The sequence below is a fragment of the Triticum aestivum genome, chromosome 7B (assembly GCF_018294505.1).
Source record: "Triticum aestivum cultivar Chinese Spring chromosome 7B, IWGSC CS RefSeq v2.1, whole genome shotgun sequence".
NCBI lineage: Eukaryota > Viridiplantae > Streptophyta > Magnoliopsida > Poales > Poaceae > Triticum > Triticum aestivum.
Genome location: NC_057813.1, coordinates 101,052,254 through 101,124,342, shown reverse-complemented (window position 1 = coordinate 101,124,342; position 72,089 = coordinate 101,052,254).

Here is a 72,089-nt window from a genome sequence, read left to right as displayed (position 1 = left end):
AAACAACCGAAATGAGGCCTGGCGTATCGCAGAACGGAGGAAACGACCTTTAGTTCAACCGCCTACGGTCGAAATGGGATCCTATTCACCGGAGGGGTGTGGTGTACCGCAAAACTGAGGAAACAGACTTTTGTTCGAGCTCCTACGGTCAGAACAGGGTGTTGTTTATCGAGAGGGGTGTGGCGTACCGCAAAACAGAGGAAATGAACTCTCTTCGAGCTCCTACGGTCGAAACGGGGGTCCTGTTCATCGAGAGGGGTGTGGCGTACCGCAAAATGGGACTCCATGGGCTACTGTTCATCCATCGTCTACTGCCTCGCTCCAGCCTCCATGGGCTACTCTTCATTCACCGTCGACCTCCTCCAGCCTCCACCTGCGATAACTCATCCACGACGTCTCCCTCCTACCTCCACCAGCTATTGTTCATCCACGGGCTCCTATTCATCCAGCTTCCATCGACTACTGTTCAACCACCCCTCCATGGATTACTGTTCATCCAGCCCTCTACCGGCTACTGTTCAACCAACCCTCCATGGGGTCAAGTTCATCCACCCCCAACCGGCTCGATCGGGGTCCTGTTCATCCGGCGCCAACAACCACTACTACCACATGGTCCTGTTCATCCAACCCCCACCGGGAACTGCTCATCCAACCCCAACCATGTATATCTGGACTCGTTCAGCCAACCCCCAGGTTCACTGTTAATCAAGAGGCAGCAAGTTCGATCGGCTTCATTTAGCAGTAATAGCGAAGGAATCGCTCGATCAGGTTCAGATAACAGCGAGAGATCGATCGATCGCTCGGGTTCAGTAACGCGTAGCCAGTGCAATCGCTCGGGTTCAGTAGGCAAACGCCTAGCTTGGGTTCAGTTAGAGCCCAACGCCTTGCACCCACACGCGTACGAGTACGAGAGAAACGCGCAATCCCTCCATGTATCGCTCGGCCCCGACCACCCACCGTAACTGGGAACTCCCTGATATTTTCCTCGCCCTTGCTTCTCCCACGGTTTTTTCCTTCATGGACGGCGCAAAGAATGTCATGCAGCTGCGTCTCCAGCCCGCCCAGGATGAAAAGCCCATTTTCTGTCATGATTTTTTGTCATAGAAGTAGGATCCCACCACATCTATGATGATACTGGGTTTTGTCACAATTATCATCATAGAAGTGTCATAAGCATGACAGAAAAAAATTGTTCGGCCCGAAATGTCACGAATGTGTCATTTTTGTAGTGGGGGTAGCAAGAAGAAGAGAATGGCGGTGTGCCTTTTTCTCATGGGATGGAAGGGAGACCAAGAGACACGCATCATGTGGAGAGGTGTGTGTGTGTTTTAAGAGAGAGAGAGAGAGGCATGGACTTGAATAATGAGATGGGTGCTCACGTGTATGTTACAGAGAAGGAATTGTCTAGGTGGTAGTCTTATGATGGAGACCCAATCCTTCAATGAGAGTGGGGATAAATACCGATTTGGTGGATTTTGACGTTAACGATCTAGCTATATCGTACCCAGTGATACAGATCGACAATCGTTCCTAAACAAATCTTCGATTGATAATGATCTTATCTTATGCACAAAATCAACTTGAATAACGAGATGGAGTTCCTCCAAGAAACCAAACAAACGGCTAGAACTAAGATAATACAATCGTAATTGCCAATATGAATACATTAAGGATAATGGCGGGGTTGCTAGTACTAAACAAAAGGCGGTAGTTGTACACACACCCCGCAAATGCAAAATATAGCGAAGCAAAACAATGTGTACAGAACAACGCGAGTTCTAACCTAGAAAAAGGGTTGTGGCCTTATTTATATCTATAGACTACACTAGTATATTTTTTATTTGTGTAGTTATATCTATATCTATTCCACTCCCTCCGGTTGTAATTTACTCCGCAGATATATAGCTTTGACTGCAGCCAAATTTGTAAAGCTTGACCAAATTTGGTGAAAGCAATATGGACATTTACACTAACAAATTTACACGATGTGGAAATAAAAGCAATGATGAATCAAATGATATATATTTGGTGGTCTATATGTTAATACTTTTTCCTACAAATTATTGAAAGTACACAAAGTTTGACTTTTTAGAAACCCAATATGCGGTATAATGTATAGTGGTAGTAGTACGTACCTAGTTCTTCCCCTTTTTTGTTCCTACGATGTTGTGCATGCATGTACCTAGTTGTATAGTGGTGGTAGTAGTACAAACTTCATACTAGGAGTAGTACGGAGTGCTCCTACTCTCTCAACGAGTCTCATCTGACACCAAATTTCTTGCCTTCTGTGCTACAACTAGATCTTCCCCTCACCGTTTCTGTTTTCCAATGCGGCGGGCGGTGTGCAGTTTGCCGATAGTCGGTTCTCTCAACTATGGTCCCACATGAAAGTGAAACTACTAGGCAACATGCCTTCCCTAGCTATGAGGTGTGTCAGATGGGCCGTGGAGTACTCCCGATTCTCGGGAGTATGGGGGTACGATGCGAATGCGACATGCCTTTTCCTTTTACTAGCAATGTGCACATGCATTGCAATAGATCCAAAGTAGAATAGTACTTGTTCACAAACTTGAAAGAAAACACTCTTGTTTTGATATAAATATAGCACTAAAATATATTACATTTCACTCAAAATATATTTCTCGGGCTGTTCTGTTGAGGTGAGGGAGGGATGTGGTTGCTTACAAGATATTAAGGGGTTTTCTGCAAATTGGAACAGAGAAGTGGGCTATTGTTGCAAAAATGCCACAACTTACCTCACAACCGTTAGATGCAGATCTAATGGTCAAAAATGACGGATGGCAGACACACCATCATCACCAACTGAGTCTTTTATAGGAGTAGAGAAACATGTATAAACTGTAACATTTGGTTTGGTCCTTGGCATGATCGATGGATGGAAATAACGATCGGAAACGCTAGGGCGGGGTTTTTCCTGCGAGATAATAAGCAGGGTTGGCGCATCATCGGTTTGGTCACATGCGGTCCCACATGTTGTAGTGATATAAAGCCTAGACAATGCGCGTTGACTGAGGGGCGAAACGACGGTGTGGTATGAGATGGGGAAGGGACATGCTTCATGTACGTGTTCCAGTTTCTCATTTTGAACTTGCGAACGTCACATGCATGTTGCATGGGTAGTTCGGAATTTATAAGTTTGGTCTTAGTTATTAAATTTAGGAGTAGTTCATAGGTCGGGTCAAGCATCAAACGTAAATTACGAAGTTGATGGAAAAGGTAAGCACAACTTATAAATTGATGGATGGAGTACTAGTTAGAGTGGTGCATGTAATTGCCTCCAAATGTGAGCAAAGGGATCGCACATTTCATTATTGACTGGAACAAGAATGCAATAGCACAATAAGAATTAAGGCCACAGTGATGTGATCGCAGTGGTGGTTATAGGAGGCAAGAAGAAAGATGCATCCATCAACATACGACCTCCTCCTCCTCGACTCAGTGCGCCAGGCCACCGACCGGCAGCTTAGGAGCGACGACTTTTGTGACAAGGTCAAGTTGCTGCTCAACAAAGGCATCCAAGGCTTCCAGCCAGTTGACGAAGGCCAACGATGTAGCATCCTCTCCGGCCTTGTAGATACCTATGTACACGACTTCCTCCTACACATGGATATGTAGGTTGACGAATTCTTGCAGGATGAGGCGCCTCGTAGCGAGCGCGACCTCCAGGTGGACATTCTTCGTTGCGTCGACGGGAAGTTGTAGGGCCACCAATGTTTGAAAGAGGTTCTTGCCATCGAGGCTGATTAGGGTGGCGTGCAATAAGGAGCCCAGACATGCGGGCTGGAGTAGTACGGTGATGTCATCTGCGAGCTTCTTGACGATGGTGAACTTGTTGATGGTGGCAATGGTCATCTTGTCCAACTGAGAGTCGTATCTCGCGTCGACGATGGCCAACAACCAACCGGTCACCAACACCCTCTAGAAATGATCCTCGGTGCCATGCCGCAGGCCGGCGTCGTGGACCATCTATCCCAGCTGCTGGCCGCTCATGCACATCGCCGCCATGGGTCTGGAGTGAGCACTTTTGTGCTCAGTGTAGGTGCTTAGGTCCGTACGATGTGGTAGATGCACTGGAATGGAGGGACGCCTTTATATGAGTGCACACTATGTTGCATTCACATCATGCTGCCTGTTTTCCCCATCCTCCTCCAATTATTACTTCCCTAAGCATGCTAATTAAAGAAGGGTGCATCATTGGTCGGTCAACATATCAAGAACCGCTACCCTCTCCCTCGTCTGCAATAAAGCCATATCGGGAACTGTACTGGTTTACCCAATATATTTTTACCGTCCTGGTTTACTAGTAGCTGCCAAATCGAATAGTACTGCGTCGCCCACTTCACGCCCGGTTGAACATGCCTCCTCGCCTCCATCAAATGCCTCCGTTAAACCCGCATGCAAACCGAGAAACCTACTCCGACCACACATCCATTCATGAGCGAGTTGGGATTAAGCGGAACACCGGCCGGGCTCCTCCCATCCGCCCTCGGTTTAAACGAGGCTAGACGCCGGCCATGCTCCTATCGTCCGCCCTCTATTTAAACGAGGCCAGATAGCAGGCAAGAATCACACCCCTCCTCCGCTCCCCCATCTCCCCCTTCACCATTTTCTCCACTCTTTCGATGGCTTCCAACAACTCATTCTCCGGCATACTACCTGGCTGGGTGGCCCACCGAGCCCTCCGGATACGAGCGAGGCCGCTCAGTGCTTCACTAAGTCGCCTGGCCCAACTGAGCCAGTTGTCGCCCCAAGCAAGTGCGTGGTTCAGCAACTCGCCGCTCCAGTTCAACTCGATGAGGAGTGGCGAGTTGCTCCATGCCGGCATGGCGACACGGGCGTCATAGCTGCCACGTTGTACCGCGCCACTAGTGTCTGCGGCCGCACCTCCCGTGTTTGTGGTGGCCAGCTTCTCTATTTCCGCCACCATCATCGAAGAGAAGTAGAACACGGGAGGCCGCCGCTGCTTGGGTCCCATGAAGGCCACCGCCGAGGTGACGACTACGTATATACGTGGTCTCTTGGATACTTCGTCTCTTGCGAGGACCTTTGTCGACCCCGCATGTGTCTACCGGGTATGAGGAAGACAAAGGAATCTGTGCGTGGCCATTTATATTAGGTTTTAATTATACCAGGGGAGCCGGATTAGCACCGCTTAGTTCATGTAAATGTAATGAATTTTTATATGAAGATCCGCCTTTATTATACGAAATCCTCCATCCTTATATGAAATTAGTTCGTGTTTGCATGAATTTTCTCTGGTTGGTTAGAGTTTTGAAAATGTATGTCGTTGGCGTCGGATGTCATCTTCCACGGAAGGAAGCGAGAGGAAATTTGCCAGTTGCCATTGGAGATGCTCTTATGTTGGAAATAATAGAGTCACATCCAATCCATTTGAGTTAATTGCGTGTATGATTCTCCCTGTATAAAAAGTTAATTGCATGTATAGTGTACCTGACTTTCAGGGTGGCTACAGATTCGTACAAAAAGTTAAAAAGAAACAAATCCATCCTTAATCTTGTATTCTAAGTACTCTCTCTCTCTCTCTCTGTGTGTGTGTGTGTGTGTGTGCGTGTGTGTGTGTGAGAGAAATCTCAAAACAAAAGGTGCTTTGTTGGAATCCCACTATATGTATTCATATGGTTCCAGGGCTCAAGTTAACCTGACGCATATGTGTGCGAGACATAGTTATACTTTGAGACATTAGTGGCAGTGGGTGGGCGTGTTCGACAAGGAGAGCGTGTGTGTGTTTTTGTGAGAGACTTGTAGGGCGGGGTAGAAAGATGAACTCTAACCTTGACATAAGGACATAAATACATGAAGTGCGTGTGCGTGATTTTGATGCCCATGGAGAAACAACATATGTATGCATGTGAGAGAGATGGCACAATTCATTCACGTATCACTATGTAGCGATCGTGGATGTGCATCATTTGAACATAACCAATATCTACTTCGTGTCATGGCCGAACATACAACATAGATTCAACACTATAAAGATTGGACACTCACATATCACATTTTTTTCAAATAGTCTTTTCGAATTCTGCATGCGAAAGTTATAGTGATGTTTCTTCAAACAACCACTGTACTTATCATGTACATGCGCCATTGTTAGTTTTGCATTCAAATTCATTAGTCTTGGATGATTTAATGTTCTATTATGAAATAATATATGTAATATTCATATATGAATTTAACGGGTACGCAATTTATGAAATGGAGGCCATGTAATCATATGAGGTAAAACATATAAGTAGCGCACTATAATATCCATTACTTTTTGTGCATCTATATTAAAATTAACACGTCAATGAATTATGTTTAAAATAAATAACCAATGGCAGTAAATTATATATTTACACGAGAAATACATAAGCTGAGCATTTGATCCATTTTTTGTGAACGCACCTCTACACCCGTACGATTGGTCGCGCCCGCATGAACGCCCAAGTTATCGGTGCACCATCCTGAGTTATTGTCATTTTTCTGGGGTGGACTCCATACTAGTTATTATCTGCTGACGTGTGCCCTGTGTACACAGTCTCACATGACCTTCCCTCAAGCACTGTCCAAAATTAGTTGAAACTGGATAAGAACAATCCCGTGGGCAGCAAAATGTCCCGCTTCCTTCTAAAATTTCCGCAACCTAGGCTTTAGCATGCGAAATTCCCCTTTTTTCCTTTCTACATGAGAACAATAGTTACAATACGACCCTCATTTACATAGTTGGTCGGGGTTGCTTTGCTAGCATCCGGTTCCCCGTACCACACAGCACCCCCATTTCCTCTCCCCCTTCCGCAAAAATGACTATTCCACAGCACCAGAGCATCTTACATCACGTTGTCCATACTTCATCAGACTTTCTACCCCTTCCCTCTTGATACCCTAGACTTCTCATCCATCGGCATACCAGAGCCCATACTGCCGGCATCAGCCACCTCGCTGGATCTACTTCTGCGGCTGTATCTACCCCTCCCATCTCCCCTAGAAACAAGTAGACTGCTCATCCACCACTATACCACAACCCATTCAGTGCCGACCTTATCCACGTCGCCGGATCTGCTTTGTTGGTACTCCATCAGCCGCAGCGCATCTGCAGCAGCTCCTTCGTACTCTCCACCAGAGAGGCTTCATGCACACCCCCGAAGTTGGCCCACCGACGCCCCCGTCGACAACCACTGATCCTCTTCGCGATACCTTTCTCAACCCCACCGGAGCCGCTTCGCCAACACCATCCTCAACCCTACTGGAGTAGCTTCGCCTATACCATTCACAACCCTACAGGGCCACTTTGCCAATGCCCAAGTCCACGACCTTAGATCCTGTTTGTCGCACCCTCGTCCAACCTACCGGAGCAGCTTCAGACGCCCCGTCCATGCCCAGATCCACATCATCGACACCATCCTGAACCCAACCATCGAAGCAACTTCAATGACGCCCTCGTCCACGGCCTCAGATCCGCTTTGCCCACACCATTGTCCACCCTACCGAAGCCGCTCCACAAACACCCTACTCCATGGTTCTAGATCTCTTTACCAGACCCCGACAGCCAGCATAGCATCATCTCCCTTGACGTTTCTAACCTGATTCACAACATCTGGCAAGATGCCAAGCACTCGCTGTCGTCGTACTAAGTCTGACAGTAATAGTAGGGGGTTACGTATGAGGAGGCAAGGCCCTAGCCATGGCGAGGTTGTACACACGAGTTTACGAGTTCAAGCCCCTCTCGGAGGAGGTAAGAGCCCTACGTCTCGGTGCCCTGAGGCGGTGACTGGAATATGGGTGTGCGTTACAAGGGGTGCGAACCCTGGTCCCAAAGGAGGGATTGGCTTATATAAAGTGCGCCAGGACCCAGTCGTCCCCCGTTACAGGGTCCAATGTACATTAAGACAGGGCGTTACTGGTAATGCCAGCTATAAAGTGATACTAATGATCTTTAAGACTATGGAGTGAATGCCTGGTCGTTACCATCTTGAGTGACTCTAGGTCTTCTATACTCCGAGTGGCTTCCTGTATGGTCGAATGACTCCATCTAGGTCAAGTGAAATTGGGGGTATCCATGTGAGGTGACTAGTCGAGTGGATTGCACTCGATGGCTTTAGTCTGTACTTCTTGCTATAATTTGAATGTCCTTGACTCTAGGGTAGTGAACTTGGGTAGGGCGTATAGGTCAGGCCTATGACCCTACCCTAGGTTCATGGCGTCATCATTAGCCCCCAAATGGATTGAGGTCAGAGTGAAAATAGAGTTGTAGTTGACCCTGTCTTGACTTTTATGCTTCACAAGCATTCTTGTTGAGCTCAAGGTTCATGCTGAAACTTCGACTTCATTTCAGTCGCCTTGATCGATTGAGAGGTTGTTGAGTGAACTTGCGCTGGCAAACTTAGAGTGTTGTACGGTGCGAAATCTTCGGCATGATTGGTTACTATGGTTCCCGGATCTCATGGGATTCGAAAATTTGGGGAAGCGTGCAAGGCGGAGCGCGCAGCAGTAAACGGGACGGATAGACAGGGGCACCTCAGTTTCCGCGCAACCTTTTTTGCCACGTATCTGGTGCACGACTGTTGCGGCATTTGACAGGATCACTCGGGCCCATGCGTCAGCCACTCCGAAGTAGGCCCAAAAAAGGCGTCGATGCCGATGTATTTGCACAGTGCGCTCCCATTCCCCTTCTTCCTCCTCTGGTTCTCCGCCGTGTCTTCCTCTGCCCTCGACGCCACCACCTCGCCCGTGCACAGTCCACCACAATGGTGAAGGACAAGACGGAGGCCCTAGAGCATGTGAAGAAAGCAACGGCGACGACGAAGGGCAAGAAAACGAGTCGGGGATTGTCGTCGAGGTCCGGGTCACTACCTTGTTGGATCCAGGGGGACTGGATTCGATCCACGCTCAAGCAAGAAGGTCGGGAAGATCTGTCCGCCATGGGCTTGATCGCCGACGTGACTTGGAGGCTGCCAGGGGACGAGATCGAACCTCAGCCGCGGGCGGGTGAGTGCATCCTCCTCGCCACCCACGTCGACCGTGGTTTCTCCCTTCCTCTGCATCCTTTTTTCCGGGGCTTTATGAACTTTTTCGATGCTCGACCTCACCATTTCTCTCCCAACACCATTACATACCTAGCTGCATTCGTTTCTCTGTGCGAAAACTTCTTGGGCTGTAGACCGCACTAGGGTCTCTTCAAACATATCTTCACTTGCTGTTCCCAATCTGTAAAGAAGGCAAATCCAACTGACGAGAGGACACACATATTTAGATGTGCGGGGGTTGAGGGATTCAGATGAGGAAGAGGAGCACTTTCCTCCCTATGACACTTCTTGAGTTGGTTTGGGAGTGGCAGTTGACGTGGTTCTACTGCCAAGACATTCTGACCCCTGGTCAGTCGACCGGTCTTCCTCCCTTTACTCTAGGTCGAGTCCAGCAACCTTCTTCACTGATCGTGTCTGCAGCAGAGAAAGTAGAGATGAACACGCTAGTCGAGAGGGTAGTCTAGTTGGTCCATCAGGGTGTAACTGGCATGGATTTATTGGAAGTGTTTCTCAGTCGATGCATCCAACCACTCCAAGCCCGTGATCATTCGATGTGGATGTATTCTGGCTTCAACGACACCGCTCGGTTCCACCCAGAGGAGGTCCCTGCGAAGAGATGGTGGCCTTTGGCTAAAGAGCATTATCGGAAACAAAGGCAACCCCAAGGGGGCCAGGAGGGTCAATCCATTCGACACTGAGAACCAGCCAGACAAGGTATGACCCTTATTACCTAGTGTATTTCATTCTATCTTGCGACCATCTTTGAATCTGACTGATGTTTGTTTAACTTCTTGCCTTGCAGATTTATACTGAGATGTATTCAATGCCGAACGAAGAGCAAACCCAGGAGCAAGCCCGGGAGGGAGTGGAGAGCACCGACGAGACCGCCGACTGGTAGTCCCCTGATGATGATGAGGAAGATAGTGATGAGTCGGACAACGAAGAAGAGGAAGTCGACTCACCAACCCGCACAGAGCACCGATCCAAGCAGTCACATGATCCAGCGGGCGGGCGCAACAAGGTTGTGCCTCCGAGCACGCAAGTGCATAAGCACACTTGGACTTCGACTCCGGAGCTATCAGAAAAGGTTGCTAAGCAGCCCAAGGTTGCCCCTTAAAAGCCTTGGAAGACCTTGCCTGGGATCAAGATGGACGTTCATGTCGCTTCTGCATGAGTGTTCTATCTTTCTGTGTTTTACTACCGACTCATACTTCTGCTCTGACTGAGTGGGTTATGAGTTTTTCAGTGCTGCAACTTCTGGGACCTCCATGGATATTGATAAGGCCCAGGATGATGAAAAGACTGAAGATGCGACTACTTCCAAAGCCGGTATGATCCTGCAATCTTGTGCTTGTTTTGTTGATTGAATTGTCTATCAATTGTGCCCCTATGGTTGCTCTTTGTGCAGCCCCACGAGACGTCATTGAACTTCCAGATGACAATGAAGAAGTGCCTCTGAAGAAAACGGGAAGGAGGGGCAGGGCTTCGAGCAGGAGGACGGCTGTAGGCCAGGAGCCTTAGTCGACATCAGCATCGGAGACGGTGGTCCAACGGTCCGGAGATCCGACTCGGGCCACTGTTTCATTTGCCAATCCTGTGTCGACTGACCGTCCTTCGGCATCAATTTCTCAAGTCCCTACTTCGCCTGCGCAGCTCCATGCTTCAGATCCTGTGATTGCTCCGATTGTACTACCATTGTCACTCTTTGCTGCTCATCATACTCCAGATGACCCGGCAGGTGCAGCCAAGGAAGCCATACTCCAAGCAAACCTTATGATGGAGCAGATGAAGGTGGTGCACGAGGCCAGCCAGGCTGCCTACAATGCCAGCTCTGCTCTACACGTTAATGTCAAGGTCAGTTGATTTCCAACTGATCTCCCAATTTGATTTTTACCTAGCTACGATATAGTAGTTGTAACTGCTGCTTCATTGTCTATAAGATGTCCCTGTATGAGTGTTTTGGCACCTTTTATGTGCATCTATCATGAGTCTGCATTTTGCTTCCAATCACCCACTAGGTGCTTTAACTTAGTGTTCAATAGCTCTTCTACTTGAGTCGACCAAGTTGAGTCGAGTGTATCTCTGAACTAGTGGGGGCACAGAAAGTGCACCCACTGGGTGTAGTCCCTGAGACCGTCATCGGATGTTTGATTTGGTGGGGGTCTTTGTCGAATGTCACTTCATTGTTCTTCTACTTGGTGGAATAGTTTGATTCGAGTGGAAACCAGACCAGTGGGGGAACGCAGAGTGCACCCACTGGGTGTTGTCCCCAAGACCACGGTCGACTGCAGGCAGTCGGCTAGGGTCTGAGAATCTCTCTTCTTTTTTTTGCATACTTACACTGGGCAGACCATGCTGAGTGGTAAACTAGACTAGTGGGGGCACGCCAAGTGCACCCACTAGGTGTAGTCCCTGAGACTACTATTGAGTGTTTTGATTCAATAGTAGTCTGAGAACAATTTTTGCTGAGATTAACTTTTGTTTCTCTCTACTGACGTGTCTTGTTTGCTGGCCACAGAAATCTTGTGATCTCGGGGCCCGTTTTGCTGAGTTGGAGAAGAGACAGATCAGCCTCAACCTTGATCTAAAACATGCCAAGAAGAAGCTTCAGAAGGCCAAGGATGCTGCTCCTGCTATGAGAGGTAATAACTCGCCGACTATCAACCTTATAGTTTTTCCCTTTTAGTCTTTTGAACCGAGTGACTCCACTCGAACAGTTGTGCATAGTGAAAACCGTCAACTCCAAGGTCGACTGAAAAAATGTTATTTCTTTAGTCAAAATGAAGCAGGCTCGGGAGCAGAAGGACAATGACCTTGCTACAGAACAGAAAGAGGCGTGAGAGTAAACATAGCTTGTTGACAAGAAGCTCGCTTCAGTCAGCAAGTTAGAAGTGGAGAACGCCAAGCTGAAGACTACTGTTGCTGAAGCCAACAAGGAGGTTGCGAGGCTGAAGAAGGAAAAGGAGACCCTGGCTGACAAGGTTGGAGATCTCACGGCGAAGAAGGGCGAACTGGAGGCTTATCTGGGAAGACTTGGAGAAAAGCTCGTCCTGAAGCTTGAAGGTACTTCTTCTCGTCCGACTGATTTGCGATCGTCGACTCATTATATAACTGCCGACTCACCACTTTCCCACTGTGCAGAATTCTGTCAAGACTTTGAAGCAGAGGCTGGGCGGATCGAGAGAGATCTTGACCCCATAAACTCTCCCGTCAAGGACGACGTCACGACGTATGTGCTGCAGCTGGAGTCTCGTCTCGACAGCGCTGTGGATTATCTTTCTCGTTTCAAGGTGGCGATGTCGCGGATTAAAACTGAGCTCTGGCCTCGAGCGGAGTTCCAGAATGATCTCGAGTCTCTTATGACTCCAATCAAAGAAATTCCAAGTCGAGTACAAGAATGGAAGAAGTCGTTTGCTTGTTGCGATGCTGATGTGGCTCTGTCCCTTGTCCGGGTCCATTTCAAGGAGGTCAGGGAAGACAAGCTGGCGGCTATCAAGGTTTCCAACACCAAGAAGCTCCAATTCCAATCCTTCATGTTGACCTTCATTAACGCCGCCACTCGTATTACACACGGCATTGATCTTGACAGCTTCGTCGAGCCAGCAATCCCTCCTCCCGAAGTGTGGACAAACTTTATGCCCCACTTTATCTGCCTCGGGATGCCGAATGATTTTGTAACCGTTAAACTCTTTCAAGCCTGATGCCTGAGTACTTCTGTCCACCGCGGTTCTAAACTTTGCGGGGTTTATCTGAACTTGGTTTTTCTTGAATATGGTGGCTTTGCTTTTACCACTTCTTGATTTTTTTTGATTCTGAGTAGAATCTTGACTTCTCACTCAGAATAGACGTTGTGTTTGCGATGCAGATCTGACGACATGTTCAATCAGCACCTCGTCGTCCTTGCGGATCGGGACCGAGTGTATGTTGTACTTACGACGCAGCTCCGACGACGTGCTCGATTGGCACCTCGTCGTCCTCACGGATCGGGATGGAGTGTACGTTGTACTTGGCGTAGCTCAAAGGATCTTTGTGACTTAGGCGAGTACGGGGTTGTCGCTAAGACTCCGAGAGGGAGGATTGCTCACCACTCGGAGTAGTTTTTTAACTTAGGCGAATATGGGGTCGCAGCTAAGCCCTCGAGTGCGGGGATTGCTCTCCACTCGGAAAGGTTTTTTAACTTAGGCGAGTCCGGGGTCGCAGCTAAGCCCCCGAGTGGGAGGATTGCTCTCCACTCAGAAAAGTTTTTTAACTTAGGCGAGTACGAGATCGCAGCTAAGCCCCCGAGTGGGAGGATTGCTCTCCACTCGGAAAGGTTTTTTAACTTAGGAGAGTACGGGTGATGTCTACTATGCAACCTTCTTCTTGTAGACGTTGTTGGGCCTCCAAGTGCAGAGGTTTGTAGGACAGTGATAAATTTCCCTCAAGTGGATGACCTAAGGTTTATCAATCCGTGGGAGGCATAGGATGAAGATGGTCTCTCTCAAGCAACCATGCAACCAAATAACAAAGAGTCTCTTGTGTCCTCAACACACCCAATACAATGGCAAATTGTATAGGTGCACTAGTTCGGCGAAGAGATGGTGATACAAGTGTAATATGGATGGTAGATATAGGTTTTTGTAATCTGAAAATAAAAAAACAGCAAGGTAACTAATGATAAAAATGAGCACAAACAGTATTGCAATGGTAGGAAACAAGGCCTATGGTTCATACTTGCACTAGTGCAATTTCTCTCAACAATAGTAACATAATTGGATCATATAACTATCACTCAACATGCAACAAAGAGTCACTCCAAAGTCACTAATAGTGGAGAACAAACGAAGAGATTATGGTAGGGTACGAAACCACCTCAAAGTTATCCTTTCTGATTGATCTATTCAAGAGTCCATAGTAAAGTAACATGAAGCTATTCTTTCCATTCGATCTATCATAGAGTTCATACTAGAATAACACCTTAAGTCACAAATCAACCAAAGCCCTAATGTCACCTAGATACTCCAATGTCACCTCAAGTATCCGTGGACATGATTATACGATATGCATCACACAATCTCAGATTCATCTATTCAACCAACACAAAGTACTTTAAAGAGTGCCCCAAAGTTTCTACCAAAGAGTCAAGACAAAAATGTGTGCCAACCCCTATTCATAAGTTCACAAGGTCACTGAACCCGCAAGTTGATCACGAAAACATACATCAAGTAGATAACGTGAATATCCCATTGTCACCACAAATAAGCACATGCAAGACATTCATCAAGTGTTCTCAAATACTTAAATACTCAAGCAGATAAGATAACTTCAAAGGGAAAACTCAATCCATTTCAAGAGGTAGAGGGGGAGAAACATCATCAAATGCAACTATAATAGCAAAGCTCGTGATACATCAAGATCGTATCACCTCAAGAACCCGAGAGAGAGAGAGAGAGAGAGAGAGATCAAACACATAGCTACTAGTACATACCCTAAGCCCCTAGGGTGAACTACTCCCTCCTCGTCATGGAGAGCACCGAGATGATGAAGATGGCCACCGGTGAGGGATCCCCCCTCCGGAAGGGTGCAGGAATAGGGTCCCGATTGGTTTTTGGTGGCTACAGAGGCTTGCGGCGGCGGAACTCCCAATCTATTGTGCCCCTGGATGTTTTCGGGGTATATGGATATATATAGGCGAAAAAAGTCGGTCAGGGGAGCCACGAGGGGCCCACGAGGGTGGGGGGCATGCCTCCCTACCTCGTGGCTTCCTCGTTGCTTCCCCGACGTCTACTCGAAGTCTCCTGCATTGCTTCCGTTCCAAAAATAACTCTCCTGAAGGTTTCATTCCGTTTGGACTACGTTTGATATTCCTTTTCTGCGAAACACTGAAATAGGCAAAAAAACAGCAAATTGGGTTGGGCCTCAGGTTAATAGGTTAGTCCCCAAAATGATAAAAATGTTTAGTAAAGCGCATAAACATCCAAAACAGGTAATATAATACCATGGAAGAATCAAAAATTATAGATACATTGGAGACGTATCAAGCGTTCCCAAGCTTAATTCCTGCTCGTCCTCGAGTAGGTAAATGATAAAAACAGAATTTTTGATGTGGAATTCTACCTAGCATAATTCTCAATGTAATTTTCTTTATTGTGGCATGAATGTTCAGATCCGAAAGATTCAAGACAAAAGTTTAATATTGACATAAAAATAATAATACTTCAAGCATACTAACAAAGTAATCATGTCTTCTCAAAATAACATGGGCAAAGAAAGCTATCCCTGAAAAATCATATAATGTGGCTATGCTCTATCTTCATCACACAAAGTATTTAATCATGCACAACCCCGATGACAAGCCAAGCAATTGTTTCATACTTTTGATGTTCTCAAACTTTTTCAATCTTCATGCAATGCATGAGCGTGAGCCATGGATATAGCACTATAGGTGGAATAGAATAGTGGTTGTGGAGAAGACAAAAAGGAGGAGAAGATAGTCTCACATTAACTAGGTGTATCGTCGGGCTATGGAGATGCCCATTAATATATATCAATGTGAGTGAGTAGGGATTGCCATGCAACGGATGTACTTGATCTATAAGTGTATGAAAGCTCAACAATAGAAATTAAGTGGGTGTGCATCGAACTTGCTTGCTCACGAAGACCTATGGCATTTTGAGGAAGCCCATCATTGGAATATACAAGCCGAGTTCTATAATCAAAAATTCCCACTAGTATATGAAGTGACAACATAGGAGACTCTCTATCATGAAGATCATAGTGCTACTTTGAAGCACAAGTGTGGAAAATTATAGTAACATTGTCCCTTCTCTCTTTTTCTCTCATTTTTTATTTTGGTGGGCTTCTTTGGCCTCTTCTTTTTCGGGGGGCTTCTTTGTCCTGTTTTATTTTTCATAAAGTCTGAAGTCTCATCCCGGCTTGTGGGGGAATCATAGTCTCCATCATCCTTTCCTCACTTGGGACAATGCTCTAATAATGAAGATCATCACACTTTTATTTACTTAGAACTCAAGAATTACAATTCAATACTTAGAACAAAATATGACTCTATGTGGATGCCTCCGGCGGTGTACCGGGATATGCAATGAATCAAGAGTGACATGTATGAAAGAATTATAAAGGTGGCTTTGCCAAAAATACGATGTGAACTACATGATAATGCAAAAGCAATATGACAATGATGGAGCGTGTCATAATAAACGGAACGGTGGAAAGTTGCATGGAAATATATCTCGGAATGGCTACAGAAATGCCATAATAGGTAGGTATGGTGGCTGTTTTGAGGAAGGTATCTGGTGCGCGTATGATACCGGCGAAAAGTGTGCGGTATTAGAGAGGCTAGCAATGGTGGAAGGGTGAGAGTGCGTATAATCCATGGACTCAACATCAGTCATGAAGAACTCACATACTTATTGCAAAAGATTTGTTAGTTGTCGAAACAAAGTACTACGCGCATGTCCTAGGGGGATAGATTGGTAGGAAAATACCATCGCTCGTCCCCGACCACCACTCATAAGGAAGACAATCAATAAATAAATCATGCTCCGACTTCATCACATAACGGTTCACCATACGTGTATGCTACGAGAATCACAAACTTTAGAACAAGTATTTCTCAAATTCACAAATACTCAACTAGCATGACTCTAACATTACCACCCTCATATCTCAAAACAATCATCAAGTATCAAACTTCTCATAGTATTCAATGCACTTTATATGATATTTTTTATTATACCTATCTTGGATGCCCGTCATATTAGGACTAATTTTTTAACCAAAGAAAATACCATGCTGTTCTAAAAGACTCTCAAAATAATATAAATGAATAATGATAGATCAATAATTTCTACAAAATAAAACCACCACCATGCTCTAAAAAGGTATAAGTGAAGCACTAGAGCAAATGACAAACTACTCCAAAAGATATAAATGAAGCACATAGAGTATTCTAATAATTGTGCAACTATGTGAAGACTCTCTAACATTTAAGAATTTAAAATCTTGGTATTTTATTCAAACATCAAGAAAAACAAAACAAAATGGCATTTCAAGGATAGCACTCATCATGTGAAGAAGCAAAAACTTAGGTTCAACCGATACTAACCAAAATTTGGTGAAGAAGAAAGGCGGGATGCCTACCGGGGCATCCCCAAGCTTGGATGCTTGAGAGTTCTTGAAATATTATCTTGGGGTGCCTTGTGCATCCCCAAGATTGAGTTTTTGTGTCTCCTTAATTCCTTTTATAGCTCGGTTTCCTAAATCTCAAAAGCGTCATCCACATCAAACTCAACAAGAACCCGTGAGATAAGTTAGTATAAACCAATGCAAAAACCTTATCATTTTCTACTGTAACAAATCACTAACATTATTATTCAACATTGCATACTAAATTTCTCTGCATATTTAATACTCCTATCCTCAAATAGAGTCATTAAACAAGCAAACATGTGCAAAGAATGCAAACATAACAGCAATCTGCCAAAACAGTATAGTCTGTAAACAATGCGAGATTCATCATACCTCCCTAACTAAACAAATTATGAGAAAAATACTAAAATGTAGAATATTTATCAGAGCTCAATATGCAAAAAGTTTCAATATTATATCATTCTTTGAATTTTCTAGTGAATTTTTGCAACAGTGGTAAACTTTCTGCTTTGAAACAGCAACATGTATACTTGCAAAATAAGCATAGTAAAGGCTATCCTTGACAATTTTATTGAAAATATAGATGCAAAACATTACTCTAAATAACAGAAATCAAATACTAAAAAAAGAAAATGACGCTCCAAGCAAAACACATATCATGTGGTGAATAAAAATATAGCTCCAAGTAAAGTTACCGATGAACGAAGACAAAACAGGGGATGCCATCTGGGGCATCCCCAAGCTTAGGCTCTTGGTTTTCCTTGAATATTACCTTGGGGTGCCTTGGGAATCCCCAAGCTTAGGCTCTTTCCACTCCTTATTCCGTAGTCCATCGAAAGTTCACCCCAAACTTGAAAACTTCACAACACAAAACTCAACACAAAACTCGTAACCTCCGTTAGTATAAGAGAATAAATCACCACTTAGGTACTGTTGTGAACTCATTCTAAATTCATATTGGTGTAATATCTACTGTATCCAACTTCTCTATGGTCCAAACCCTCCGATACTACTCATAGATTTATCGAAATAAGCGAACAACACATAGAAAACAGAATCTGTCAAAAACAGAACAGTCTGTAGTAATCTGTATCAAACGTATACTTATATAACTCCAAAAATTCTTAAATAAATTTGTGGACCTGAGGAATTTATCTATTAATCATCTGCAAAAACAAATAACCTAAAATCACTCTCCAGTAAAAAATGGCAGCTAATCTCGTGAGCGCAAAAGTTTCTGTTTTTTACAGCAAGATCACATAGACTTCACCCATGTCTTCCCAAAGTTTCTACTTGGCACAAACAATAATTAAAACATAAAACCACATCTAACCAGAGGCCAGATGAATTATTTATTACTAAACAGGAACAAAAAGAAATAAACAAAAGGAAAATTGGGTTGCCTCCCAACAAGCGCTATCGTTTAATGCCCCTAGCTAGGCATGATGATTTCAATGATGCTCACATAAAAGATAAGAATTGAAACATAAAGAGAGCATCATGAATAATATGACTAACACATTTAAGTCTAACCCACTTCCTATGCATAGGTATTTTCTGAGCAAACAACTTATGGTAACAATAATCAACTAGCATAGGAACGTAAAACAAGCAAATCTTCAATATTTTCCACACATAGAGAGGAAACTTGATATTATTGCAATATGTAGAAGCATATGATCCTCTCTCATAATAATTTTCAGTAGCATCATGTATGAATTCAACCATATAACCAGCACCTAAATCATTCTTTTCATGATCTACTTGCATAGAAATTGTACTACTCTCCACATAAGCAAATTTATTCTCATCAATAGTAGTGGGAGCAAACTCAACAAAATAACTATCATGTGAAGCATAATCCCATTGAAAATTAAAATCATGATGACAAGTTTCATGGTTATGTTTATTCTTTATGGCATACGTATCATCAAAATAATCATCATAAATAGGAGGCATGCTTTCATCATAATAAATTTGCTCATCAAAACTTGGGGGACAAAAAATATCATATTCATCAAACATAGCATCCCCAAGCTTGTGGCATTGCATATCATTAGCATCATGCGTATTCAAAGAATTCATACTAACAACATTGCAATCTTGCTCATCATACAAAGATTTAGTGCCAAACATTTTATAGACTTCTTCTTCTAGCACTTGAGCACAATTTTCCTTTCCATCATTCTCACGAAAGATATTAAAAAGATGAAGCGTATGAGACAAACACAATTCCATTTTTTGTAATTTTATTTTATAGAGTAAACTAGTGATAAAACAAGATACTAAAAGATTCGATTGCAAGATCTAAAGATATACCTTCAAGCACTCACCTCCCCGGCAACGGCGCCATAAAAGAGCTTGATGTCTACTATGCAACCTTCTTCTTGTAGACGTTGTTGGGCCTCCAAATGCAGAGGTTTGTAGGACAGTAGCAAATTTCCCTAAAGTGGATGACCTAAGGTTTATCAATCCGTGGGGGGAGTAGGATGAAGATGGTCTCTATCAAGCAACCATGCAACCAAATAACAAAGAGTCTCCTGTGTCCCAAACACACCCAATACAATGGCAAATCGTATAGGTGCACTAGTTCGGCGAAGAGATGGTGATACAAGTGTAACATGGATGGTACATATAGGTTTCTGTAATCTGAAAATATAAAAACAGCAAGGTAACTAATGATAAAAGTGAGCACAAACGGTATTGCAATGCTAGGAAACAAGGCCTATGGTTCATACTTTCACTAGTGCAAGTTCTCTCAACAATAATAACATAATTGGATCATATAACTATTCCTCAACATGCAACAAAGAGTCACTCCAAAGTCACTAATAGTGGAGAACAAACGAAGAGATTATGGTAGGGTACGAAACCACCTCAAAGTTATCCTTTCTGATCGATCTATTCAAGAGTCCGTAGTAAAATAACATGAAGCTATTCTTTCCGTTCGACCTATCATAGAGTTCATACTAGAATAACACGTTAAGAGACAAATCAACCAAAACCCTAATGTCACCTAGATACTCCAATGTCACCTCAAGTATCCGTGGGCATGATTATACGATATGCATCACACAATCTCAGTTTCATCTATTCAACCAACACAAAGTACTTCAAAGAGTGCCCCAAAGATTCTACCGAATAGTCAATACGAAAACGTGTGCCAACCCCTATGCATAAGTTCACAAGGTCACTGAACCCGCAAGTTGATCACCAAAACATACATTAAGTAGATCACGTGAATATCCCATTGTCACCACAGATAAGCACATGCAAGACATACATCAAGTGTTCTCAAATCCTTAAAGACTCAATCCTATAAGATAACTTCAAAGGGAAAACTCAATCCATTGCAAGTGGTAGAGGGGGAGAAACATCATAAGATCCAAATATAATAGCAAAGATAGCGATACATCAAGATCGTATCACCTGAAGAACACGAGAGAGAGAGAGAGATCAAACACATAGCTACTGGTACATACCCTCAGCCCCGAGGGTGAAGTACTCCCTCCACGTCATGGAGAGCACTGGGTTGATGAAGATGGCCACCAGTCAGGGATTCCCCCCTCTGACAGGGTGCCGGAACAGGGTCTCGATTGGTTGTTGGTGGCTACAGAGGCTTGCGGTGGCGGAACTCCCGATCTATTGTGCCCCTGAATGTTTTCAGGGTATATGGATATATATAGGTGAAAAAAGTCGGTTAGGGGAGCCACAAGGGGCCCACGAGGGTGGGGGCACAACCAGGGGGTAGGGCACGTCTCCCTGCCTCGTGGCTTCCTCGTTGCTTCCCTGACATGTACTCCAAGCCTCCTCGATTGCTTCCGTTCCAAAAATAACTCTCCCAAAGGTTACATTCCATTTGGAATCCATTTGATATTCCTTTTATGCGAAACACTGAAATAGGCAAAAAAACAGCAAATTGGGCTGGGCCTCCGGTTAATAGGTTAGTCCCAAAAATGATATAAAAGTGTTTAGTAAAGCCCATAAACATCCAAAACAGGTAATATAATAGCATGGAACAATCAAAAATTATAGATACGTTGTAGACGTATCAACGGGGTCGCTGCTAAGCCCCCAAGTGGGAGGATTGCTCCCCGCTCGGAGTAGTTTAGAAACTTAGGCGAATCAGGTTCACGGCTAAGCCACCCACTGGGGGAGTTGAACACATATGTTTACGAGAAAACAATCATTAAGATACTTCAAAAATCTTTTCTTTGATAAGCAAACTAAAGGACTCTTAGTACAACTCGTCGATCCATGTGGTTTAGGTGTAGAAATGGCGAAGTAATTCTGCGTTCCACGTGCATGGCTCGTCCACTTTCTTGGCTATGTTGTAAAGGGATATGCTCCGTTGTGGAGCACCTTGGTGATGATGAAGGGACCTTCCCAGGGCGGAGCGAGCTTGTGAGGTCGTTTCTGATCCACTCGGAGCACAAGGTCTCCTTTGTGGAATGCTCAACCTCTGACATTGCGAGCATGGAATCGACGCAGATCTTGTTGGTAGATGGTCGACCGGATCAGAGCCATCTCACGTTCTTCCTCCAGGATTTTAGCCCTTGAAGGATCAAACCATTCGCCCTTTATGCTTGCCCATTCGTCTATGGGTGCTCAACGGATGCATTGTTGACCCGAGTGCCTTGGGAAGCACAAAACGCCTTGAACTCATCAGAATCAAAGTTGGAGCCGTTATCTGTGATGATGTTGTGAGGGACTCCATATCTGAATATCAACTCCCTGATGAAACTGTCGACAGTGCTTGAGTCAAGGTTTTTGATAGTCTTGGCTTCGATCCATTTGGTGAACTTGTCGACTGCTACAAGCAAATGAGTGAAACCACTTCTGCCGGTCTTGAAGGGTCCAACCGTATCTAACCCCCAGACAGCAAACGGCTAGATGAGTGGAATAGTCTTCAAGGCAGATGCAGGCTTGTGAGAGATGTTGGAGTAGAACTGACAACCTGTGCACTTGTCGACTATATCCTTTGCCATCTCATTTGCACACGGCCAATAGAATCCTGCTCGGTACGCTTTGGCCGTGATGGTCCGAGAGGACGCATGGTGACCCCTACTGGATCTTGTTTAAGATCATTCGACCTTCTTCTGGGGTGATGCAGCGTTGAGCCACACATGTGACACTTTCTCTGTAAAGATGCCCTTTTATCATGGTGAAAGCCTTCGATTAACGGATGATTTGGTGGGCCTCATCCTCATCTTTTGGGAGTTCCTTCCCGAGCAGGTACGCGATGTATGGCACCTTCTAGTCTGGCATGATCACTAAGACTTCCATGACCAAATCGACCACAGCTGGGACTTCGATCTTAGTTGGATTGGTTGAACTTATCGGTTGCGAGGGCTCTTCTTTGAAGGGATCTTCTTGTACTGACAAGGTGTGGAGATGCTCCAAGAACACATTGTCGGTGTCAAAACCGGGGGATCTCAGGTAGGGGGGTCCCGAACTGTGCGTCTAAGGCTAATGGTAACAGGAGACTGGGGACATGATGTTTACCCAGGTTTGGGCCCTCTCGATGGAGGTAATACCCTACTTCCTGCTTCATTGATCTTGATGGTATGGGTATTACAAGAGTTGATCTACCACGAGATCGTAGAGGCTAAACCCTAGAAGCTAGCCTATGATTATGATTGTTGTCCTTGTCCTACGGACTAAACCCTCCGATTTATATAGACACCGGAGGGGGCTAGGGTTACACAGAGTCAGTTACAGAGAAGGAGATCTACATATCCGAATCGCCAAACTTGCCTTCCACGCAAAGGAGCGTCCCATCCGGACACGGGATGAAATCTTCAATCTTGTATCTTCATAGTCCAACATTCCGGCCAAAGTATATAGTACGGTCGTCCGAATACCCCCTAATCCAGGACTCCCTCAGCAGCCCCTGAACCAGGCTTCAATGACGATGAGTCCGGCGTGCAGATTGTCTTCGGCATTGCAAGGTGGGTTCCTTCTCCAAATACTCCATAGAAGATTTTGAACACGAGAATCGTGTCCGGCTCTGCAAAACAAATTCCACATACCACCATAAAGAGAACAATATGCCATAAATCTAATCTGCCGACAACTTTTTGTAGTGTGACATCATGCCACTGCTCGGTCATTATTCGAACCGTTTTTTCACAACCAGCCAATACGCGCATTGCGAGGCAGTTTCCTTGGCACGTCTTATCGAGGCAGAGATCGTGTCCCCTTATTGCGGGATTCTCATCAATACGGGTGTGGGTAACCCAACCATGTTTGTTAATATGACTCCTTGATTTAGGCAAGTTCCAAACGGTCACGCGGGGGATGCTTGATATTCACCACCTTTATAAAGGGGCCAAGGTCTTATCTTTCAATACCCACACTCAATCCTCCCCTCCCCCCACCTCGAGTTCCAACACCCAAGGCTCAGGCTTAAGCACTTCGGGCCTTCAATCATGTCCAGATCCAACCTTCAAGGCTGGTGGATGGACTCCTCCATCACAGAGGAGGACATAAAGAAGCTCAGGGAGTCTAGGTATCTGACCGCCGACATCTTGCATAGGCTGCCTGCTCAAGGGCAGGTCATCCCCACTCCCAAACCCAACGAGAGTGTTGTATTTGTTTCCCACTTCCTCCGAGGGCTAGGCCTTAGTCTTGATCCCTTTGTTAGGGGCTCATGTTCTATTACGGGCTAGATTTTTATGATCTGGCTCTGGATTCCATTCTTCACATCTCGTGTTTATCGTCATGTGTGAAGCCTTCCTCCATGTTACCCCACACTTTGGTTTATGGCTCAAGACCTTCAATGTCAAGCTGAAGATGATCGATGGGCGTCACACGGAGTGCGGAGGCTCTATAATAAGCAAAGGCACCGACACCCCATGGCCAAAGGGTTCCTTCCCTGAGGTGTCCGACTTATGGCAACAGGAGTGGTTCTACATCACCGCTCCTCGAGGCACAAAGTGCGCGGCTGCCCCTGCCTTCCGCTCGGGCCCTCCGCCTCAACTGGCGTCATGGGTCAACAAGGGATTGGGCTGGGGGCGTGCTAATGACGTACCGACATTGCAAAGCCGCATTCCGGATCTTCTTAAGAGGGATGTTAGTCTTGTCAAGGTAATGCAAGTAATGTTAGTCCATCGGGTCCTGTCGTGCAAACGTCGACCTCTCCGGATGTGGGAGTTCAACCCAGAAGGACCGCGAACTATTCAGCACTTCTTCGGCATGACGCTCGAAGGGATGTATCGGTTATTCTTCGGATCACGAACAAAGTGTCCGGATATGACCGAAGATGTGGGCCTGAACTGCAATCGTCCGGATACCCAAGTAAGTATTTCCACACCCGAACACGCTATTTTATGTTTCATTATTACATTATTCTGACAACTACCCTCGGCCAGGATTGGCTAAGAAAGGCAGAGAGGATCAGGTGTTCGGCCCCTCTTCCCAAAGGCTCGCCGGATCCTTTATTAACCAGGATGCTTGAGCGCGCACCGTATTAGGTGCCATCAGGAGAAGATGAGGGGAGGGATAAAAGAAGCCGAGAGCGGGCTTCATGCATTATACGTCCAGACCAGTGGAATTGATGTCTCCAAGAAGGAGGGTAATCGGGGAGGTGAATCAAAAATCCCCTCCCCCCACGGGAAGAAAAGGGCTGCCTCTGAAAACTTGGAAGCGGAGGTTTCTAAATAAGGGAAGAAACCCTTGCCAGGGGCCCTGCCCTGGAGGGCGTCCTCACCTGCAGCACCTGCAAGAGGGCCAGCCCTCCACCGAGCCATAAGTGAATCAAAAGAACTTTAGTAAATATATCTGTTTTTGACCCTGAGTATAATAACCGAGACCTATCTCTTGCAGTCCGGCTCGTGGCCCTTCTCAACAGAGCTCGTCTTCGAGGGATCTTCTTCCGGAGATGATGGAGAGCGAAATGCATCCCCCTGCCTCCCCGCCCCATGGGGCGGACGACCCCGAGGTGTCGTCACGGAGGATTTCTCCTGATCCTCCAAGGCCAGAAGTTAGTACTTCGGCCGCCCGAAGTCGAGAGTATTCGGCTCCCAAGGAGAGCAATAGAAAGAGTCCGGGGTTGTCCAGCACGCAGCCGGACAAGCTGATGGCTCTTCTAGAGCAAGCGGCTATTCCAGAGGCGCATCATACCCTAATGGGTACGGTGTTTGAGAGGATTTTGTCCGCCAAAAGCGGATTGGATGAAGCTTTTACGAGCCTGCTCAAAGGCTTTGAGGTACACAAAATAATATGTATATTTTAAGCTGTACCACACATGCTAGGTGTGCTCTGTGTAGATAGTAGCCCCTGGGACTCTGGTTGCCATCCAGAGGTGGCAAACAGAGGATCATAATCCCGGGTAATGACCGCACTACTTTTATGTACAGGCGGCTAAGGGTCCGGCGTCTGACCGGACTGCTGATTTTGCCAAACTAAAGCGGTAGCTTGATGTGGCGGATGCCGACATCGCGCTTGTGAACAAGTGGCTTGACGAGGCCCGGGGTATGTACTTTCGGCTTGTCAGCAAATATTAAGAGGAGCATGATGCTAGTATCTATAATATGGTGTGACTGCAGATGGAGCTGCTGCCGTGGAGACCCTTCGGGCGGAGCTTGCCCGAGCCAAGGAGCAAGCCAAGAGAAGTGATTCGGCTGCCCTAAAGGTGGCCGAGGAGTTGAGAGCCGAACAGCCTGCTCATCGCTAGAGCAAAGATAAAATAGCCAAGATGGCTGTTGAGCTTAAGGATGCCGCCGACCGATATGAGCTCCTTGAAAAAGAAAATCAAGCGAAAGCGGCTGACCTGAATAAGGCCTTGAAAGCAGCCAAGGAGACTCGCTTTGAAATTAGAGAGGCAAGGGAGGAGCTTCGTCAAGCAGGAGATATCATGGCTGGGAAGCCCTTTCTGTTGCAGACAAAGTTTAGAGATCCGAAGTATGCCCCTCTAGATCAATTATGGAGTGTTGAGGACGCGTACTTGGACTTGGCCAAGAGTGTTGCTGATGTGACTCAATATTTCAAATATCAGAAATATCAAGAGGTAGAACGGTTGTTCTGCACATAGTTCAGTGCTCCAAAGCGTCCGCTATTATTAAATGAAAAAATGGTCGAGTGGGCCAAGCTCCCTAGGTTATACGGGCTTGCCATGAGGTCTGTCGTGGATCATATTTGGCCGAAGGGACCAAGGCCGGACAGTTAGTTTGGTTTAGTGCAACAATTCCTTGGTGCTGTTTCGCATATCAACGCTGTGAAGAGGTCGGCGTGCATAGAGGGTGTGTGGATGGCTCTTGCCCGTGTCAAGACATACTGGGCAGGGAATGAGGCCACTGCTATTGCGACCCAGGGTCCGACGGGAGGCCAGGACCTAGTCGAGCACTATTTTGAAAAAGTCCTAGAAGGTGCCCGCTTAATAGAGGCGCAGTGCTCGAAGAGTATCAAGTTCAAGTGACATGTATCTGATTTGTAAAAACAATGCGATATTGTTTATAAAGGCTGTGTTTATACTTTTGCCTGAAAGTATTATAGTGCTGCATGTGCGGCCATTTATGTATGTATGTAGATAACCTGAAAGTTAGGAGTCGTCGGCCTCCGCCCCCACGCATATAATGCAGGGGTGTTCGAAAAAGCACGTAATCACACTTGATCCAATGTCTTGGTCCATTAAGGAGGTGATAGCGTGGCGAACTAGGCCATCAGACTATATAGCTTTAACACTTTCACTTAGCTATAGGAGTTTGACAGTGGGGCTACTATATAGCCCCTGGTACATTGGCGTTCATCCGAATCCGGTGCGCGTACATACGTGACCGAGAAACCGGTCCTTCGTTCCTGCGGAGGAATCGCGAAGAGTCCGCTGAGTCATCGAGTGGTTGACCAGTCTCTCACTTTATCATGACATTCTGTTTTTGGCTTTCTCTACGGAGGTGCTCACCCAGATGAACCAGGGCACAATCACAGTAGTTCTCCTGGTGCCCCGATAGCCGATAGAGCAGAACGTAAGGCAGCAAAACATGGGAGCCGGGAAAACCCAACATTTGAGCAAAGACATGATTCGGAGCTGATGCATATAAGGCCAAACTCGCGACACCACACACTCCCTAAGGTATTCGGACTTTATGATATATACTGGGTTGAGTAACGCCCTCGATAATGAGCCCTGTGTTTCCAGATACATGCATTAGTCTGGCGTGACGAAATGTCAAGAACGCTAGTATCCCTCTCCGTTCTGTTAAGTGTCCGGAGGGTATGAAGCAACAAGAGATAGTAAAAAAGGTTTATGGGGGGTCTTAATGTAAGAAGAAACGTTTGAGCGGGGCCCTACTGCACGCCTGCGCCTTTATCTCCATTGTGCCATATTCTGGAAGGGTGTAGCATGATGATCATCTATAAAAAGGAAAAACCCAGGTGAGAAAATTCGTGCAAAGAGTTGGTTAATCTAAACAAACAATGAAAATGCAATATGTTACTATATTAATAGGGTCGATCCGGACTATGGGCTTCTTCTTGTGAGCAGCCCCTAGCACCACCTATGGGGGTATATCTATTAACCCAAGCTCAGGCTCATCTGAGCTGTTACATCTGGTGGGGAGCTGGACTCGCCTAACCGTGTCCGTGGTCCTGACGACCGACCATTTTTTCTGGTTGGAGGGGCCGCTCAATGTTCAGTTGCTAGAGCCGCAACATATTCTTCCGCACGTAAGGAACGCTCTGTATTTCCGCTAACTGTAATGACGCCGTGTGGACCGGGCATCTTAAGTTTAAGATAGGCATAGTGCCGTGCTGCGTTAAAACGAGCAAAGGTTGTTCTCCCAAGTAGTGCCTGATAGCCGCTTTGGAATGGAGCGATGTCGAAGATTAGTTCTTCGCTTCTGAAGTTGCCGGGAGAACCGAATACAACCTCTAGTATTAGAGAGCCCGTGCAGCGGGCCTCGACGCCTGGTATCACTCCTTTACAGGTAGTATTACTTTGGCTGATTCTTGATGGGTCTATCCCCATTTTGCGGACAGTGTCCTGATATATCAGGTTAAGACTACTGCCGCCGTCCATGAGGACCCGAGTGAGATGATATCCATCAATCACTGGCTCGAGCACTAAGGCAGCCGATACTCCATGCCGGATACTAGTCAGATGATTGCTGCGATCAAGGGTGATCGAGCAGGCTGACCAGGGATTGTATTTGGGGGCCACGGGCTCTCCAGCGTATATGTCTTGGAGTGCATGTTTGAGCCTTCTCTTTGGAATGTGAGTTGCATATATCATATTCACAGTTTTGACTGCTGGTGGGAATTTTTTCTGTCCCCCAGTGTTCGGCTGGCGAGGCTCTTCCTCGTCTTCATTTGGCATCTCCCTCCCCTTGTGTTCGACATTTAGCTTGTCGGCCTTCTTGAAAACCCAGCACTCTCTGTGGGTGTGGTTTGCAGGTTTTTCGGGCGTGCCATGAATCTGACATAACTTGTCTAGAATCTTATTTAGGCTGGACGGTCCATCTCTAATGCCTTTAAATGGCTTCTTCCGTTGACCGGGTCGAGAGGCCCTGAATCTGGCGTTGACCATCGTGTTATCTAGGTTGTATTCATTGTTTCGACGCTTGTTTTTATTGTGTCGCGGCTTCCCGTTGCCATCCCTGACTTCGGATGTGCCTGGGTCGCTGGTGCCGCTATGGGCCAACCAGCTGTCCTTGCCCGTGCAAAAGTGGGTCATAAGGCTTGTAAGGGCTGCCATTGTCCTTGGCTTTTCTTTGCCGAGGTGTCTGGCGAGCCATTCGTCTTGGATACTGTGCTTGAAAGCCACTAAGGCTTCGGCATCTGGAGAATCAAGGATTTGACTTTTCTTTGTAAGAAATCTGTTCCAAAGTTTTCGGGCTGACTCTCCGGGCTGTTGAATTATGTGACTTAAATCGTCTGCATCCGGAGGTCGGACATAGGTCCCTTGAAAATTGGCCCTGAAAGCATCCTCATGTTCCTCCCAACTTCCAATGGAATTTTCGGGGAGGCTTTTCAACCAATGCCGAGCTGGCCCTTTTAAGTTGAGGGGCAGGTATTTAATGGCGTGGAGATCATCTCCGCGAGCCATGTGGATATGGAGGATAAAGTCCTCAATCCAGACCCCAGGGTCTGTCGTTCCGTCGTATGCCTCTATATTTACGGGCTTAAATCCCTCTGGAAATTCATGATCCAGCACCTCATCGGTGAAGCACAGGGGGTGCACGGCACCCCTGTATTTGGATGTTTCATGGCGTGCTGTCGACGGTTGTTGTGTTCGGTGTTGATTCCAAGATGGTATTCCATCGGTACGATTGTTTTCGTGGGTGTGATCCTGCGCCGGAGCACGTTTTCTAGATCCATAGATGGACCTGGCTACACCGGCTTTTTTGTCCAGGAGCTCGCGTAAATCATGTTCTGACTTGGGTGCGGCATCAGTAGCCGCTCTGTTGCAGCCACCGAGTGGTCGGTCCGGCTAATTGGCCGTATTGTTTTTCGGTGGAATGGGATCTATGGCCTCATCATTGAATTTGGGCAGCAGCTTGCGCTTTGGGTAGCTCTTTGTGTGGCGATCATCGCCATATTTTTCTTCAGTGTCGAGCACTTTGTTCCATCTGCGGTTGAGCGTATCCTGCGTGTCTTTAAGCCTTTGCTTCTGTTTCTTCAAGCTCCTTGTCGAGGCAATAAGCCTTCGATGGAGGTTCTCTTGTCCCAAGTGTTTTTCCGGGATGATGAATGTGTCATCGTCCGGACTGTTCTCTTTTCCGGAGACATGTTGATGAATATTACCCTCAGGATCGGCGTCATGTGACATCGGCTCCGGACTATGTTCACCATCCCATGGCTCATCCTGCTCCATTGCTGGGTCCATGGGGTCGTCGTTTCCATTGGAGTCGACCGGGGTGTTATTCTTTCTTGCGCTGTTTTTACTATGGCTGGATTTAGAGCGGCGCCTCTGGCATCACTTTGGTGGCTTATCGAGGGGTTTATCCTTCATTGTATCATCGCCATCGCCTTCTTTTGGCGTGTCCACCATATATATATATATATTATATGATGAGGTGGCAGTCCAGCGCCCGGTGGGCGGTGGTTCCTGTTCTTCTCCTACATCGCTGTAAATATCGTTGATGTCTTCGTTGTAGAAGTCGAGCACGTCTGTTAAGTTATCGATAGTGGCTATTAAGTGGGTGGTGGGTGGGGAACGAATTTCTTCGTCGTCCACTTCCCACTCGAGCCAGACATAGTTTGGCCAAGAGTCCCCTGACAAAGAGAGAGACCTTAATGAGTTTAGCACGTCACCCAAGGGCGAGTGTTGAAAGATATCCGTGGAGGTGAACTCCATGACCGGTGCCTAATCAGATTCAATGGGAATGGGTGTACGCGGTTTGGATCCTGTAGCCGGAGATGAGTCCGAGGGTCCGATGATACCGACCTCATGGGAGGTGGGATTAGTGTTCGGCTCCAAGGCAGATGTGTGTTCGGCCTCCATGGCAGGGTCCATCCACCCGTCCTGGATGGCACAATCTGCTCCGGATTGTTTCCCGGAGCATCCGCAGGTGTGATCCCCCTAATACTATCTGATGGCAGATCTAAGTCATGATCATCGTGACTGTTCGGTGCAGCTGACACGGGCTCGAATCCGTCAAAGATCAAGTCTCTGCAAATGTCAGCAGTGTAGTTCAAGCTTCCAAACCTGATCTGATGGCCAGGGGCATAGCTGTCGATCTGCTCCAGATGACCAAGCGAGTTGGCCCGCAGTGCAAAGCCGCCGGATACGAAGATCCGTCCGGGGAGGAAAACCTCCTCCTGGACCTCGTTGTTGAAGATGATTGAAGGAGCCATCAAGCCTTATCGTGACAACACAGTGGAACTCTCAATGAATGCACCAATGTCGGTCTCAAAACTGGCGGATCCCGAGTAGGGGGTCCCAAACTATGCGTCTAAGGCTAACTGTAACAGGAGACTGGGGACACGATGTTTACCCAGTTTCGGGCCCTCTCGATGGAGGTAATACCATACCTCGTGCTTGATTGATCTTGATGATATGAGTATTACAAGAGTTGATCTACCACGATATCGTAGAGTCTAAACCCTAGAAGCTAGCCTATGATTATGATTGTTGTCCTTGTCCTATGGACTAAACCCTCCGGTTTATATAGACACTAGAGGGGGCTAGGGTTACACAGAGTCGGTTACAGAGAAGGAGATCTACATATCCGAATCGCCAAGCTTTCCTTCCACGCAAAGGAGAGTCCCATCCGGACACGGGACGAAGTCTTCAATCTTGTATCTTCATAGTCCAACAGTCCGGCAAAAGTATATAGTGCGGCTGTCCGAATACCCCCTAATCTAGGACTCCCTCGCACATTACTGGGGATAGGCTTCCGAGTGGGACCTATCTTTGCCAGATCATCAGCAGCTTGATTCTTGATTCGGGGTATGTGGTGGAGCTCTAACCCCTCCGACTTCTTCTCTAGCTTTCTTACTGCATTGCAATAACCGGTCATTGTTGGGGCTCCTTATGTCCCATTCTTTCATTACTTGATTATCCACTAAGTCTTAGTCGCTGTAGACCATCAAGCATCGGATGCCGAGTGAAATGGCCATACGCAATCCATAAAACAGTGCCTCATACTCAGCTTCATTGTTTGAAGTATCAAAGTGAATCTGGAGGACATAGCTGAGCTTGTCTCCTCTTGGGGATACTAAAACCACTCCTGCACCAGAGCCATTCAACATCTTGGATCCATCAAAGAACATAGTCCAATTCTCCGAGTGAACCTGAGTCGGTTGCTCCTGTTCAATCCACTCGATGAGGAAATCTGCTATTGGTTGGGACTTGATGGCTTTCTTTGCCTCAAACTTGATATCTACCGTAAGGAGTTCACTTGCCCAGTTTGCCACTCGACAGGTTGCATCCCTATTGTTCAGAATTTCTGATAGTGGGGCATCACTGACTACTGAAACCGAGTGGTCCCATAAATAGTGCGCAACTTTCTTCATGGTCAAATAAATTCCATAAACAAGCTTCTGATAGTGTGGATATCTCTGCTTGGATGGAGTTAAGACCTCAGAAATATAATATACTGGGCACTGAACTTTGAAGGCCTTGCCTTCTTCTTCCTGCTCGACCGTGGAGCACTGTGCTGACTACTTGTCCAGTGGCTGAGATATAAAGCAGTAAAGGCTCTTTGCTAATTGGAGCAGCAAGCACTAGCTAGGTGGAAAGCAGGGCTTTGAGCTCTTCAAATGCTGCTCTAGCTTCGTCATTCCACTCGAACTTATCAGACTTTTTATCATTCAGTAAAGAGGAAATGCCTTTTCACCGAGATGTGAAATGAATCGACTCAATGCATCCAAACAACCAGTAAGCCTCTGAACATCATGCACATGCACGGGGCGTTTCTCGGAGGACTGTGTCAACCTTCTCTGGGTTTGCATCGATCCCTCGTTCGGAAACGAGGAAACCAAGTAAGTTTCCACCTGGGAGTCCGAACATGCACTTTCATGGATTGACCTTGATATCATACTTTCTCAAGTTAGCAAAGGATTCAGCGAGGTCAGTCAGCAGGTTGGAACCTTTGCGTGACTTGACCACTAAATCATCCATGTATGCTTCCACATTCCAACTAATTTGAGTGAGCAGGCACTTCTGAATCATGCACATGAACGTGGCACCAGCATTCTTGAGGCCAAATGGTATACTGACATAGCAAAAACATTTGAATGGGGTGATGGAAGTTGTTTTTATCTCATCGGGACCATACAGACGAATCTGATGGTACCCGGAATATGCATCCAAAAAGGATAGGCGCTCACATCCCGTGGTTGAATCGACTATCTGGTCGATGTGGGGCAAAGGGAAATGATCTCTCGGGCAGGCCCGATTGATACTTGGAATCAATACACATTTGAAGTGACTTATCTTTATTGGGGACCATGACGATGTTGGCGAGCCACTCGGAGTGGTATATCTCATGGATGAACTCAGCTACCAGAAGCCGAGCCACCTCCTTGCCAATTGCCTTCCTCTTTTCCGTGGCGGACCGACGGAGATGCTCTTTAACGGGTTTTTCTTTTAGGTTGACTCAAAAATGGTGCTCAGCCAGTCCCCTGGGTACACCTGGCATGTCTGATGGTTTCCATGCGAGGATGTTCCAGTTCTCACGAGGAACTGGATGAGTGCTTCTTCCTATTTGTTGTCGAGTGTTGTTGAAATATGCGTCGAGCAACATTGGGGTCGGTCGGGTGAATGTGAAGCAGTTTTGTTTCACCGGCCGACTGAAATGCAGACTCTGAGGCAGGATTTTTGGCACGCAACAAATCACTCGGATCTGCATTCTTCTGGTATTCTTGAAACTCCACTGCTGCTATCTTTTCATCGGCGATCTTTGAGCCTTTCTGGAGGCAATCTTCTGCTCTTTGCCGATTCCCAATGACCGTGATCATGCCTTTGGGGCCAGGCATTTTCAACTTGAGGTACACATAACATGGTCGAGCCATGAAACGAGCATACGTAGGTCGACACAGAATGGCCTGGTACGCACTTTTGAAATCTACTACCTCAAAGATCAGCTTTTCCTTGCGATAGTTCTTCTCATCGCCGAAAACCACGTCAAGAGTGATCTGACCGAGTAAATCGACTTTGTTCCCTGGGTTGACTCCATGGAATCGCATGTTACTCCAACTGAGCTTGGACATCGGGATGCCAATCCCTTCGATGGCCTCAGCGTACATGATATTCAATCCACTACCACCATCCATCAAAACCTTGGTCAATCGAGTGCCCCCAATGATTCGGTCGACCACCAACGCTTTCCGCCCAAGGGTGGCAACGTGAGCTAGGCGGTCGTACTGGTCGAATGTGATGCGGTTTTTTGACGACTTCAAATATGTCGTTGTTGCCGGAGCAACCATGTTTATTTCTCTGTTGATCACTTTCAATCGATTTTTGCTCTCGACGTCAGCAAAAATGACTAAAGTGACATTGACATTGGGATAACCATCATCCTCCTCTTTGTCTTCTTCTTTATCAGACTCCTTTTCCTTTTCACTAGGCTGACCTTTCTCACGAAACTCTGAATCAAGAATCAACACCGTCGAGTGGTATGCTTGGGAAGAATCAAGTTACCCTCCTCATCCTTTTTGGTGTGAATGTGACACGATAAATCAAGCACATCATTCCCAGCTTGATCTTTCACTTTTTTGGGGGTCCAAGGTCCCTTAGGCTTCCCCTCGAACTTCCCTTGATTCAGGATTGTTGCCTCAGCGCGACCTGCAACTTCGGCTTTACGTTTTTGTTTCCGACTGGAGTTCCCTCCTCCGGTGTCCTGGGAGACTAACTTGTGCTTGCCGCTCCGTAGTCGGTCCTCTTCTTCGCCGTTAGCGTACCGAGTGGCAATCTCCATCATCCGAGACAGAGTCATGTCTCCCGTCCAACTGAACTTCAGATTGAGCTCTCTGTAGCGAACGCCTTCTTTTGAGGCACAGGCTACTTGGTGATCCGACACATTCTCCATCGTGTGATGAAGAATAGTCCATCTCGGGATATAGTCTCTCAAAGTCTCATTCTGTTTCTGAACACAATGTTGCAATTCTGTCAAACCAGCAGGCCGCTTGCAGGTGCCCTCAAATTTTTTGGTAAACACTCGGGCCAACTCTTCCCAATTGAAAATACTCCCAGGGACCAACTGATTTAGCTAGGCTATGGTAGAACCATCAAGCACCAAATGGAGGTGCTTCATGGCCACCTCATCGTTGCCGCCACCAATATGCATGGCCACTCGGTAATCCTCCAACCAAGTGTGAGGCCTTGACTCCCCTGTGAACTTACTGATGCCAGTCGCCAATCTGTAGTTGTGAGGGATCTCAGCGGCTCGGATGGCTCTCCCGAAACACCCAGGGCCAGAAACGTGCACCCTACTTCCACTGGGTCTGTGTCTATCCAACCCTTCTCTGTATGCTCTGTTCCGGTCGACCAAACCTTGTACAAGGACTGACCTTGCGTTGAACCCAGGCTTTCTTGGGTCGATTGGAACTTTGCATTCATTACCATACGGGCGCCTGTCCATACCACCGGGGCGCGTACGACCCGTCCCTCGGAGGGGGCGAAGGCACTTGACGGTGGTTGTCACGGGCGTACCCACAATCAAACACTCCATGAGCTTTTTCGAGGTGCCGATCTCGATGGTGATCATGATCTTCAGTCGCAAAGGCGACCCAAGAGTGTGTGTTGACTGAACTATATCTACCCTTACTGACTTGTTGCGGATCCTGTTTCGTGGCTGGGAAACGGCGGAGTTCAGCTCTCCTGCTGCCCGGAGCAGTACTCAGATCTGTTCCAAGCCTCTTCCAGCTTCTGGTCGGGATGGCTGAATAAACTCTGCTCTACGTGCAACAGCTATAAGATTTTGGATCGGAGTGTGGTATACCTGAGGTTCAGGCAGAAACAACTATCTCTAACATCGACTGGATTCAGGAATCAGTCGACGGGTGCATTCGTTGAGAGAGTGCTGGAGGTCCTCCAGATGTGTGCGCTCAGCAAAGGTGGCCAGGCGCACAGCCTCCAAGGCCCGAGCCTCGGCAGTTTCCCCCATGATGTGGGTCTGGAGCGCCTCAACATTGCAGCAATGCAACTCTTCCCTCTGGTGCATATTGAGAGGTTGATGCTCGTACTCATCATGGTCGTATGACGGGCCGTCGCTGCCTCCGTCACCGCTGTTGCGGCGAAACAAGGGCGAGCTGCAATGAGGGTCGACCAAGAGAACTTCCGCCACGGGGTCACAGCTCCCGTGCTAGTATCCGCAGAGCTAGTCGACAGGTCGACTGGACCGCAAAGAAATTCATCGGGCTCAATCTCCGTGACTTGTGGGGTGGCCGTCTAATGAGCCACCACATGCATTACCCACCGTTGGAACCGCGACCGACCGGATCTCTTGCAGTGGCGACCAGCGCAGTGAGTAGACGATGTGAGGACCGACCGACACGGAGTCAACGACTGTTGTCGGAGAACACCGCAGGCACTCGCGCGGAAGTGCAATGCCCCGCAGATTAGAAGGGCCTCGACATCGAGGGGGGCTTCTTGGAGCCAGGCGGAGTCGTCAGTGACGAAAGTGAGCACGCCGATTCAGAACTCGTGGGCCATGACCAAGCCACTGCCGGAAGCCATGTTGATGAAGATCGGAGAAAATGCAACCTCACCGGAAGTTGCCAAGACGCTTTGCCCCAAGGTGGGCACCAACTGGTGTGGTACTAAGTCTGACACGTTGAGTAGGGGGGTACGTATGAGGAGGCAAGGACCTAGCTACGGCGAGGTTGTACACACGAGTTTACGAGTTCAGACCCCTCTAAGAGGAGGTAAAATCCCTACGTCTCGGTGCCCTGAGGGGGTCGACTGGAATATGGGTGTGTGTTACAAGGGGTGCGAACCCTTGTCCCAGAGGAGGGGGTGGCTTATATCGAGTGCACCAGGACCCCAGCCATCCCCCGTTACAGGGTCCAATGTACATTAAGATAGGGCGTTATTGGTAACGCCAGCTATGAAGTGCTATTAATGATCTTTAAGACTACGGAGTGAATGCCTGACCGTTGCCATCCTTAGTGACTCTAGGTCTTCTGTACTCCAAGTAGTTTCCTTTATGGTCGAATGACTCCATCTAGTTCGAGTGAAATTGGGGGTATCCGAGTGAGGTGGCTGGTTGAGTGGATTGCACTCGAAGGCTTCAGTCGGTACTTCTTGCTATACTTTGAATTTCCTTGACTCTAGGGTAGTGACCTTAGGTAGGGCGTATAGGTTAGGCCTATGACTGTACCCTAGGTTCATGGCATCGTCACACGCTGTGGCCTAGGTACCACCAGACTATCTGCTGCTATAGAGCCTGACACTGGAGAACCGGAGGGGATCGCATCACCGGCATGCCTGGAGTCACGCCAGGCTCCCTCTATCCTCGTGGAGCCGGACTCGCCTCCAGAAACTAACTCCTAACTCTCGAGATCCGCGTCATATGAGCTTGGTGTCGGGGTCAACATTGGCAGATCTCGGGTAGGGGGTGTCGGTGTCTAAACCGGTGGATCTTGGGTAGGGGGTCCTGAACTGTGCGTCTAAGGCTAATGGTAACAGTAGGCGGGGGACACAATGTTTACCCAGGTTCGGTCCCTCTCTATGGAGGTAATACCCTACTTCCTGCTTGATTGATCTTGATGAATATGAGTGTTACAAGAGTTGATCTACCACGAGATCGTAATGGCTAAACCCTAGAAGCTTCCCTAAGATTATGATTCTTGTCTCCTGTCCTACGGACTAAACCCTCCGGTCTATATAGACACGGGAGGGGGCTAGGGTTACAAAAAGTCGGTTACAGAGAAGGGAATCTACATATTCGAATCGCCAAGCTTGCCATCCAAGCAAAGGAGAATCCGATCCGGACACGGGAAGAAGTCTTCTATCTTGTATCTTCATAGCCCAATAGTCCGGCATGTGTATATAGTCCGACTGTCCGAGGACCCCTTAATCCTGGACTCCCTCACTAGCCCCTGAACCAGGCTTCAATGACTATGAGTCTGGCGCGCGGATTGTCTTCGACATTGCAAGGTGGGTTCCTTCTGCGAATACTTCAAAGTAGATCTTGAACACAAAAATCGTGTCCAGCTCTGCAAAACAAATTCCACATACCACTGTAGAGAGTATAATATTCCATGAGTCCAATCCGCTGACAACTTTTCATAGCGTGACATCAAACCGGGGCCCGGTCTTTATTCGCACCGTTTTTGGACTGGCCCTTCGTATTTCGAGGTGCGGTTTCATTGGCACGTCGTGTCAAAGCAGAGGTCATGTCCCCTTATCACGGGATTCTCATAAATACGGGTATGGGTAACCCAACCATGCCATCTGCACGGCGCTTGGAGAATAAGCGAGTTTTAAGGCGAGTGGGTAGGTCCATAACTTTTACTACCTTTATAAAGGGATAAGGATTCATCCTAGTTCACCCACGCCTTCTCCTTCCTCTGCCCATCCATTCTTGAGCTCAAGTGCCCAAGCTTTCGCCTTGTCGGCCCAAAAAAGGACTCCAGTCATGTCCGGATACGGAGCAGGAGGCAAGTGGATGGCATCCTCTGTCAAGGAGAAGGACATCAAGAAGCTCCGGGAGGCCAGATAGCTAGCCAAGGAAATCGTCCGCGGGCTGGGATTTCCCCTCCACCCTATTCGTCCGTGGACTGATGTGCTACTACATGCTGGACTTCCATGATCTATCCCGCAACTCCATCCTCAACATATCGGTGTTTGTCGTCGTGTGCGAGGCCTTCCTCCACATCCCACCTCATTTTGGACTATGGCTGAAGACCTTTAATTTGAAGCTAAAGGTGGTCAGCGGTCAGCAAGCTGAGTGCGGAGGTGCCATGGTGGGCAAGATGCCCAATGTCACCTGACTCGAAGGCTCCTTCGTGGAGACTGTCAAAGGATGGCAGTCGGGATGGTTCTACATCATCGAGTCGCGTGACATCAACTAGGTCACGGCTCCCGCATTCTGGTCCGGAGTCCCGATGCGGGTCACCTCCTGGTAAGAGAAGGGCCTGACCTGGCTCAGACGAGCTGACGAGGCTCCACACATGCATCAAGAACATGATAAACAAGAGAATCAAGCATGTCAACGTGATCCAGGTGATGCTTGTTCGCCGGATTCTTCCGTGACAAAGCCGGACTTGCAATTTGTGGGAAGTCGATCCATCCGAGCACCAGACCCTACTAGAGCTCTTCGACACTACGCACGAAGATATCTGGAAGGTGCTCTTCAAGCCAACGAGGTGCCGCCAGCGACGGACGAGGATCGTGGGCACGATTCAACTGTAACGCCCCGGATTCGATGCGCCTGGTGTCCGCCAGATTTCGCCGTTGTTGCCATGTCATTTGCTTGCGTGTTGCATTTTGCCATGTCATCATGTGCATCTCATTTTGCATACGTGTTTGTCACATGCATCCGAGCTTTTTCCCCGTTGTCCCTTTTGCAATCCGGCACACCTATGTCCTCCGGCGTCCCCTTCTTGTCTCTTTTTGTGATCGGGTGTTAAACATTCTCGGAATGGACCGTGATTTGCTAAGCGGCCTTGCTACACCACCGGTAGACCGCCTGTCAAGTTTCGTGCCATTTGGAGTTCGTTTGATACTACAACGGGTAACCGCGTAGCTGAAAACCCCTTCTCTTTGCAGCCCAGCCCCTCTTCACCACAGCCCATGAGCCCATCTAAACCCCCTCCATGCTCTTAGTCATTCGATCACGATCGTGTGGGCGAAAACCGCTCCTCATTTGGAGTCTCCTAGCTCCCTCTACCTATTTATATGCCCCTCTCCACCTTCCGCCGCCGGACATGTCCGTCCCGAGTCGGACGTGTCCGCGTCGCCGCCCACAGCCAATCGGCAAGCGCCACATGCCTCCACCACCACCTGCCGCCACCGGCCCGCCAGGCCCGTGCAGGGCCCTCCCGGCCCGCGCGCCCCGCCGCCCGCGCCTGCGCCCTGCCGTCCTTGCGCGCCGCCCGGCTTTCCCGCCGGCGAGCTCCGGTGGAGCCGCCGCGCCGAGGCGCGCTCCGCCCGCCGGCGCCACCAACCGCCGCCCCTCGCTGGTCGTTTTCCCTCCCCGCCGCCTCGTCGCCTCGGCCGGAACGCCTTGCCGCCGTCGCCCCCTGTCATGCCGTCCCGAACCCCGCCGCCTCCGGTCGCCTGCGCCGCCGCCGACCGCCTCCACCGCCGTCGCCGGCCACCCCGTCGCTGGATCCGGACGGGTGGGATGAGATCATAACTCTGCATACATAGCTCCGTTTCATGTGTGTAATATATCAAAATTTTCATCATGAGATGATCTTTATTTTGTTCCATTGTGCCATGCTTGTTTGAGTCCATCTTGATGCCGGAATCGTCATTGCAAGAGTGCTATATGATGTTAACTGTTGTGTGGTAACAGAACTTGATGATTTGTCGTTTTTGTTGCATTTTGTGTGTGCATCCTATGAGGTTGATCTCTACATGTGTTTTGTACTACATCATGCTATCTTTACAGGGGTGCTTGTCTTGTATTTTTGTGAGTTTTGTACTGAGTACATCAAGCTTGTTAAGTAGGGTACTTGCTATTGTTGTTTTGCTAGGCTGAATCTGCTATATCATGATGCTATGTAAACCTGCTGCTACAAGTCATTCTATGCATAATCTTGAGATGTTCACTAAGGATGTTTTGTTATACATGCCATTCTCTATCCATCCATGCCCCTGGTTGCATTTATATCCTGCTGTAGCTTGTTGTAATCTTGCTATCAAGTTGCTAAATAATGTTGTTGTCAGCCTGTTAACATTAAGTTCAGTTTTGCCATGTGTTTTGCTAGTGATCCATGCTCCCTATGATCTTACTCTTGCCATGCTAAGCTTCATAAACACGTCATCTTGCTGTTGGTCACCTTGTCATGCCATGTATTTCTCTGTGGTGAGTGGTACAAGCTCACCAATATGCCTACTTATCGTTGTTCCTTCCATGCCCTGTTTGCTGAATCTGTTAACGAAACTTGTTATGTTTACATTGGTGCCATCATATCTTCTGATCCTTTTTGGCTCATGGTCTGTAAAGGACTTTTGTTCTTTGTCTTTAGTAGTAGTGTGCCATGCCTTTGTTAACCATGTTAAGTTCCTGTAGCATCTTGTTTGATAGCTCTAAACATTGCAACCTGATGTTATTTCTGCAGTCTGAAACTGTTACTATTTGCAATCTTTCCATGTGTTTTGGAGCATGATCTAGTGATTTCTGGAGACAGCTCAGTGTTTATGTTTTGTTATGCTTTACCTGTACATCATGACCATGCCTTTTGTTCTCATGTTGGAGTACTTTAGCATGTTTTTTATGCTTGCAATATGCCTAGTTGCTGTTTTGGACGACTTGTCATTTAAACTTGTATAGAGTGTATGTGTTGAGCCGTTGCTCCGTTTTGAGTGTGCTCTATATGAAACTTGCTTGATTTTGCATGTAGCTTCATATTATCATGTTGCATCCATGTTTTGAGTGTTTGCTTGATGTTTGTATGCATTTTGCATCAATGCCATGGTTAACTTGTTTTGCTCATATCTTCTAGGCCGTAGCTCCGAATTAAATGAACTTTATATGTAACTTGACTAGAATCTCGTGTAGATCATCTTGGTGCATCTTAACTTGCTGTTTAACAACTTGAACATAAGGTTTATTCAGATCTGGACCAATTTAGAAATTTGCATGAGGACTTACCGGAATTGTTATATGTTGTTCCCGGCCTCATTTAAACTTGCTTTGATGTATTGCTCTTGTTTGCATCATCTCTTGCCATGAGTAGCTTAATGTAGTCTTGTCTTGCATCGTGCTTGTTGTGCATCATGCCTTGTTCATGTGTGGTGTGTTTACCATGTTGTGTGCTTCTTCTCATAGTTCCCGTTTCGTTGCGATCGTGAGGATTCGTTCGTCTACGCTTGGTTCGTCTTCGTGGCTTCATCTTCTTCATGGACTCGTTCTTCTTCCTAGCGGGATTTCAGGCAAGATGACCGTCACCTTGGATCTCACTACTATCATTGCTATGCTAGTTGCTTCGTTCTATCGCTTTGCCATGCTACCTATATTTTGCTCTTCAAGCCTACCAAATTGCCATGTCAGCCTCTAACCTTTTCACCCTTCCTAGCAAACCGTTGTTTGGATATATATGTTACCACTTTGCTCAGCCCCTCTTGTAGCGTTGTTAGTTGCAGGTGAAGATGAAGTTTGCTTCATGGTGGACAGGATTATGTTGGGATATCACAACATCTCTTATTTAATTAATGCATCTATATACTTGGTAAAGGGGGGAAGACTCGGCCTTATGCCTGGTGTTTTGTTCCACTCTTGCCGCCCTAGTTTCCGTCATACCGGTGTTATGTTCCCAGATTTTGTGTTCCATACGTGGTTGGGTGATTTATGGGACCCCCTTGACAGTTCGCTTTGAACAAAACTCCTACAGCAAGGCCCAACCTTGGTTTTACCATTTGCCTCACCTAGCCCTTTTTCCCTTGGGTTTCTGGAGCCCAAGGGTCATCTTTATTTTAGCCCCCCCGGGCCAGTGCTCCTTCGAGTGTTGGTCCGAACCGAGCTGCCTGCGGGGCCACCTCGGGGAAACTCGAAGTCTGGTTTTACTCGTAGCTTGTCTCATCCGGTGTTTCCCTGAGAACGAGATATGTGCAGCTCCTATCGGGATTTGTCGGCACATCGAGCAGCTTTGCTGGTCTTGTTTTACCATTGTCAAAATGTCTTGTAAACCGGGATTCCGAGTCTGATCGGGTCTTCCTGGGAGAAGGAATATCCTTTGTTGACCGTGAGAGCTTGTGATGGGCTAAGTTGGGACACCCCTGCAGGGTATAAACTTTTGAGAGCCGTGCCCGCGGTTATGTGGCAGATGGGAATTTGTTAATGTCCGATTGTAGATAACTTGACAGTTGACTCAATTAAAATGCATCAACCGCATGTGTAGCCGTGATGGTCTCTTTTCGGCGGAGTCCGGGAAGTGAGCACGGTTTTGGGTTATGTTTGACGGAAGTAAGAGTTCAGTATCCCTTCTTGATCATTGCTAGCTTCACGACCATTCCGTTGCTTCTCTTCTTGATCTTATTTGCGTATGTTAGCCACCATATCATGCTTAGTCGCTGCTGCAACCTCACCACTTTACCCCTTCCTTTCCCATCAAGCTTTGCTAGTCTTGATACCCATGGTAATGGGATTCCTGAGTCCTCGTGGCTCACAGATTACTACAACAACAGTTGCAGGTACAGGTTATGTGATGATCATGACACGAGAGCGATGTTGCCTGTTTTTGGAGTTCTTCTTCTGCTTCTTCTTCGATCAGGGGATAGGTTCCAGGTCCGTGGCCTGGGCTAGCAGGGTGGATGTCGTTTGAGCTTCTGTTTGTGTTTCATCCATAGTCGGATGTTGATATTGTGTATGATGTATTGTTGTACCCTTGTGGCATTGTATGCCTCTTGTATGTATCCCCATCTATTATGTAATGTTGATGTAATGATACCCACCTTGCAAAAGAGTATCAATATGCGGTTCTATCCTTGGTGGGACCTTCGAGTCTCTTTAGGATAGTATCGCATATTGGGCATGACAAGTTGGTATCAGAGCCTCGACCGACCATAGGAGCCCCCTTGATTGATCGTGTAGCTTGGCCATTGTTGAGTCTAGAAGAAAACTATTTCTGAGTCTAGTTATACCGGAGAGTATGATTCTTTTTACTCCTCATCCCCCTTCGTCGCTCTGGTGAGGACTCTCGATGTAGATGTTTTGTATTTCCTCTCCCCAATTTTTCACAAATTTGTTTTAGGATCACGCGGGTATCTTGGGATCGTTCCGATATTATTGTGACGAGAACATTGTTCTTCGTGCCACCTGACATTTAGGGGTTGTGGCAGTGTCCCGAGGAGTTGAGCTCCGAGGTGTTGTCGTCACAATTTTATCGTTGCAGTTCTGGAATACCTGAGTTTTGCGGACATCGAAAATCTCTTTTATGCATTTGTTGCTGAGATAACCTCGACGCCACCCAGTACTGGGGAGTTCAGGAGTATTGCCATAGCTCATAGAACGGATGCTTTTCGAAGGTTGAGGTACACGATTTCCGGAGTTTTCTTGGTTATGTGTTGACGGATGGATACAGCTGGATGTAGGGATTGTTAGTTTGGGTGAGATATATTGCTTCCCCTATATCCCCAACACCAGATTGCATAACCAGAAAGTTTCAGGAATTTTATAGGTGGGAATTCAAGTAGCTCCAAGAATATCTTTCCGACAGATGCATGATATGAGATTGGGGTCCGATGTCTAGTGGTCCGCCTATCCATGGTCGTTTCTACAGTGGTCTCATTGTGTCTTAAAGAACCCTTGGCTATGCTGGCTCGAGGACGTTTCGCATGTCATGTGCACTGCCTTGTACATGATGGTGCTGTACGATCGAGCCCGTGTGGGCCCCACCACGAAAACTTCGGACGAAATCTCTATCATATGTTTGTTCTGGCTTATTCTGCAAGCCAAATCCTTTGTTTTGCTTTATTTGTGGTATTCGAGTTGCTTCAATGTCAAGTGTTGATTCCATACCTTTCCTAAACGGAGTTCTCATATTTTCTATGGGAGTGCTAATCCTTCTTGATCATTGAGGTTTTCATGTTTATTCTTTTTCAACCGGCGTGCTTCTCTTCAAGTGGATCCGATCATTTCAACATCCGCAAGATCAATTCTAAGTTTTCTCACCGGTATCCATTCCATCTGCCCCAAGTTGCCTTTGTTTTTTCCGCCCTCCCACCCTTTTTCTTTAAGGACTCAGATTTCCTAATCAAGTATCCTTTTATTGATGTAAAGTCTCTGCATTCTTTTCCGTCAATGTTCTTATCTGGTGATTCTCAGGCAGATACTAACAGAGCTTCAAATTTATTATTCTTCGTCTCTTTTCTTCTCCAGTGGTTTAATTTCAAGTTTCGGTGTTGATCATATCTCTTCTTTTGTTTCACATATCTTCTCATGTGAATTTCTTATCCAAGGCTCTCTTATTTATTCACCTCTCCCAGTTCATATCCGAAGTGTTGAAGATATCTCGGAAGATCCGTGTTTCCATTCTCTATCCATTCAAGTTATTTTGAGGTTGTTATCTCATTCAAGCCATTTAATTCAACCGGTGCAATCCCCCCTTTCAATCAATCGTTCAACGGTGTTTTCTCTTTAGTGGGCCCTAACCCACAGGTCTTTTCCCAGGATCTTACCTGACTCTTCTAATTCCCCTAGAGTTATTCCAAATTCTTTCAAGAGTTTAACGTAAGAATGAATTTCATCAGTCACATGCCTTCTCCAAGATCGCTTTCAAATTCTTTTCATTGTTGGCTCAACCTCTCTGCTTTTCATTCTATCGGAGTATCTCAGTAATTTTGGTGGTGTTTCCCGTCGTCATTGGAAGACCGAAGAAGAATTTTTCCTCTAAATCTTGCCCGTTCTCTCGAAGATTCGTGGTTCTAGCTTCATATTATCCTCTCATATTATTCCATTTGTCAAATATTCCTTTTTCTGACCTATCCGGAGTATTTCAGGAGTTGATTTCTGTTTTGCTTCACCGGAGGCCATCGTTCCAGAAGAATTTTTTCGTCCTCACATTTCTGCTACCGTTATCCAATTATCCCGGTGCTTCATTCAAGTGCTTTTTAATCAGATCGAGCTCTTTCCGTTCGCTTGCATCTAAATCCCATCAAACATATTTGTTCTTCTAATTCTTCCCGGTGATCCATTCTCTTTCATCAGTCATTTCCAAATTCTTACGGTGGTTCAATCAAGATTCTTTTTCCTTGATTATCATTCAATCCATTCGTTCTTTCCAATCTACCGGTGGTTCATGAAGACTTTCTCAAGTTTTGCGCTATATCCCCCCTTAATCCTTTTCAACGCGGATAAGTTCTATGCAATCCACTGCTTCTCATCAATTTAATTGATGGAGGATACACATAACATAATTCTTATTCTTGTTTTATCCAAGTGTCTAATTATTTTCTACCTGAGTTTGTTCGTGTTACCAATTTCTCAGTTATGTGTTGTTCATCCTTAGTTCCGGAGTTCCACGTTTCCTCGGTGATCTCGTACCGAACTTGCACCTGAATCGTCGCAAGGCTCATCTTATTTTTTTTCATCCTTCATTCCTATCTCATCATCTTTTGTCACCGGAGTTTTTCATGTTTTAATTCATTCTCCAAAGAGTTCATCAAGATTCTAATCTAAGGAGCTCAAGTATCCTTCTTCTTGCTTCTCGGGGTGCAATTAATTCTTCGTATTATTTTGAAACGGAGTTTTGCATTTCTTTGTTCTTCTCAGCTATCCAATCATTTCCGTTTGTGGCCGGTTATCAACTTATGATCTTGATATGTTACTATAAGAGCACAACAAGCTTATTCTTTTCGTTGTTGATTTTCTCAACAACTCCGTCTAAACCTAACTTATAAAGATGCTTACAATTTCATTTGTGGCACAAGTTGTCATTTTCTTCTCCGTTCTTTTCATTCAACTCTTTAAATACTTTCCGGAGGTTTTGTGTCATGTCTTCATCAAGTATCATTCCACCCTCTCAAGTTCATGTTCTATTCCTCCATGTTTCAGCCGGAGTGCTGCCTAAATCCTTTCAGTCTTATTCGCTCGTTCAAACTGGAGTGATTTCATAGTCTATCTGATTCCATGAGCTTTCGATTCTCGTCATTCTCGTCGTTCCTCTCTTCTTCTCGAGTGCTCTCGATTCTTTGCTTCTTCTCTTGAGTTCTTGTTTCACTCATCCCTTTTCCCTTCCATCTCGGTCCTAAGATCTCGGGACGAGATCTCTTGTTAGTGGAGGAGTGTTGTAACGCCCCGGATTCGATGCGCCAGGTGTCCGCCAGATATTCGCTGTCGTTGCCATGTCATTTGCTTGCGTGTTGCATTTTGGCATGTCATCATGTGCATCTCATTTTGCATTCGTCTTCGTCTCATGCATCCGAGCTTTTTCCCCGTTGTCTGTTTTGCAATCCGGCACTCCTATGTCCTCCGGCGTCCCCTTCTTGTCTCTTTTTGTGAGCGGGTGTTAACCATTATCGTAATGGACCGTGATTTGCTAAGCGGCCTTGGTACACCACCGGTAGACCGCCTATCAAGTTTCGTGCCATTTGGAGTTCGTTTGATACTCCAACGGGTAACCGCGTAGCCCGGAAACCCCTTCTTTTTGCAGCCCATCCCCTCTTCACACAGCCCATGAGCCCTTCCAAACCCCCTCCATGCTCTCGGTCATTCGATCGCGATCGTGTGGGCGAAAATCGCTCCTCATTTGGAGTCTCCTAGCTCCCTCTACCTATTTATATGTCCCTCTCCACCTTCCGCCGCCGGACATGTCCGTCCCGAGTCGGACGTGTCCGCGCCGCCGCCCGCAGCCAATTGGCAAGCGCCATGGGGCTCCGCCACCACCCGCCGCCGACGGCCTGCCAGGCCCGCGCAGGGCCCTCCCGGCCCGCGCTCCCCGCCGCCCGTGCCTGCGCCCCTCGCGCCCTGCCGCCCTTGCACGCCGCCCGGCCTTCCCACCGGCGAGCTCCTCCGGAGCCGCCGCGCCGAGGCGCGCTCCGCCCGCCGGCGCCGCCATCCGCCGCCCCTCGCCGGTCCTTTTCCCTCCCCGCCGCCTCGTCGCCTCCGCCGGCACGCCTCACTGCCGTCGCCCCCTGTCGTGCCGCCCCAAACCCCGCCGCCTCCGGTCGCCTGCGCCGCCGCCGGCCGCCTCCGCCGCCGTCGCCGGCCACCCCGTCGCCGGATCCGGACGGGTGGGATGAGATCCACCTGTCCCGCGATCCAAACGGCCTTCCCGCGCCCCGGATCCCCTCATCCCGCACCACCTTGTCCCGCGATGACTTTTCCCCGGGGTGAGATTTTCGTCCAAGTCCCAGTTTATCAACATTTTGTGACCATGTTCGTCGCATCATAACTCTCCATCCGTAGTTCCGTTTCATGCGTGTAATATATAAAAATGTTCATCATGAGATGATCTTTATTTTGTTGTATTGTGCCATGCTTGTTTGAGTCCATCTTGAAGCCGGAATCATCGTTGCAACAGTGCTATATGATGTTAACTGCTGTCTGGTAACAGAACTTGATGATTTGTCATTTTTGTTGCATTTTGTGTGTGCATCCTATGAGGTTGATCTCTACATGTGTTTTGTACTACATCATGCCATCTATGCAGGGGTGCTTGTCTTGTATTTTTGGGAGTCTTGTGCTGAGTGCATCAAGCTTGTTAAGTCGGGTACTTGATGTTGTTGTTTTGCTAGGCTGAATCTGCTATATTATGATGCTATGTAAACCTGCTGCTATAAGTCATTCTATGCATAATCTGGAGATGTTCACTAAAGATGTTTTGTTATACATGTCATGCTATATCCATCCATGCCCCTGGTTGCATTCATATCCTATTGTATCTTGTTGTAAGCTTGTTCTCAAGTGTCTAAATAATGTTGCTGTCAGCCTGTTAACATTAAGTTCAGTTTTGCCATGTGTCTTGCTAGTGATCCATGAACCCTATGAACTAACTCTTGCCATGATTAGCTTCATAAGCAAGTCATCTTGCTGTTGGTCAGCTTGTCAGGCCATGTATTGCTCTGTGGTGAGTGGTATAATCTCACCAACATGGCTACTTATCGTTGTTCCTGCCATGCCCTGTTTGCTGAATCTGTTAACGAAACTTGTTATGTTTACATGGGTGCCATCATATCTTCTGATCATTTTTGGCTCATGGTCAGTAAAGGACTTTTGTTCTTTGTCTTTAGTAGTAGCATGCCATGCCTTTGTTTGCCATGTTAAGTTCATGTAGCATGTTTTGTGATAGCTCTAAACATTGCAACCTGACGTTATTTCTTTAAAGTCTGAAACTGTTACTATTTGCAATCTTGCCATGTGTTTTGGAGCATGATCTACTGATTTCTGGAGATAGCTTAGTGTTCATGTTTTGTTATGCTTTACCTGTACATCATGCCCATGCCTTTTGTTGTAATGTTGGGGTGCTGTAGCATGTTGTTTTGATGCTTGCAATATGCCTAGTTGCTGTTTTGTACAGCTTGTCTTTAAACTTGTATAGAGTGTATGTGTTGAACCGTTGCTCCGTTTTGAGTGTGCTCTATATGAAACTTGCTTGATTTTGCATGTAGCTTCGTATTATCATGTTGCATCCATGTTTTGAGAGTGTTTGCTTGATGTTTTCATGCATTTTGCATCAATGCCATGGTTAACTTGTTTTGCTCATATCTTCTAGGTCGTAGCTCCAAATTAAATGAACTTTATATGTAACTTGACTAGAATCTCGTGTAGATCATCTTGGTGCATCTTAACTTGCTGTTTAACAACTTGAATATAAGGTTTATTCAGATCTGGACCAATTTCAAAATTTGCATATGAGGACTTACCGGAATTGTTATATGTTGTTCCCGGCCTCATTTAAACTTGATTTGATGTGTCACTCTTGTTTGCATCATCTCTTGCCATGAGTAGCTTCATGTAGTCTTGTCTTGCATCATGCTTGTTGTGCATCATGCCTTGTTCATGTGTGGTGTGTTTACCGTGTTGTGTGCTTCTTCTCGATAGTTCCCGTTTCGTTGCGATCGTGAGGATTCGTTGGTCTACGCTTGGTTCGTCTTCGTGGCTACATCTTCTTCATGGACTCGTTCTTCTTCCTAGCAGGATTTCAGGCAAGATAACCGTCACCTTGGATCTCACTACTATCATTGCTATGCTAGTTGCTTCATTCTATCGCTTTGCTGCGCTACCTATCTTTTGCTCTTCAAGCCTACCAAATTGCCATGTCAGCCTCTAACCTTTTCACCCTTCCTAGCAAACCGTTGTTTGGCTATGTTACCGCTTTGCTCAGCCCCTCTTATAGCGTTGTTAGTTGCAGGTGAAGTTGAACTTTGCACCATGGTGGACAGGATTATGTTGGGATATCACAATATCTCTTATTTAATTAATGCATCTATATACTTGGTAAAGGGTGGAAGACTCGGCCTTATGTTTGGTGTTTTGTTCCACTCTTGCCGCCCTAGTTTCCGTCATACCGGTGTTATGTTCCCGGATTTTGCGTTCCTTACGCGGTTGGGTGATTTATGGGACCCCCTTGACAGTTCGTTTTGAATAAAACTCCTCCAACAAAGCCCAACCTTGGTTTTACCATTTGCCTCACCTACCCTTTTTCCCTTGGGTTTCCGGAGCCCGAGGGTCATCTTCAATTTAGCCCCCCCCCCCCCCCCGGGCCAGTGCTCCTTCGAGTGTTGGTCCGAAACGAGCTGCCTGTAGGGCCACCTCGGGGAAACTCGAAGTCCGGTTTTACTCGTAGCTAGTCTCATCTGGTGTTGCCCTGAGAACGAGATATGTGCAGCTCCTATCGGGATTTGTCGGCACATCGGTCGGTTTTGCTGGTCTTGTTTTACAATTGTTGAAATGTCTTGTAAACCAGGATTCCGAGTCTGATCGGGTCTTCCTGGGAGAAGGAATATACTTCGTTGACCATGAGAGCTTGTGATGGGCTAAGTTGGGACACCCCTGCAGGGTATAAACTTTCGAGAGTCGTGCCCGCGGTTATGTGGCAGATGGGAATTTGTTAATGTCCGGTTGTAGATAACATGACACTTGACTCAATTAAAATGCATCAACCGCGTGTGTAGCCGTGATGGTCCCTTTTCGGTGGAGTCCGGGAAGTGAACACGGTTTTGGGTTATGTTTGACATAAGTAGGAGTTCAGGATCCCTTCTTGATCATTGCTAGCTTCACGACCGTTCCATTGCTTCTGTTCTCGCTCTTATTTGCGTATGTTAGCCACCATATCATGCTTAGTCGCTGTTGTTGGAAATATGCCCTAGAGGCAATAATAAAAGGATTGTTATTATATTTCTTTGTTCATGATAGTTGTCTTTTATTCATGCTATAATTGTATTATCCGGAAATCGTAATACACGTGTGAATACTTAGACCACAACATGTCCCAAGTGAGCCTCTAGTTGACTAGCTCGTTGATCAACAGATAGTCATGGTTTCCTGACTATGGACATTGGATGTCGTTGATAACGGGATCACATCATTGGGAGAATGATGTGATGGACAAGACCCGATCCTAAGCATAGCACAACATCGTGTAGTTCGTTTTGCTAGAGCTTTTCCAATGTCAAGTATCTCTTCCTTAGACCATGAGATCGTGTAACTCCTGGATACCGTAGAAGTGCTTTGGGTGTACCAAACGTCACAACGTATCTGGGTGACTATAAAGGTGCACTATAGGTATCTCTGAAAGTGTCTGTTGGGTTCACACGGATCGAGACTGGGATTTGTCACTCCGTATTACGGAGAGGTATCACTGGGCCCACTCGGTAGTGCATCATCATAATGAGCTCAAAGTGACCAAGTGTCTGGTCACGAGATCGTGCATTACGGTATGAGTAAAGTGACTTTCCGGCAATGAGATTGAACGAGGTATTGGGATACCGACGATCGAATCTCGGGAAAGTAACATACCGTCTGACAAAGGGAATAGTATACGGGGTTGCTTGAATCCTCGACATCGTGGTTCATCCGATGAGATCATCGAGGAGTATGTGGGAGGCAACTTGGGTATCCAGATCCCGCTGTTGGTCATTGACCGGAGAGCCGTCTCGGTCATGTCTGCATGGCTCCCGAACTCGTAGGGTCTACACACTTAAGGTTCGGTGACGCTAGGGTTGTATGAATATGAGTATGCAGCAAACTGAATGTTGTTCAGAGTCCCGGATGAGATCCCAGACGTCACGAGGAGTTCGGGAATGGTCCGGAGGTAAAGAATTATATATAGGAAGTGTTGTTTCGTCCATCGGGAAAGTTTCGGGGTCACCCGGTATTGTACCGGGACCACCGGAAGGGTCCCGGGGGTCCACCGGTTGGGGCCAGCTATCCCGGAGGGCCCCGTGGGCGGAAGTGGGAGGGGAACCAGCCCCTAGTGGGGTGGTGCGCCCCCCCCCTTGGCCCCCCCCCCCCCTGCGCCTAGGGTTGGAAACCCTAGGGTGGGGGACGCACCACTTGCCTTGGGGGCACTCCGCCCCCCCGGCCGCTGCCCCCTTGGGAGATTCCCATCTCTAGGGCCGGCGCCCCCCCGGGGGCCTATATAAAGGAGGGGGGAGGGAGGGCAGCCGCACCCTGAGTCTTGGCGCCTCCCTCCCCCTGCTACACCTCTTCCTCCTCCCGCAGTTGCTTGGCGAAGCCCTGCCGGAGTCCTGCTGCATCCACCACCACGCCGTTGTGCTGACGGAGGAGACGTCACACTGACCATACGTGTGTTGAATGCAGTGTCCGTTCGGCGCTAGGATCTCCGGTGATAGGATCACGACAATAACGACTACCTCAACCCCGTTCTCTTGAACGCTTCCGCACGCGATCTACAAGTGGTATGTAGATGCATCTCTCTCTCTCATTGCTAGATGAACTCATAGATTGATCTTGGTGAACGTAGGAATTTTTTTATTTTATGTAATGTTCCCCAATAGTGGCATCATGAGCTAGGTCTATGCGTAGTTCTCTATTGCACGAGTAGAACACAAATCTGTTGTGGGCGTAGATCTTGTCAACTTGCTTGCCACTACTAGTCTTTTCTTGCTTCAGCGGTATTGTGGGATGAAGCAGCCCGGACCGACCTTACATGTATGCTTACGTGAGAAAGGTTCCACCGACTGACATGCACTAGTTGCATAAGGTGGCTAGCGGGTGTCTGTCTCTCCTACTTTAGTTGGAGCGGATTTGATGAAAAGGGTCCTTATGAAGGGTAAATAGAAGTTGACAAAATACATTGTGGTTATTCATAGGTAAGAAAATGTTCTTGTTAGAACCCAATTGCAGCCACGTAAAAGATGCAACAACAATTAGAGGACGTCTAACTTGTTTTTGCAGCAATTGTCATGTGATGTGATATGGCCAGAAGTTGTGATGAATGATGAATGATATATTGTGATGTATGAGATCATGTTCTTGTAATAGGAATCATGACTTGCATGTCGATGAGTATGACAACCGACAGGAGCCATAGTAGTTGTCTTAATTATTGTATGACCTGCATGTCAATGATTTAACGCCATGTAATTACTTTACTTTATTGCTAAGCCGTTAGCTATAGTAGTAGAGGTAATAGTTGGCGAGCAACTTCATGGAGGCACGATGATGGAGATCATTATGATGGAGATCATGGTGTCATGCCGGTGACGATGACGATCATGGAGCCCCGAAGATGGAGATCGAAGGAGCTACATGATATTGGCCATATCATGTCACTACTTTATATAATTGGATGTGATGTTTATTATGTTTTATGCATCTCGTTTACTTAGAACGGCGGTAGTAAATAAGATGATCCCTTATAATAATTTCAAGAAAGTGTTCCCCCTAATTGTGCACCGTTGCTATAGTTCGTCATTTCGAAGCACCACGTGATGATCGGGTGTGATAGATCCTTACGTTCACATACAACGGGTGTAAGACAGTTTTACACATGCAAAACACTTAGGGTTAACTTGACGAGCCTAGCATGTACAGACATGGCCTCGGAACACAAGAGACCGAAAGGTCGAACATGAGTCGTATGGAAGATACGATCAACATGGAGATGTTCACCTATCATGACTAGTCCGTCTCACGTGATGATCGGACATGGCCTAGTCGGATCGGATCGTGTAACACTTAGATGACTAGAGGGATGTCAAATCTGAGTGGGAGTTCATTAAATAATTTGATTAGATGATCTTAATTATCATGAACTTAGTCTAAAATCTTTGCAAAATATGTCTTGTAGATCAAACGGCCAACGCTCATGTCAACATGAACTTCAACGCGTTCCTAGAGAAAACCAAGCTGAAAGATGATGGCAGCAACTATTCGGACTGGGTCCGGAACCTGAGGATCATCCTCATAGCAGCCAAGAAAGCATATGTCCTAGAAGGACCACTAGGTGAAGCACCCATCCCAGAGAACCAAGACGTTATGAACGGTTGGCAGTCACGTGCTGATGATTACTCCCTCGTTCAGTGCGGCATGCTTTATAGCTTAGAACCAGGGCTCCAAAAGGGTTTTGAGCGACACGGAGCATATGAGATGTTCGAGGAGCTGAAAATGGTTTTTCAAGCTCATGCCCGGGTCGAGAGATATGAAGTCTTTGACAAGTTCTATAGTTGTAAGATGGAGGAAAACAGTTCTGTCAGTGAGCACATACTCAAAATGTCTGGGTTGCACAACCGCCTGTCCCAGCTGGAGATCAACCTCCCGGACGAGGCGGTCATTGACAGAATCCTTCAGTCGCTCCCACGGAGCTACAAGAGATTTGTGCTGAACTACAATATGCAGGGGATGGTGAAGACCATTCCTGAAGTATTTTCAATATTGAAGTCAGCAGAGGTTGAAATCAAGAAAGAACATCAAGTGTTGATGGTCAATAAGACCACTAAGTTCAAGAAGGGCAAGGGTAAGAAGAACTTCAAGAAGGACGGCAAAGATGTTCCCGCGCCCGGTAAGCCAGTTGCCGGGAAGAAGTCAAAGAATGGACCCAAGCCTGAGAATGAGTGCATTTATTGCAAAGGGAAGGGTCACCGGAAGCGGAACTGCCCCAAATACTTAGCGGACAAGAAGGCCGGCAACACTAAAGGTATATGTGATATACATGTAATTGATGTGTACCTTACCAGTACTCGTAGTAACTCCTGGGTATTTGATACCGGTGCCGTTGCTCATATTTGTAACTCACAGCAGGAGCTGCGGAATAAGCGGAGACTGGCGAAGGACGAGGTGACGATGCGCGTCGGGAATGGTTCCAAGGTCGATGTGATCGCCGTCGGCACGCTACCTCTACATTTACCCACGGAATTAGTTATGAACCTCAATAATTGTTATTTAGTGCCAAGTTTGAGCATGAACATTGTATCTGTTTAATACGAGATGGCTACTCATTTAAATCCGAGAATAATGGTTGTTCTATTTATATGAGAGATATGTTTTATGGTCATGCCCCGATGGTCAATGGTTTGTTCTTAATGAATCTCGAACGTAATGTTACACATATTCATAGTGTGAATACCAAGAGATGTAAAGTTGATAACGATAGTCCCACATACTTGTGGGACTGTCGCCTTGGTCACGTTGGTGTCAAGCGCATGAAGAAGCTCCATGCTGATGGACTTTAAAGTCTCTCAATTATGAATCATTTGACACATGTGAACCATGCCTCATGGGCAAAATGACCAAGACTCCGTTCTCCGGAACAATGGAGCGAGCAACCAACTTATTGGAAATCATACATACTGATGTGTGTGGTCCAATGAGAGTTGAGGCTCACGGAGGATATCGTTATGTTCTAACTCTCACTGATGACTTGAGTAGATATGGGTATGTCTACTTGATGAAACACAAGTCTGAGACCTTTGAAAAGTTCAAAGAATTTCAGAATGGAGTAGAGAATCAACGTGACCGAAAGATAAAATTCTTACGATCGGATCGTGGAGGAGAATATTTAAGTCACGAATTTGGTACGCACTTAAGGAAATGTGGAATCGTTTCACAACTCACGCCGCCTGGAACACCTCAGCGTAACGGTGTGCCCGAACGTCGTAATCGCACTCTATTAGATATGGTGCGATCTATGATGTCTCTTACCGATTTACCGCTATCATTTTGGGGATACACTCTAGAGACAGCTAGATTCACTTTAAATAGGGCACCGTCTAAATCCGTTGAGACGACACCATATGAGTTATGGTTTGGGAAGAAACCTAAGCTGTCGTTTCTAAAAGTTTGGGGATGCGATGCTTATGTCAAGAAACTTCAACCTGAAAAGCTCGAACCCAAGTCGAAAAAATGCGTCTTCATAGGATACCCTAAGGAAACCATTGGGTATACCTTCTACCTTAGATCCGAAGGCAAAATCTTTGTTTCCAAGAACGGATCCTTTCTGGAAAAAGAGTTTCTCTCAAAAGGAGTAAGTGGGAGAAAAGTAGAACTCGATGAAGTACTACCTCTTGAACTGGAAAGTAGTGCAGCTCAGGAAAATGTTCCTGTGGCGCCTACACCGACTGGAGAGGAAATTAATGATGATGATCAAGGTACTTCGGATCAAGTTGCTACTGAACTTCGTAGGTCCATAAGGACATGTTCCACACCAGAGTGGTATGGCAACCCTGTCATGGAAATCATGTTGTTAGACAACGGTGAACCTTCGAACTATGAAGAAGCGATGGCGGGCCCAGATTCCAACAAATGGCTAGAAGCCATGCAATCCGAGATAGAATCCATGTATGAAAACAAAGTATGGACTTTGACTGACTTGCCCGATGATCGACGAGCGATAGAAAACAAATGGATCTTTAAGAAGAAGACAGACGCGGATGGTAATGTCACCATCTATAAAGCTCGACTTGTTGCTAAGGGTTATCGACAAGTTTAAGGGGTTGACTACGATGAGACTTTCTCTTCCGTAGCAAAGCTGAAGTCCGTCCGAATCATGTTAGCAATTGCTGCATACTATGATTATGAGATATGGTAGATGGACATCAAAACGGCATTCCTTAACGGCTATCTTAAGGAAGAGCTGTATATGATGCAGCCGGAAGGTTTTGTCGATCCTAAGAATGCTAACAAAGTATGCAAGCTCCAGCGATCCATTTATGGGCTGGTGCAAGCATCTCGGAGTTGGAACATTCGCTTTGATGAAATGATCAAAGTGTTTGGGTTTATGCAGACTTATGGAGAAGCCTGCGTTTACAAGAAAGTGAGTGGGAGCTCTGTAGCATTACTCATATTATATGTAGATGACATACTTTTGATGGGAAATGATATAGAATTCTTGGACAGCATTAAGGCCTACTTGAATAAGTGTTTTTCAATGAAGGACCTTGGAGAAAGCTGCTTACATATTAGGCATCAAGATATATAGGGATAGATCGAGACGCCTCATAGGTCTTTCACAAAGCACATACCTTGATAAGATTTTGAAGAAGTTCAAAATAGATCAGTCCAAGAAAGGGTTCTTGCCTATATTGCAAGGTGTGAGATTGAGCTCGGCTCAATGCCCGACCACGGCAGAAGATAAAGAAGAGATGAGTGTCATCCCCTATGCCTCATCCATAGGATCTATTATGTATGCCATGCTGTGTACCAGACCAGATGTAAACCTTGTCGTAAGTTTGGTAGGTAGGTACCAAAGTAATCCCAGCAAGGAACACTGGACAACGGTCAAGAATATCCTAAAGTACCTGAAAAGGACAAAGGACATGTTTCTCATTTATGGAGGTGACGAAGAGCTCGTCGTAAAGGGTTACATCGACGCTAGCTTTGACACAGATCTGGATGACTCTAAGTCACAAACCGGATACGTGTATATGTTGAATGGTGGGGCAATAAGCTGGTGCAGCTGCAAGCAGAGCTTCGTGGTGGGATCTACATGTGAAGCGGAATACATGGCAGCCTCGGAGGCAGCGCATGAAGCAATTTGGGTGAAGGAGTTCATCACCGACCTAGGAGTCATACCCAATGCGTCGGGGCCAATCAAACTCTTCTGTGACAACACTGGAGCTATTGCACTAGGAGCCCAGGTTTCACAAGAAGACCAGACACATCAAGCGTCGCTTCAACTCCATTCATGAAAATGTTCAAGATGGAGACATAGAAATTTGCAAAGTACATACGGATCTGAATGTCGCAGATCCGTTGACTAAACCTCTTCCGCGAGCAAAACATGATCAACACCAGAACTCTATGGGTGTTCGATTCATCACAATGTAACTAGATTATTGACTCTAGTGCATGTGGGAGACTGTTGGAAATATGCCCTAGAGGCAATAATAAAAGGATTATTATTATATTTCTTTGTTCATGATAGTTGTCTTTTATTCATGCTATAATTGTATTATCCGGAAATCGTAATACACGTGTGAATACTTAGACCACAACATGTCCCTAGTGAGCCTCTAGTTGACTAGCTTGTTGATCAACAAATAGTCATGGTTTCCTGACTATGGACATTGGATGTCGTTGATAACAAGATCACATCATTGGGAGAATGATGTGATGGACAAGACCCGATCCTAAGCATAGCACAAGATTATGTAGTTTGTTTTGCTAGAGCTTTTCCAATGTCAAGTATCTCTTCCTTAGACCATGAGATCGTGTAACTCTCGGATACCGTAGAAGTGCTTTGGGTGTACCAAATGTCACAACGTAACTGGGTGACTATAAAGGTGCACTACAGGTATCTCTGAAAGTGTCTGTTGGGTTGACACGGATCGAGACTGGGATTTGTCACTCCCTATTACAGAGAGGTATCACTGGGCCCACTCGGTAGTGCATCATCATAATGAGCTCAAAGTGACCAAGTGTCTGGTCACGGGATCATGCATTACGGTACGAGTAAAGTGACTTGCCAGCAACGAGATTGAACGAGGTATTGGGATACCGACGATGGAATCTCGGGCAAGTAACATACCGTCTGACAAAGGGAATAGTATATGGGGTTGCTTGAATCCTCGACATCGTGGTTCATCCAATGAGATCATCGAGGAGTATGTGGGAGGCAACATGGGTATCCAGATCCCGCTGTTGGTTATTGACCGGAGAGCCGTCTCGGTCATGTCTGCATGTCTCCCGAACCTGTAGGGTCTACACACTTAAGGTTCGGTGACACTAGGGTTGTATGAATATGAGTATGCAGCAAACCGAATGTTGTTCGGAGTCCCGGATGAGATCCCGGACGTCACGAGGAGTTCCGGAATGGTCCGGAGGTAAAGAATTATATATAGGAAGTGTTGTTTCGGCCATCGGGAAAGTTTCGGGGTCACCCGGTATTGTAAGGGGACCACCGGAAGGGTCCCGGGGGTCCACCGGGTGGGGCCACCTATCTCGGAGGGCCCCGTGGGCTGAAGTGGGAGAGGAACAAGCCCCTAGTGGGCTGGTGTGCCCCCCCCCCTTGCCCCCCCTGCGCCTAGGGTTGGAAACCCTAGGGTGGGGGCGCACCACTTGCGTTGGGGGGCACTCCACCCCCCTTGGCCGCCACCCCCTTGGGAGATTCCCATCTCCAGGGCTGGCGCCCCCCTGGGGGCCTATATAAAGGAGGGGGAGGGAGGGCAGCCGCACCCTGAGTCTTGGCGCCTCCCTCCCCCTCCTACACCTCTTCCTCCTCCCGCAGTTGCTTGGCGAAGCCCTGCCGGAGTCCTGCTGCATCCACCAGCACGTCGTTGTGCTGTTGGATCTTCATCAACCTCTCCTTTCCCCTTGTTGGATCAAGACGGAGGAGACGTCACGCTGACCGTACGTGTGTTGAACGCGGAGGTGCCGTCCGTTCGGCGCTAGGATCTCCGGTGATAGGATCACGACGAGAACAACTACCTCAACCCCGTTCTCTTGAATGCTTCCGCACGCGATCTACAAGTGGTATGTAGATGCATCTCTCTCTCTCTCGTTGCTAGATGAACTCATAGATTGATCTTGGTGAACGTAGGAATTTTTTTATTTTATTCAACATTCCCCAACAGCTGCTACAACCTCGCCACTTTACCCCTTCCTTTCCCATTAAGCTTTGCTAGTCTTGATACCCATGGTAATGGGATTGCTGAGTCCTCGTGGCTCACAGATTACTACAACAATAGTTGCAGGTACAGGTTATGTGATGATCATGACGCGAGAGCAATGTTGCCCGTTTTTGGAGTTCTTCTTCTGCTTCTTCTTCGATCAGGGGATAGGTTCCAGGTCGGTGGCCTGGGCTAGCAGGGTGGATGTCGTTTGAGCTTCTGTTTGTGTTTCATCCATAGTCGGTTGTTGATATTGTGTATGATGTATTGTTGTACCCTTGTGGCATTGTATGCCTCTTGTATGTATCCCCATCTATTATGTAATGTTTATGTAATGATATCCACCTTGCAAAAGCGTATCAATATGCGGTTCTATCCTTGGTGGGACCTTCGAGTCTCTTTAGGATAGTATCGCATATTGGGCGTGACATCAACCCACCTAGCCAGTTCGGTAAGTTTTCTCATGATTTCAAGGTGTACCCTTTACTTGCATATTCGAGGAAAGTTTCTGAGCCTCCCTATCAATTCTTTCAGACTTGGACAAAGAAGGCGGAGCGGATCAAGTGTCCGGCTCCGCAGCCCAAAGACCCAGAAATCACACTTCTATCAAAGATGCTGGTTCAGGGGCCTTATCAGGTGCCGGAGAAGAAGGCCAAGAAGAAGGCCAAGGAGACCAGAAGTGGTCTCTGTCGCAAGGGAACTTCGGATACGACGTCCGAAGACGCCGAAGCTCATTCCTCCGCCACCAAAGATGACGAGGAAGAGGAGGAAGAAGAAGAAATCCACCCCCTCCCACAGAGGGGAGAAAGAATAGGACGACCTCTAGCTTTCTTAGTGCATTGGAATAACCGGTCATTGTTGGGGCTGCCGATGTCCCATTATTTCATTACTTGATTAGCCACTAAGTCTTAGTCACCGTAGACCATCAAGTGTCGGACGCCGAGTGAAATGGCCATACACAACCCATACAACAGTGCCTCATACTCAGCTTCATTGTTTGAAGTATCGAAGTGAATCTGGAGGACATAGCTGAGCTTGTCTCCTCTTGGGGATACTAAAACCACTCCTGCACCAGAGGCATTCAACATCTTCGATCCATCAAAGAACATAGTTGTCGGTGTACTAGAGTAGGGGTACCCTAGTATCCCGAACTTGTGCACGGGCAGTTGCAGCACCCCGCGACAAGGCTTGCCGGGTGACTGCCAAGGTCCTCCGTGGTTCCTTTGGAGCCATTCATGAACAAAGTATTCAAGCCAAGGAGACAAGGCCCCGGCAAGAGGAGCTTGCCGGGAAGGCCAACCAAGGCATCTCAAGGAACTTGCCGCGACGCGCCACGCGTCCCGGCGAAGCCCGGTGAGCGACAAGCTTCCGGACGCGACAAGACAACGACCGCGGCAAGGCGCTTACCGTGGCGAACTACCACTCTGTACCCGCGCTCCAGCACATCCACCAACGTGTCGCCCTGGGACCTTTCCAGGCCCGTGTGGCAAGAGGCTGTGCGGCCAGCGGTGCGCGGTGGCAAGCGACGCTGACAAGATTGCCATCGTGGCAAGCGGTGGCGTCCCTGACGGTCCCTTTTTGCACTATATGGGCGACGTAGACGGGCATTTAATGCCTTTGTCCCCTGCCGTCAGGGTTAGGTATGACACACTGTACAGGTAGTTGTACCAACCGCAATTCCTTTTCCATTTTTACCCTTGTCTATGTTGCCACCTGTCGGAGACCCCTTTAGCATATAAAAGGAGGCCCATGCGCAACGTAGAGGGGGGGAGGCAGAAAAACACTCACGCTCGATCTCGTTAGCAGCTAGTGTGTACTGTAGCAGTCAGCGCTCCCGAGCAAGATCTCAATACACTCAGACATGCAGCAGTAGGAGTGTTATCTCTCCGGAGAACTCCGAAGCTGGGTAAACTGCTCGTGTGCTTCGCCTCGATCCACTCTTCGTGCGATCTCCGCCCCCCACCGAACCGAAAGGGGCTCGGTCCGCCGGTCCCATAGGTGTTCGTGGATCAGTTTCCCCGACATCTTTGGCGCGCTAGGTAGGGGGCATCGAGGTTGTGTGAACCTGATCCGGCGTTCACACGAGCTAGATCTTCATCTTCTTCATCGACATGCCACCAAAGAAGAAGGCTTCGGCGGCAGCTGTTCCGTCCACGTTGATCCCACCACCACCGGAGCAAACTGGTGGTGGGGTAGACACCGGCGGAAGAACATGCATCGACAAGGGAGCTCACGGTGCTGCCAGGTCCAAGGACAAGGCTGCGCAGACCTCGGCGTCCGTACATGCACCGCGCCCATCTCAGGAGGCGCAAGACCGACAGCGTCATGGTATTCGCAGGGCCATACGTTCGTTGGACCAAGATCGAGCTGGTGGATCTCGGGGTGCTCAAGACCAGCATGCACGCCAACATGTTGGCACGAGCGAGACACGGTCGCCTGGACGGGATACTGCTCCTTCTAACATAGTTAGAAGTCCGAGCATATCCCGCTCCTCGTACCGTTCGCCACTGCCGCCCACCACTCCAGCAGAAGCTTTGGCGCGAGCTCAACTGCTCCAGGATTACCCTCCAATGGCAGACAAGATCGATGAATGGAGGGCCACCATTCAGAGTCTCATCGGCTTTGCCAACGGCGACACTCCGCGGTAGCCGAGTACATCACTGCCGCGGCAGGACTGCCAGGCACGAGCCGATGGCGATGAAACCGGTGGGGGTGCAACCACCATGCACTCTCCACCCCGAAGGCCAAGATCGCCGACTCGCCGGATCCACCTCGACAGCGACTCCACCGCATCATCAGATCCACGAGCTCGTCGCGATCAGCGCCAAGTTCTTCACGAACGACAGCAAGAAGATGCTCGTACTCGCATCGAGCGTCGAAGAGAAGCGCGGCGTCAATCGGACCAGCGCGCTGGACCCTCTGTCGACATGCATGCACCAGGGGAACCAGGCGACTTACCGTACGCGGTAGGATGCCCTACGTTCACTCGTGAGCTGCGGCAAGTCCAGTGGCCCAGCACGAAGAATTTAAAGCCAGACGTACCAGAGAAGTACGACGGCAAGTCGCATCTGTCGGAGTTCCTCAGCATCTACACCATCGCGGTGCAAGCTGCCGGGGGGCGGGACGACAAGATCCTGGCCAACTACTTCCCGCTGGTGCTCAAGCCCAATGTCAGATCCTGGCTCATGCACTTGTCGGACAACTCCATATCCTCCTGGGCAGAGCTATGCCATCAGTTTGTCGGCGCCTTCATAGGCGGCCACAAGCCTCATGGCCAAGAGAGCGACCTTCATCTGCTCACCCAGAAGGAAGGAGAGCCCCTGCGCAAGTACATTCTGAGATTCAGCCGTGTACAGCACAACATCCCAGATGTCCACCCTGCTGCGGTAATCAGCGCGTTCCATCATAACGTACGAAACCGTAGGATGCGGGAGGAGATGGCGATTTGCAAGATCAGAGACGTCAGTGAGCTATATGCCCTGGCCGACAAGTGTGCACGTGCTGAGAAAGGGAGGAAACTCCCCAGAGAGAATATAGAAGTAGGAGGATCTGATAGTGAGGAGGCTGCCCCGGCAAAGAAAAACCGGCGGCGGAACAACAGGAAGAAGAAAGGCATTGATGTGCTAGTCGTTGAGCAGTCCGGCAATGGAGGTGGCGCCAAGAAAGCCAAAGCTGGTAGCTCCGGCGAGGAGATTGCCGCAGGCACCAACTACCAGGCTGTGGCAGTCGCCGAGAAGCAGGACGGCACCAACAAGCAGTACTGCAAGATCCACCGCACCAAAGGCCATGACCTCCAGAGCTGCAAGAAGGCCGAGCAGCTTGTCAAGCAGCAAAAGGCTGAATACGAGCGACGCGACAAGGAGAAAGCCCAGGAAGGTGCTGGAGGAGCCGGCAAGAAACGCCCCGGCCGAGGAGGAGACAGACCTCCCCGCGGCCGCGACAAGGATGAAGATGACGACAACGATGAAGATATGGATGATGACGAGACTGATGAGCAGGAGTTCCAGAAAGCCACAGAGGTCCTGTGCGTTGACGGCGGTGCTTCTCTGCATACTTCACACCGCCAGCTCAAGCAGTGGGTGCGAGAAGTCAATGCGGCAGAACCACCCGTCGAGTCCCGCAAGCCTCTGAAATGGTCCAGCATGCCTATCATCTTTGATATTGAGGACCACCCTGATCGCATAACTGCGGTCGGGTGCTTGCCGATGTTGGTTTCACCAACTATCCGCAACCTCAAGGTCACTAAGATGCTAGTTGACGGTGGGGCCGGCTTGAACCTGATCTCCTCCGCGGTACTCCAGAAACTCCAGATCCCTGATGGCGAGCTTGAAGAGACCGGCACATTCCAAGGAATCAATCCGGGAAGGAGCAAGCCGAAGGGAAAGATCACGTTGCTAGTGGCATTTGGCAGCGAGTTGAACTTCAGAACTGAGAGGGTCACTTTTGACGTTGCTGACTTGCCATTACCTTACAATGGGATACTCGGCCGTCCAACACTCGCCAAATTCATGGCAGCCTCTCACTATGCATACAACATGCTGAAGATGCCAGGCCCGCTAAGTGTCATCTCTGTCCCTGGCGACAAGAAGGATGCTCTTATCTACACCGACAAGATCTACCGGGAAGCAGCAGCCGCAACAGATCGCAAGTCACTTGCCGTTGAAGCTCCCGGGGCGAAGAAGAAGACCAAGTCCGGCAAGAGTTCTGATGCCCACTCCGGCAAGCGCACCTCTTCGGAGCACTGCGCTACCGTCGAGGACGCACCATCAAGCTCCACCGGCAAGTGTAAGAAGACAATGGCAGCTCTACCAGAGACCAAGAAGGTGTCCTCCAAGGAGGATGGCACTGGTGGTACCTTCACCATCAGTGCCACTATCGACCCTAAATAGGAAAGCGCGCTCGTTGCTTTCCTGCGGGCGAATGTCGACGTATTTGCATGGCAACCGTCTGACATCCCCGGTGTTCCCAGGAATGTAATCAAGCACCATCTTGCCGTCTGTCCTCACGCGTGGCCCGTCAAGCAGAAAGGCAGGAAACAGGCAGTGGAACGCCAAGAATTCATCGCAGAAGAAATCAAGAAATTGGAAGCAGCAGGCCTTGTCAGAGGAGTGCTCCATCCTACGTGGTTGGCCAACGCTGTAGTCGTGCGCAAGGCAAACGGGAAATGGAGGCTTTGTATCGACTTTACCGATGTCAATAAAGCTTGTCCCAAAGACCCATTTCCCTTGCCGCGCATCAACCAGATTGTTGACTCCACGGCCGGATGTGACTTGCTTTCATTTCTTGATGCATACTCAGGATACCATCAGATCTTCATGGCAGAAGAGGATGAGGAGAAGACCGCATTCATCACCCCATGTGGCACATACTGTTTCGTACGGATGCCTTTCGGTTTAAAGAATGCTGGTTCAACATTTGCAAGGGTAGTCCATGACGCTTTTGAGCCGCAAGTACACAGAAATGTGGAAGCCTACATGGATGACATAGTGGTCAAGAGCAAGGACAAGGCGACTCTGATTCAAGATTTAGACGAAACCTTTGCAAATCTGCGCAAGATCAACCTCAAGTTTAACCCAGAGAAGTGTGTGTTTGGAGTCCCCTCGGGCAAGCTTCTCGGGTTCTTCGTGTCTCAGCGGGGAATTGAAGCCAATCCCGACAAGATCAAGGCCATTGAGCAGATTGAAGCACCAAAGCGCGTCAAGGATGTGCGAAGACTTGCCGGTTGCGTAGCTGCTCTCAGCAGGTTTATCTCTAGGTCTGCTGAGCGCGCCCTGCCATTTTTCAAAATATTGAAAAAGGCAGGTCCAATGAAATGGACTCCGGAAGCGGAGGCTGCACTGCAGGACTTAAAGAGATACCTCTCCTCTACTCCAACACTTGTCGCACCTAAGCCACAAGAGAAGTTGCTGCTATATATAGCGGCAACCAATCAAGTGGTTAGTGCTGCGTTAGTAGCGGAGAGGGAGGCGGATGATGAGCCAGCAACCACGGCAGATGCATCCAGCGACAAGCAGGGGACTTCACCGGCAATCTCTGGTCCCGACAAAGATGGATCTGCGCAGGCGCGTGAGAAGATGCAGAAAATAATGGTGCAGCGCCTAGTTTACTTTGTCAGTTCCCTTCTGCAGGGGGCTAGGTCAAGGTACTCTGGTGTGCAGAAATTGCTTTTCGGCCTTCTCATGGCCTCGAGAAAGCTACGCCATTACTTCCAAGCACATGAGATCACAGTCGTCACTCGTTTTCCGCTGAAGAGGGAACTGCAAAATCCAGAGCAACAGGCAGGATTGTCAAGTGGGCACTGGAACTGTCAAGCTTTGGCCTCAAGTTTGAGAGCACTTCAACTATCCAAAGAAGAGCATTGGCGGAGTTCATAGCAGAATGGACGCCAACACAAGATGAAGAAATTCCAGAAACAAGCATCCCCGTCAAGGAAGCAAGCAAAGAGTGGTTGATGTACTTTGATGGTGCCTTCTCGCTGCAAGGCGCCGGTGCGGGCGTGCTACTTGTTGCACCCACCGGAGAGCACCTCAAGTATGTAGTCCAGATGCACTTTCCCAAGGAGCATGCAACGAACAATACCGCAGAGTATGAAGGTTTCCTTGTCGGTCTCAGGATCGCAGCAGACCTTGGGATCAAGAAGCTCATTGTCAGGGGTGACTCACAGCTTGTCGTCCGCCAAGTGAACAAGAATTATCAGAGTCCGTTGATGGAAGCTTACGTTGATGAAGTGAGAAAGCTAGAAGAGCACTTTGACGGCCTACAGATGGAACATGTTCCAAGAGCTCAGAACGACATTGCCGATGGCCTATCGAAGTGCGCCGCACTTAAGTTACCTGTGGAACCAAGGATCTTTGTGCTCAAACTGACTCAACCGTCTGTAACGCCATCAACTGGACAGAGCAAGAAGAGGAAGTTGATTTCTGGTGACTATTTTCCGGCAGAGCTCCCCGAAGCCGCCGCCAAGAAGGTCCTCAAGATCAACACCAAGGGTGCTGAGGAGCAGTCTGCTCCGGCAAGCCCTAGGGTTTGTTCCGTTGAAGCAGACGCTCCCGACAAGTTTTGCGATGGCAAGCTTGTCGGGGAACGTCAAGCTCCGGCTGAGCCGCAGGTTCTCGCGGTAGAAGCGGATGTTCCCGCATCAGCAGATGTGCCTTTAGTCCTTGTTATCGAGCCGCAAGCTCCAGCATGGGCACAACAGATTGTCCGTTTCCTTCAGACAGGAGAACTTCCCGAAGAGCAAGAAGAAGCGGAAAGAGTAGCCCGGCAGTCAAGTATGTACCAGTTTGTCGACAACACACTGTACAGAAGAAGACTCAACGGCGTGAAATTGAAGTGTATTCACCGGGAAGACGGACAAAAGCTGTTGGCAGAGATACATGGAGGCATATGTGGTCACCACATTGGCGCAAGAGCACTTGCCGGAAAAGCGTACCGGCAAGGTTTCTTTTGGCCGACAGCCCTCCAGGATGCAACTGCACAAGTAACCAAGTGTGAAGCGTGCCAGTTCCATTCCAAGCAGATACACCAGCCAGCTCAAGCTCTCCAGACGATCCCTTTATCCTGGCCATTTTCGGTGTGGGGGCTCGACATCCTCGGCCCCTTTCCCTGAGCTGTCGGGGGCTTTAAGTACTTGTACGTTGCAATCGACAAGTTCACAAAGTGGCCGAAAGTGGAAGCAGTGATGAAGGTGACAGCACAGTCAGCAGTCAAGTTCTTCAGGTCGATTGTTTGTCGCTTCGGGATCCCTAACAGGATCATCACCGACAATGGCACGCAATTCACGAGCTGCACCTTCATGCAGTACGTCCAAGATCTTGGCGCCAAGGTCTGCTTCGCTTCTGTTGCTCATCCGAGAAGTAACGGTCAAGCAGAGAGGGCGAATGCTAAAGTGCTGCGCGGGATCAAGACCAGGACTTTCGACAGGCTGCGCAAGTGCGGAAAGAACTGGATTGAGGAGCTGCCAGTGGTTCTTTGGTCGATCAGGACGACGCCAAATCGGGCCACTGGTCAGACACCTTTCGCTCTAGTCTATGGAGCAGAGGCAGTTCTCCCCACGGAACTCGTATACAGGTCACCTCGAGTGCTCGCTTATGATGAGCTTGAGCAAGAGCAATTGCGACAAGATGACGCACTGCGCCTTGAGGAGGACCGTCTTCAGGCCGCTGTACGAGCTGCTTGATACCAGCAAGCTTTGCGCCGCTACCATAGCCGCAAAGTTAATGCTAGAAGTCTCGAGGAAGGCGACCTTGTTCTTCGGCGCGTTCAGTCCGCCAAGAATTCCAACAAGTTGACGCCAAAGTGGGAAGGCCCTTACCGGGTGAAACGAGTCACTAGGCCTGGCGCTGTCCGCCTTGAGACCGAAGATGGCATTCCGGTGAGCAACTCCTGGAACATTGAGCATCTTCGTAAGTTTTACCCGAAGGGCGCGGTTGCCGGAACCTGTTCCGGCAACCACCTTTTGTACAAGTCTTGCCGATGTTGCATGTAATCCTTTGTACGAAGTCGGGCGCAGACACCGTGCATAAGTAAAGCTCATGTGCTCCGCACATCTTGTCAATTTCATGCTTTCTACTTTTTTTGCATGCATTATCTGACACTTTGTGCAGCGCCTATCCCCGGTAAGCAATAACGAGCCGTAAGGCTCCATATCTTTATTTTCTCTTCTTTCTCTTTCTCAAAGAAAGGAAGGTTCCCTCGCCCACAAGTTTGCCGGGGGGAAAGAAGAAGATAATGGTGTGGACCAAGCGTCGTTCGAGGAAGTTTCGCCTTACCGGGAAGCAAACGACAGAAAAGGTAAGTTGCTAAAGTTTGAGCAATCAGTTTTAAATTTTTAAGTTATCTTCCTCGAACGACCGTGCTTTGTATGGAAAACCTGTGCGCGGAGGAACCAACTCCTAGCTAGTTGCGCCCTTACTTTGTTTCGAGTCCGCTCAACAACTTAAGTGAGCTGCGACTAGTTGCGACAAGGTTTCTTGTCGGTAGCGACACCGCCAGCAGGCTGCTGACGTCCCGCACTCAGCGCTCGCGGCTAAGGTGCCTGCGCCGACAAGTTCCCTGAAAGCGTAGGGCAAAACCATACAAAGGAAGGAATCAAGTAAAGGAAATAACATAGCAATCACTACCCAAAATAGAGTCTTATTGCAAGATAGCTTGTCGCAGCTCTAACAGATTGTTCTCATAACGTGGCCAGCAGCGACAAGAAAAAGAGAAAACGGGCGGCCTAATCGACGCGGTCACCCTCAACCCTCTTGATCCCGCTCACCTTGTCCACAATGGGTGCGACAAGGGTGTTGAGCACTTCCAGATCAGCATCCGGCGGCAAGGTCCTAAGGACGTTGGTGAGTTTGAGGCCTGGGTTGCAGAAGGCCACCTTCACCAGCACCTTTTGAAGAGCTCCCGCGCAGATCTTGCGCGACTCGTCGGCCAGCTGCTTTGGGATCTTCTCCCGGAGTCGCTGGAGGGCCGTCGCCACGCCTTTGAAGAACAAGCTGAGCTTGGCGCTGGGTTGGAGGTGCTCATCAGAGGAATACCCGAGATCCTCCATCCCCAACTGCGCCAGCTCCTTGTCGATGGCTGCGGCAACATCCACGAGACCCTCGGTCCAGTGCTCCACATTCTCCCTAAAAGTGTTTTGGGCGGCAGCAACACTCGCCAGCAGTGCCTCGTCGGCCTTGATCTTCTCCTTCAAGGCCACCTCCTGCTCCCTGGCGCCGTCCAGCGTCTTGGTCAAAGTAGTTAGCTTCAACTCAAGATCTGCGTTGGAGTCCTTGGCGGCGCTAAGCTCCTTGCCCTCTCGGCGAGACAACCCTGCAGCTCGCCAAGGGTGTAGGCGTCCTTCTCGCGCTCATGCTTGAGCGCAGCAAGCTCCTCGCCGCTCACCTTGAGATCGGCCTCCAGCTGCGCCACCTTCGTCTCCAACTCCTTCTTGGCGGCCTCGGCAGCTGCGGCAGCATCCTCTGCTTCCTTGAGGGCCCCGCCAAATGTTTGCTCGCGCGTGGCAAGCTCCTCCTCATGGCTGTCAAGGTTAACCTTCCGCTGCGCCAACTCGCCTTCCTGCGCAAACAGCTTCTTGGCAGCAAGCCGCTGTTGCTCTTCAACTTCAGCCTTCTCGAGGAGGAAGGCTTTCCGCTCCTCGGCGAGTTGCTCCCGCTTCTCTGCCAGGGACCGGAGAGCTTCCTGGTTGAGGCCCCGGAGCTCCTCCGCGCGCTTCTCGATGTCCAATCCCGCCTTCGCGACAAGCGCTTCTCGGGATACCAGCTTGGCCTGTCGGGCGCGATAGAGCGACAACAGCCTCCGTAGCAGCTGCTCCTCCTCAGGCTCGCCACTGCTACTTCTCGGCGCGTCGACCAGCGTCAGCCCAGCGGAGGCGAGCAACTCTTCATCAAAGATTTCTCCTTCGATCGGCGCCCTGGAGCTCGATGCCCAGGGGAGCTTGATGAAAAAGCCATCGCCGGCCTTCAAATAGGCGCCGGGCTGGGGCTCTTCGGAGCCTGACGCTCCAGCAGCGCCGGAGGGATCGGCATTTGGCGTAGCGCCTGATGCTCCAGCAGCCTCGGGGCCATCAGTGTGATCGCCGGACCCCTCGCCAGCTTCTGCGGCGGCAGCTTTGGCGGCCTCTCCGCCGGCGGAATCATCAGCGCCGGCTTCTTCTTCGGTGACAGCGACGTCGTCGGTATTGCCGCGCGCGTTCTCCTCGCCGGCAACCTCGGTTTCCATCGGCTCCGTGGCAGATGGACCTGACGACCGGAAAAGGGAGAAATGTCAAGCAAATATTCAAAAAGAAAATCATAAGAAGAAGAACCCAAGGGAAGTTTTCAAGCAAGAGGATTACCTGTACTAGGATCAACAGTCATGGTCTCCGCCACCGGGGGGTCGCTGGTGCTGTCCCTTGCCGGGGAATCCTCCCTTGGCGGTGTAGTCGAAGCAGAGGGCATGTCGGGAGCGGCTTCTGGGCACTCCTGGTGAGACTACTCTGCTCCTACGCAAACCAATAGTCAGATGTCAGCAAAGAAAGAGCACCCACGCGCGCCTAACAACGGGAAGTAAACCATATACTTACGCTGGGGGCTGCTTTGGGGAATAGTTGCCGGGTCTGGCAAGGTGGTCTCGGACACACCGCCTGCTGTCGCGGTGGGTTCGTCCTCGATGACAATCACTGGGACCTTGGCTCTCTTCGCCGCTCTCTGGGCCAGAGTCCTGAAAAGGAATGGGTTCGGAGTAAAGCAAATCAGATACAAGACAAAACAGCAAGAATTGAAGAACTACAAGTACATCAAAGAATCTTACTCTTCCTCTTCCTCGTCGGAGCTGAGCGTGGAGAGGTCGAAGTCCGGCCCACCTTCGGCGCGACAAGGCGGAGGAGTAGGTTCCCTTAGCCGCTTGGCGGGAGCAGAAGCGGTGGTCCGGGAGGGCCCCGCTCCAGTTGCCGCAGCGGCGTGAGGTGCTCCCGGGGCAACAGTGCTTGCCACGGTGGAACGCGTCGCGCGGCACGGCGGCTGTTGACCCGTCTGCCGCCCCGCTACGTCCACGGCCTTGCGGAGACGCCTTCTTGGTGGAGCTGGGGGCTCTGCTTGTGGCGAGCTGTCTGAAGGTGAGAAAGAGGAGGAGTCGATCTTCAACGAGTCGGTCGAGCCCTCGGCGGGCTCGCTCGACTTGGCTTCAGGCCCGAGAAGCTCTCCCTCGCCGGCAAGCTCCTCTCGCTCGGCAAGGCTTGCCACCTCTGCTGCCTCTGCCTCCTCCACGGTGAATCCAAACTCGCCCGTGGCAGCGGCTGCCGCCGCCTCTTCCAGCCTAGTGGCGATGCGCTGCATCTCCGCATCGGTGGTGTCGCGAGTAAGGCTCTTCTGTTCATCGTAGCGGACCGGCACTTCTACCAAGCCGTCAAGGAACTCCTGCACGACGTCGTCTGCAGGCTCTTGCCAAGTTGGGACAATTCCATGCGAATCGCACAGCGGCATCATTGCACGGATGCGGTCGAGCGAGGAGTTGTTGCACAGCGGAATGACACCCCTCGGCAAACTGAACACTTTGGGATGTTGAGGATCGTGCTTGAACAGTTCCAAGAGCATCGCGTCCAGTTCCAGGACAGTGAAGTTGAAGTTGAGGCCCGGGCGCAGCCTCATGATATCCGCCGCATTCTGGAACTCCCAGGCGGGTCTCCTCCTCTCCTGCAGGGGGGCGATGCGGTGGCGAAGAAAATCTACGCCAACGGCGCCTACGGTGAGCCCGGCAAGCCTGAGGCGTAGGATCCGGGTGATGGCAATCTTTAGGCTATCGTCTTCCGGGGCCACGCTGCTCCAATCATTGCCACGCGCTACTGGGGCTTGGCGCTGGGCGGTAAATGGCTGCGGGTTCTCCTCGACAATCCAGCACCAGTCTGCTCTCCATTCATCCCACTTGCTGCGGAGCTCTCCCTCCAGATAAGCTTCCTTCTTGCCAGTTCTCGAGATCCAGGCGATTCTGCGGGATAAAGGCTCCCCTCTCTCAACTCGGGGCATAAAGAAGTGGCGAAAAAGAGCTACATTTGGATAGACTCCGACAAAGTTTTCGCAGAGATGTGCGAAAACTGCCATGGTCAGAACGGCGTTGGGGGTGAAGTCAAGGAGGCGGAACCCGTAGGTGTTCATAATGTCACAGAAAAATGCAGAGAAAGGCCGGCAGAGCTTGCAGTAGAAGAACAACGCGAAGAAGGGATATCCATTCGGAGCCTATTCCGAAGCGGCAGCTGAGAGTACCTTCGTGCGCGGATGCGATCGCGTCTCCGTCGACCAGAAGAGGTAGTAATACTCCCTCAGCTCCTTCGGCGAGCTGAGGGGGGAAGGTTGCCCGCT